The 52,046-nt window shown below is 48.7% G+C and overlaps 2 protein-coding genes across 2 annotated transcripts; one reads left to right on the forward strand and one right to left on the reverse strand.

The window, feature by feature from the left end:
• The first annotated feature begins 5,180 nt into the window (after positions 1-5,180).
• KRT85 (keratin 85) lies at positions 5,181-16,311 on the forward strand. Its single transcript, XM_004053162.4, has 10 exons — positions 5,181-5,597; positions 8,724-9,271; positions 11,094-11,302; positions 11,898-11,958; positions 12,101-12,196; positions 12,851-13,015; positions 13,282-13,407; positions 13,790-14,010; positions 14,752-14,783; positions 15,204-16,311. Exons 2-10 carry the CDS (start codon positions 8,852-8,854, stop codon positions 15,395-15,397), a joined length of 1,524 nt encoding a protein of 507 aa, XP_004053210.1. The 5' UTR covers positions 5,181-5,597; positions 8,724-8,851; the 3' UTR covers positions 15,398-16,311.
• Positions 16,312-17,272: 961 nt separating this feature from the next.
• LOC101136574 (keratin, type II cuticular Hb5-like) lies at positions 17,273-35,123 on the reverse strand. Its single transcript, XM_019037859.3, is given in 11 exon segments — positions 17,273-17,427; positions 19,590-20,239; positions 22,313-22,447; positions 23,177-23,212; positions 26,000-26,220; positions 27,816-27,941; positions 28,163-28,327; positions 28,973-29,068; positions 30,099-30,159; positions 31,903-32,111; positions 34,704-35,123. Coding segments are annotated over 11 exon segments (2,274 nt in total).
• Between the last annotated feature and the right edge of the window lie 16,923 nt (positions 35,124-52,046).

The following is a 52,046-nucleotide window of genomic DNA, read 5'->3' on the forward strand; positions in this document are numbered from 1 at the left end:
TGGAGAGAGCAGAAGTTTGAGGATTTGCCTGGAGTTGAAATTGGCCATGACTATAGCATAGAGTGCAAGACATAGCGTCAGGTGGGGACAGGAGTCAACCAAGGCACAGTCACGAACAGCACAGCTCCATTGGGGCACATGTCTCATAGTAGGAATGGTTTGCTGGTCAGCCTCACTCCAAGACAGTTCTTCTGAGGGAGCAGGAAGCACATCTCTCATTTTTATATGTTCTGCATTGCCAAGACCCCAGCCAGCATCCTGAGGATGTAGAGGTTGCCCTGCTCACAGCCTCAGGCCCTGCATGATGGTGGGGTCACCAGCCACTGGCCCTCCTGCTTCCAGGAGCTCATGACTTCCCACCTCATCTTCTACGTGCAAAGTCACACACACCCCTTGGGGGCAATTTTAATATTTGACATTTTAAAAGTCATTGATGGGCCCATAACAAAAAGAAGTAGACAAAGGAGAGTCAATAACTTGAAGACAGATTAATAGAAATTATCCAATCTGAAGAATAAAGAGAACATAAGATTTTTTTAAAGCTTTTTTTTAAGCTAGAGAAAAATAACACATTACATATAGGGGAATAATCGTTCAAATTATCATAGATTTCTCATCAGAAACCATGAAAGACAGACGATGGTGGCACATCACATTTAAAGTGCCGAGGGTGGTGGATGGGGGAGGGACTGTAAACACAGAATTCTACAGCCAGCAAAAGTCTCCTTCAGAAGCAAAGGCAAAAAGAAAACAAAACCAACAAAGAAACAAAAAGACATTCTCAGACGAAGGAAAACTAAGAGAATTTGCCATTTGCAGACTTGCTCTAAAAGGAAACGATATCAGAGAGAAATGTAATTTCAGGAATAAAGGAAGAACAACAGAAATGGTAAATATCTGGGTAAATATAAAATTTATTTTTCTTCTATGTTCTTTAAAATATATATGACTATAGAAAATAAAAATGATAACTAGTGATTGGGTTTTAATTTACGTAGATGCAATATCTATGACGACTGTCACATAAACTGGGGAAGGTAAACGTAAGTGATAAAATATTACCTCTAAGTAGACTGTGAAAAAGTAGATTACATACATTGTATCTCTAGAGTAGCCACTAAAAAATAATACATAGAGGTACACTCAAAAATCAATAGAGGTCAGGCGTGGTGGCTGACGCCTGCAATCTTAACACTGTAGGAGGCTGAGGCAGGAGAATCACTTGAGCACAGAAGTTCGAGACCAGCCTTGGTAATATCAGAAGACCCTTTCTCTGCAAAAATAAGAATAATTATAATAATAAATAAGTTTTTTAAGTCATAGATCAAAGGAAAATATATTAATATCTAAATAATCCAAAGAAGATAAAAAAGAAGAAATAGAGAAACATCAAAAAGGCCAAAAAGAAAACAAATAAAATCACAGACCTTAAATAAAACAATATTAATAATTACATATAGCATAAATGGTCGAAACACACTGTCAGGGAGAAAAAGCTTTCCTTTACCCACTTAGTTTTAGTGCTTGGAGTCTGTGAATTAAGATGACCAAAGACAGATTAACAGAAGGAAAGTTTAATGGCTACTGTCACTGTCTTTGGTAATTTGTGTCACTTTCAATCAACCTCATTTACTTGACATTTGTAGAGCACACCACCCCAAACAGAAAAATATACATTCTTTTCAAGTGATAACAGGGAACATTCACCAAGATAGACCTTGTAAATTATGTAGCCAGTCCTGCCTGAATAGCTCTATATCTAGTAAGTGTGCACTGAATGTACAGCTTTAAACCTTCCCACAGAGAAGAATTCAGGCGTAAGCATTTTCACTTGTGAATTCTACCAAACATTTAAGAAAGAATTCAACCCAAACTCTTCCAGAAAACATAAGAGAAGGGAAAACGTCTCAATTCTTTTTGAGACCAGCATTACCCTGACACCAAAACCCAGTGACATTATAAGAAAAGAAAGCTATAAACTAGTATCCTTAATGAACAGAAATGAAAAAATCTTCAGCAAGGCATTAGTAAAGTAAGCACAGTAACAAATGAAAGGATAGTATATCATAACCAATGAGAGTTTAGCCTGGGAATGCAAGGTTGGTTCAACTTTCAAAAGTCTATTAATGTAATTCATGATATCAACAGACTAAATAGGAGAAACAGTATAATTATCTTGACAGATGCAGAAAAAGCATTTGACAAAATTTAACATCCATTCTTGGCTTAAAAGAGAGAGAACTCTCAGCAAACTAGAAATTGAAGGGAACTTTCTTAGCCTGGCAAATGGAATCTAAAAAAAAAAAACCTACAGCTGACAGCATACTTAATGGTAAAAGACTGAATGCTTTCTCTCTAAGATTAGATACAAAATAAAGAAGTCTGCTTACACCACTCTTACTATTGTACAAGCTGTCCTGGCCACTGAACTAAGGCAAAAATATACAGGTTGGAAAGGAAGAAATACAGCTCAGAAGTCTTCATTTTCTGTATAGAAAATTCTAGGAAATCTTTATTTAAATATCTACTAGAGCTAATAAGTGACTTTAGGAAGGTTGCAGGATGCAAGGTCAATATACAGAAATCAATTGTATTTCTATACACCAGCAATGGAAATTAAAAAATTATTGAAATATCATTTCCAATAGTACCATTTAATTCCAAAGGATGAATACTTAGGCATAAACCTTTAAAAAGTATGTGAGGATCTGTATGCTGAAAACTACAAAACATTAATGAAAGAAATCAAAGAAAACTTAAATAAATAGAAAGATATACTGTGTTAATGAGCTGGAAGACTCAATATTATTAATATGTCAGTTATCTCCCAAAGATGACATAGGGGTCAAACCCATGGACAAGGGTACAGGCAGACCTGAGTTCAATCCCGGGTCTTCCACTTACTGGCTGCGTGACCAAAGGTAATGAGAGGTAACAATAATACCTAACATATGTTGAACTGAGTAGTGTTCCAAATAATTCTCACAGGTTAACTCATTTTATTCTTTCAATATCCTTAGGTGGTAGGTGCTTTTATTATTTCCCATTTGACAGATGACAAAACTGAGGCCCAGAGAGGTTAAATAAGTGGTGAAGCACAGGAGCTCTGACTCCTGAGCCCATGCTCACCACCACTGTGCTGTTCTGCCTGTCACGTAATCTCAATACGCCTCTTGCCTCATTTGTAAAATGGAAAAATATGTTGTACCTCAAAGAGATGTGGGGATGACATGCAATGGTAATCCAAGGTGCTTGGCACTCAACCTGGTCCACAGTGGGTACACAATTGCTTCAGTAGTGGTGGTGGTGGTGGTGTTTCTCTTTTGTCAATGAACAATAGCTTTGTCAGCAGCTCAGCCACTCCAGTACCAACCACAGGTGGATGCAGAAGCGTCAGGGACTGTCTCCAGCTTCCAGAGATCTGGAAACCAGAGCCAGCTGCAGGCAGATCCCTGGCCTTCTCTGCTTCTGCCACGACTGAACTGCTGCCAGGCCAGTTGTGGGAATTTGCTGCCCTCTTCTGGCCACCAACTTCGGACAAGAAGGCGTAGGAGATTTTCAAAGCAGGCTACCAGCAGGATTGGCTTGTACAATATAGCAAGGAGAGGAGGGAGCTTAGAGTCTTGTAAAACCATTTTGTTTTTCTCCAGATTTGTAATTAGGACACAAACATAAAAACAATAACTAACAGCTTTTAAAAATAAATCTATCTCCTTTCTCACCAGCCCAACCCAGCCGTTTTCACCGTTCTGTGTTCTTTGTCTCCATGGATATTCAGAAAACCACAGCCTTGAAGCAGGAAAGAGCCAGGGAGGGGTCTCAGTCCCATGGCTTTCAAACTGCATGTGTTCCTCGGGGCTCAAGGGCCAAGGCTTCCCACAAGCTGTCATTTTCTGCCAAACCTCAAATATCTAAAGTATCCAAGATAGCCATTCTTTTATACATTCATCAGTCAACAATATTTACTGAGCACTTACTATATTCCCAGCACTTTTCTAGGTGAACAAAATGAACAAAACAGACAAAATCTCTGTTTCCATGGAGTTTACTTTGGGGTGATGGGAAAAACAGACAATAATCCACAAATAGAATAAGTAAATTCTGGACTGTGTTAAGTGTGATGGAAAAATAAATAAATAAGAGCAAGATAAGCTGGATGGAGAGTGCCCTGGGGTGGAGGGCAGGTTGCCATTTTTTTAAAGGGTCAGAGAGATGGTATAGGGGCAAAGCCCTGCAGGAGGCAATGGGCAAGCCACTTGGATGAGAGGGGAGCATTTGGGTGGAAGAGACAGCAGGGCACAGGCCCTGAGTCAGGAGTGCACCCTGTCCTGGTGCTCCAGTGCGAGGTCACTGTGGTTGCTGAACACAGGGAGACCGGTGACAAAGGCCACAACACAGACAGGCAGTGCAGGGCCTTATTGGCCATTGTTAGGACTCCAAGCAAAATGGGGAGTTGGGTGTTTGAGCAGGTTAGAGACATGATCCAACTTATGTTTTATGGTTGAGAATGGCGTTGGAGGGCCAGGGGCAAACAGGGAGACCAGCATGTCAATCTTATCTATTCTATAACTACATAAGTAAATACATGGCTTTATATAGCTGTTTTCCTCCTAGGATTTGGGGAGATGGCTCAACTGCCAAAAAGAAAAGAAAGAAAGAAAACATTTCAAAACCATTCATGCAGTACATTCCTGAAATCAGAGGCTCTGTAATGACTAAGCCACTGCTCTGATCCCGAGTAACCATGGAAAACAGCAAAGCACCAGGGAATGCTGCCAATAGAAAGGCACGTGGACAGAGTTCAGGAGGAGAATGGAGTTTCTTGGAGTTCCCGAGGAGCAGGCCAGGGAGCAGCTGTGTCAGCTGGGCACGGAACCCTGCCATGACACACTGGAGAGCGTAGAGTTGCTCTGACCCTCCTTTCTCTCACTTAGGGTCCCTGAATCATGCCCAAGTCTTGTGAAAGTCAAAGAGAGGGAAAGAGGGCTAAGAAGACCCTCCAAGAGCTGTGTCTCAGCAGCGGCAGTGGCGTAGCCTTAGATGCATAATAAAAGTGTGGCCAGCAGAGGCAAAGGGCGGTACCCAATTTGAATCAGCTGTGCAGGCCTTGTCCATGGGGAGCCCATCAGGATTGATTGAGGAGGACCAGCCCACTAGGAGGGATGGGAAGACAACCCACAAGAGCCCAGGCAGACACAAACACAAAACTGGGAGGACAGACAGGCAGCCCTAAGGACAGACAGTGCAGGATCGGGAAGGTGTCAGCACCCTCCTGTCTTTGGACAAATCCAGGAAGTCTTCCTAGAAGGAGGGGATTTTAGCACAGTAGAAAAAGCAGAAGGGAAGGGAGGTAGTGGGCCTCTGGGGCTGGGGAGAGCCAGCTGCCCCAGGGAGCATCCCAGCTCGGGTAAAAAGCACCACCTGAGGCTGGGGCTGAGGTGGGAGCAGTGAGGCCTCTGAGAAAACCCCAGAATATGTACCTCTGGAGTGGAGCAGATTCACAGGAGGTCTCAGAGGTTGCCTGGAGCTCCAGGGTAGAGGAAAGAACTTCTCTCCTCAAGTAGTTCTTGAAGACTTTCTGGAAGAAGAAGCCACTTGTGAGCACTTTAAATTATGGGAGGGTTGTGGGCTCTTCAGATTCCCGAAACTAGATGGGGCCTTCAAAAGGTACAGGGTACAAGAGGGGACAGAGCCAAAGGAGGTGATGAGTGACAGTCCTTAGGACAAGAGAGTGTAGAAGGGGATAAATGGAGTTACCTGGGGAGCCCCAGAGAGGGCATTTATGAGACAGCAGGGAGGAGAAATCACAGCCTCCCCCGATGAGATCACAAAGCCTTCCTGGAAGAGGCAGCTATTCTGAGACATTCCAGGCCAAGGTGTAACAGGGAGAAGGTTGGTGGAAGGAAGAGGGATGCAATAGGGCACAGGTGAATGAGGGCACAGTGAATGAGGATGAGACACTGAAAGGAGATGGGGCTCCCAGCCCCCAAAAGATCCTGACTCTCAGGGCAATGACTTGGGCTTCACTGGGCAGAGTGATTGGGTGATGGCTAGAGGCAGGCAGGAGGCTATGTGTTCTCTGTGTCCTCCCTGGGTAGAACCATAAGCAAAGGCCCAGGTCTTTCCAGGGCAGCTGTGCCAGATCCACCTGGCCTGACTTGCTCCCTGGCCCTGGACCACCTGGGGCCAGCCCCATAAGGAATCTGCTCCCCTCAAGGCTTTGCCCTCAGCCCAGCTCCTGCAATCCGAAGCTCCACCTGGACAGCATCCTGGGAAGCCCCCAGCCCCAGCCCTGGGCTCAGCACTGCCATCAGCAGTGATGCAAGCTTCACCCAGCACGCACGAGCACATTCCTGTGGGCAGGGTGGGCCTGTCTCACCCCCCGCACACCCTCAAAGGGGCTCACACCCTTGGGCTGGACAGACCTGCTGGTCCTGTAGAGGTATCTTAGCTCTGGAAACAGTGGAATACCCCCAGACTCCTGAATCCCCTGGCCCCACCTTCCCTTCCCATTTAGGGTGGAGGGTTGGATGGGGTGTGTGTTGGGCGCAAGGGAAAGCAGCTGAAACGGGAGCCTCCCTCCAGGACAAAACCTCCTGCCCCCAAGAAGGAAGAGAAATGTCTCTGGTCCCATCATCTTTAAGAACCTGGAGGAGGGCAGAGGCTTACAGGAGTTGTGGAGAGAGGCAGGTGTTTCTGGGCTTTCAGGCCCCTCTACCTGCCACGCTCGGACCCCACCCTTCTCCAGGAATCCCTCTTGGCCCATACCACACCAGCTCCAGGTCTACATGGCAGTCAGTCAGTGAACTCACTGTCCAAACATCCCTGTACCCCAGCAATAGGCCCCACACTGAGCTCCCCCATACAGCCTCCTCTCTCTGTCCCCAGACTCCACCCAAAATTGCTATACAAGAGAAATCAGACTAAAGAAAACATTAAAAGCAGTCTTGAAAGGGTGAAGGAGTCATAAATGTGCAGAGGAGGTGAAGGCCGTGGCAGGGCAAGGAGCAGGCCCTCTCTGCTGGGTGAGGCAGGTGGGAATGTTTCTCATGGGAAGCAACAGGCCCTTTCCTTTACACAGAGCTTTCCCTCACATATCATCCTCTTCACCCTCCCAACAGCCCGGGAAGGTAAGGATGAATCCACATTACAGTTAAGGAAACAGAAGCTCAGAGAGGTTAAGAACTTCCCCCAAAACCACACAGCTAGGAAGGATCCAAACTGGCCCTTGAACCAGGTCTTCCAGCTTTGATTCCATTGCCCGGGTTGCCAAACCCAGTTGCTTTTCCATGGATGATTATGATCTGCATATGTTCTAGGGCCAGCTGGTGAGACCACCTGCTCTTCCCCCACCAGCTGCCAAGGTCTCTCTACCCTGCCCTGAAGAACAATGTGGAATGTGGAGGTGAGGTGGGAATCGATCAGCCTGATCCTGGGTGAAGGTCCTGGGTGAGGTCAGCTGGCTGTAGAGATTAGAGCAGATGCAGGACAGAGTACAGGGCATTTCGTGAAGGACTTATGAGAACAGCAGCATGATGGCAGTGTTTGGTTATGGAAGGCTTCCTGGAGGAGGAGTCACCCTCTGAGGAAGCTCATCGGCTCTTCTTCCTTAAGTTCCTAACACTTGGGTGTCTGGCTAACCTTCCTGGGGGCAGACCCACATCCCCAAGGTTTGTACTCCATAAACATTAAAAGAATAGCACTTGTTATCCTAATAAGTGGCCCAAGGACACACAGGGAAGCAGAAACTAGAAGGATGGGGCTCCCAGAACCCCCAGGAGCCAGAAGTCATAGCCACCTTAGACAAGAATAAACCACTATCCCACTTCCAGCTTTGTGCAATGCAGTCTCTAAACACTCCTCTAGGGATGACAATTCAAGGGCTGGCCAACAGAAGGAATACCTCTTGTAGCTGGTGGTCTGGGAAGGGAGACTCACATGACCTGTTTCTTCTTAAAGAGCAAAGCAAAGGTGCCCACAGCAAATTTATAGCCCCCAGGTTATCCCAAGGTTGAGTTCTCCAATCCTTTTGACCAAATGGAAGAAAGTGGCTAGAGGGAGTCTCCCCATAATCCGCAAGTGGCCATTATTGTGGCCACTGAGAGTTCTGTGGTTTGCACTTTTGCTGGGTGAGAAATGAAAGCTCTGGACCAGCGCCTTCTGGGCTGGAATCCAGAAGGTTCTGAGAGATCATCTGCCCCAGCCTTCTATCCTGGCACGGGCATGGTCAAAATGACTGCTCTGGTCCTGAACCACCTTCCAAGCAATGCTGCCTAGATGGGGTGGGATTCACCTGACCTATTGGCCCCTGAAATGCAATGATTTACTTGAGAACGTGTCCTCTGTGGAACCAGATAGATGGATGCAATGATCCCCCAAGTCTCACCTAACCCAGGACCCTCCAACCTCTCCCTTGAGACAATGGCTCCTGCCTGTATCCCAAACCCAGCCACCCCCAGGCTGTTGTGGAGTTCAAATCCGTCTCCAAGTGTGGGTTGAGGCCATCTCACAGAAAGACTGTGAGAAAATTAATTACTTAATGTATGTAAACGAGCTTTGAAGATGAAAAGTGCAAACGCAGTCTCCTTAATAACATCTTCAAGACTTCACGGAGCCCCAGAGTCGCTGCTGAGCTCACCTTTAAGATGAGTCCGTGGGGAGTTGCTGGCAAACTCCCCAAGCCCATAAACAACATAAAATGGCTTTTCACTCCTTTTATGCAGCCAACCCCAGCTCTCCCCACCAATAAAAGGACCAGGGAGGATCAGAGAGACCAGAAGGATCCTGAGACTCGCACTCTGCCGCCCGCACCACCTTCCGCTGCCTCTCAGACTCTGCTCAGCCTCACACGATGTCGTGCCGCTCCTACAGGATCAGCTCAGGATGCGGGGTCACCAGGAACTTCAGCTCCTGCTCAGCTGTGGCCCCCAAAACTGGCAACCGCTGCTGCATCAGCGCCGCCCCCTACCGAGGGGTGTCCTGCTACCGAGGGCTGACGGGCTTCGGCAGCCGCAGCCTCTGCAACCTGGGCTCCTGCGGGCCCCGGATAGCTGTAGGTGGCTTCCGAGCCGGCTCCTGCGGACGCAGCTTCGGCTACCGCTCCGGGGGCGTGTGCGGGCCCAGCCCTCCATGCATCACCACCGTGTCGGTCAACGAGAGCCTCCTCACGCCCCTCAACCTGGAGATCGACCCCAACGCACAGTGCGTGAAGCAGGAGGAGAAGGAGCAGATCAAGTCCCTCAACAGCAGGTTCGCGGCCTTCATCGACAAGGTGGGTGAGGCCTGAGACGGCCCAGAGAAGCCTCCAGCCCTGCCCTCCCTTGGGGAGGTCCCAGTCTGCTGAGGAGACAGGATGGCTGCCGGTTTGAGGCAGCAGAGGGAATGACGTGCAGACCCATACAGGTGGAAGGGTCAGTTTCCATCACTTAACTCCCGCAGCATTTAACGAGGTCCAGGTGTGGTCTAGAAATTGAGCCTGTGATCCAAAGTGTGTGTATGTGTGTGTGTGTGCGTGTGTGTGCGCATGTGTGTGTAGCGGTGTGTGCGCGTGTACGTATGTTAGTGTGTGGTGTGTATATGTGTGAGTGTGTGTACGTGTGTGAGCATATGTGTGTGTATGCATGTGAGTGTGTACGTGTGTGAGCGTGTGTGAGTTTCTTGAGCCAAGACGACATAGGACTATCAGAACTGTGTCTGAAAAACCAGACTGGGCAGCAGGTGCTGGAAGAGTGGGAGATAATGCGGAGACCAAAAGACCTTGTGGCTCCTAGCCAGGCAGCCCGTGAAGGGGCTGGGGTAATGCCCACAGCCATGCTGCCTCTCCCAAGTCCTTGCTGCATCACTCAGCAGTGTGAGACCCCAGGCAGGTTACTCTGCTGAATAACAGGACTGCCTCATCCACCTGTGAGGATTAATGAGTCCATGCATGAAACATGATGGCAAATAGTCAGCACTCAATACATGTTAGCTGCTATTATCATTATTTTCCAAGGACAGTGGTAGGTGAGGAGGTGTGACAGCCAACCCAGGCCTGGCAGCCCCTTCATGAGAGAAGGCTGAAATGCAGACGGGGAGGTGGCCAGGCTGGTAGGAGGAGGCCCCCTAATGCAGCCAGAGTGTGGAGAACGCTGCATAGCTGTGAGGCTGCCTCCCAAGAAAGTTTTGTGGGGGGAGGCTGGGAGCCTCCTTCACAGGCTCCTCCTGTGTCCACAGGCCTCTAGCAGAGCAGAAGGAGCAGCTTTGGGGGCCTAGGATCAGGGTTTGGGGGCAGAGGCAGTCACCTTCCCGTTTTCACTCTTTCTTTAGTGATCTGAGTCCATCCTCACAGTGACGGGTTGGAGTGGGTATCAGCGTCTCCACTTATCAGACAGCAACTTGGAGCTAAGGGGGTGTATACGAGCATCTCAGACATGCTGTAGGGGGAGGCAGAGCACGCCTATCTCAAGACTATCGCTTACCATGAGCTGGGCATTTCACACCTTGGGGGTCTCAATTTCCCCATGTGCAACATGGGGTAAGTAATATCTACATCCCACATGGCTGTGATAATTGAATGGAATGTATAGTTAGATGATATAGACATAGACACAGACATTAGACATGGATGTGTATATCTTACCACAGGCCTTGACACTAAGTAGTAAATATTTAATCAGTGTTTGTTGCATAAATGAGCAAGTGAAGGGCAACTGGTAATTATAATAATAGTTAAATAGACTGAGCATTTACTACATGTCAGGGACTGTTCTAAGCACTTGATATGCATTAACTTGTTCAAGCTTCACAACAGTGCTAAGACAGACACTATTCGCTCCATTTTGGAAAGGAGAAAACTGAGCCCCAGGAGGTTAAACAACTTGCTCTTTAAAGTATCAAAACTGGGGCTCGAAACAGACCTTTGGCTTTGAGTCACACTGCTTTCCCTCACACCCACAACTGCCTCCCTGGGGGCCTGGGAATGGGCCCCTTGAGCAGCACACACTCAGCTTTATGGCTCAGCCCATTCAGCCAGCACCCGAGGGCAGAGAGACTGTGGGGGACCAGGTGCCTCCCCCCAGGCTCCCTCTGACTTCTTCTTTCCACCTGAATGGCAGGTGCGCTTCCTGGAGCAGCAGAACAAGCTGCTGGAGACCAAGTGGCAGTTCTACCAGAACCAGCGCTGCTGTGAGAGCAACCTGGAGCCACTGTTCAGTGGCTACATTGAGACTCTGCGGCGGGAGGCTGAGTGTGTGGAGGCTGACAGCGGGAGGCTGGCCTCAGAGCTCAACCATGTGCAGGAGGTGCTGGAGGGCTACAAGAAGAAGTGAGTGCAGCAAGCTGGGGGGACTCAGGGGAAACTCAGAGAGAATGCTGGGAGGCTCTGCCCATAGCCCTCTTGCCACAGCTTCTTTCAGATTCCTCTAGCAGGCTGCCTGGAACCCAGAGCAGATATCCAGTGGGGCCTAGATTTCTTCAGATTCCTGGGATTCACCTCTAAGACTCCACCCCTGTGAGCCTTAGAGCTACTTCTGGGGGAATGAAGAGAGGAAATCCAGTGGAATTCTAGCACTCTCTATGTCCCTGTCCTTCACAGCTTACCTTTATGACATGGGCTCTGTGATCTCCCTGCCAATGGAACCAGCTCTCTTGGGACCTAGGATGCACAGACGATTTTAGACTTGGGGGAAGGAATGTGCATTCCTAACCCCATCTCAGAGGCAGAAGGACTGCGGTGGAATGAAGCCAGGCTAGGACAAGGGCTAGCCCATGAATAATACAAAAAATAGATCCTGGAGGGGCCAAGACAACATCTGGAGGGGATTAATCCCTTTTCAATCCCCGGAAGAACTTGCCCAGGAGTTGGGATGGTATTCAAGGTCCAGTTTCTCAGCTCCAGCCCTTCTCTCTCCCACACCCAGGTATGAAGAGGAGGTGGCCCTGAGAGCCACAGCAGAGAATGAGTTTGTCGTTCTAAAGAAGGTGAGGGGCTGGTCATGGGGCAAGGAGGAGGGGGCCCATCAGTGCAAACTCCAGCGAGGGGCAGGGTCACCATGCTGACCAAAGGCACCTTTCTTTGGTCTCCTCTCACATGCATGTCCCCTCCTCTTGGTCCCACTGCCAGGACGTGGACTGCGCCTACCTGCGGAAATCAGACCTGGAGGCCAATGTGGAGGCCCTGGTGGAGGAGTCTAGCTTCCTGAGGCGCCTCTATGAAGAGGTAAGGGGGCACCTGCCACCCAGCCAGGGCAGGTGGAGGGGTGTTTTGGAGACAGGGGAGCAGTGAGGCAAGGGTGCATGTGTGTGCCTATGTTTGCCAATGTGCAATGTAAGTGTGAAAAGACCTTGCACATACGTGCCAGGGGCCCACAATACAGAGGCCATGTCCATGTTCATGTGTGAGAGGAGCATGGGGTGTACATGTTCTTGGGCTGCTCTGTGTCTGTGACCTCTCTGCATGTTGGTGTGCTGCCTGTGTGAGTGCCAGTCTAGAGATGGGCACGAGAGTGTGCATGTGTGGTGGGGGTCAGGATGGCTTCGCACATAGGGCATGGTCCTCATTAATGGACTAATCACTCATCCTGGCATCCAAACCCCAGCTCCCCTGCTGGGTGACTTTGGATCAGATCTTTTTCACCTTCTGGGCCTCAGTTTTCCCACTTGTAAGGCAGACACTGTTCCCAGTTGGCCTCTACAGCCCCTTTCAGCTTTGTTGTTTTTAAGGAGCCTGTGCATGAGTGAAGGTGGTAGGAGCAGGAGTCATGTAACCTTCATGACCAGTGCCCGGTCTGGGAAGTGGACATTGCCCCCTGGGGTGGATCACGTGGCCCAGATCAGGCACCAGAAGCAAATGCACTGGCTGTTGGCCCCACAGGAGATCCGCGTTCTCCAAGCCCACATCTCAGACACCTCGGTCATAGTCAAGATGGACAACAGCCGAGACCTGAACATGGACTGCATCGTCGCTGAGATCAAGGCTCAGTATGACGATGTTGCCAGCCGCAGCCGGGCCGAGGCTGAGTCCTGGTACCGTAGCAAGGTGAGTGGCACAGGACACCTGCCTGCTAAGCATGGCAGTGGGAGGGAAGTGAGGCATCTATTAGAAAAGGTTTCTCTTGCCTGGGGATTCTGACCCATGAGGACAGTATGAGAAAAGCCAGTAGTTCTCAGGTTGAAGTGGCAGGGCAGGACTGCCATGTGTGGTTGCACAGGCTGAGCACCGTACAACCTGTATAGTCATCTGTGGTGTCCTGAATGGATGGGAGGTCCCACCCTGAACCTCATGAGCATCTCTACTTCCCCTAGTGTGAGGAGATGAAGGCCACGGTGATCAGGCACGGGGAGACCCTGCGCCGCACCAAGGAGGAGATCAACGAGCTGAACCGCATGATCCAGAGGCTGACGGCCGAGATTGAGAATGCCAAGTGCCAGGTGGGGTCTGTGGAGGATTCAAATATGCAGCACAGGCAGGCTGCAGCACCTGGCCCTAATCAGGCTTCACAGTGTGACCATGAGGAAGCAGGGACCCAGAGGGAAGGCAGGGGCTCTATCATATTTCACAGCAATCAGACCATGTCACTGACTTCCAAAGGAGGATCCAGCCCCTTCCTTGGCCACCCTGTGACTGCCATCAAGGAGAGATGATGAAAAGCCCACCCATCTCGTCCCTCATATTCACAGCCCCATTAACTACCTGGCCACGGGCCAACCTTCTCTCCAGGACCCTCCTCTCCCTGCCCTGGCTCCATCAGCTTGGGTGAGCCAAGCTGTGGCTTCTCTTTCTCATCCTGGCCCTCGTATCTCCACCTGATAGCGTGCCAAGCTGGAGGCTGCTGTGGCCGAGGCAGAGCAGCAGGGTGAGGCGGCCCTCAGCGATGCCCGCTGCAAGCTGGCTGAGCTGGAGGGCGCCCTGCAGAAGGCCAAGCAGGACATGGCCTGCCTGCTCAAGGAGTACCAGGAGGTGATGAACTCCAAGCTGGGCCTGGACATCGAGATCGCCACCTACAGGCGCCTGCTGGAGGGCGAGGAACACAGGTGGGGCTAAGAGGACTTTGTGGGGTTTCAGAGGTGGAGGCTGTGGTCCTCCAGGAGTGAATTTCCTTGAGCTGAGTGTGAGCTACAACTCTGGCCATGGCTAATACAATAGCTTCAATAATAATAATAATAACTGAATGCTTCTGTGCTAGACCTGTGCTAAGTGTTTATTTTATAATCCTCACAATCCAATAAGATAGATATGGTTTTTCCCATCTAAAGATAAAGAAGCAGACTCAGAATTCAGTGCCTTTATCATGGCTACGCAGTTAATAAGCAGAAGAGCTGGGACCTGCACCCAAGTCTCATGCCTCCCAAATCTGTCCTTGTTGAATAGCTTCCTATTGAAGCTGCTGCCACACAGGCCTGTGTGTTATGGTGATGATGCACTTCTATATGCATTTAGCTCTTCATCAACCACAAAGCCCCTTCACACCCTGGTGTATCTGATTCAACTCTCCTTCCTGTGAGCTTGATTGGCACCATCCAGGCTGGCCACCATCACCCAAACTAGGGGCACTGTTCATAATCTTACCCTCTGCTGCTGAAAATCAGAAAGCCTTGTCTTCATGGTTAAAACCATCAAAGAAAGAAAGCATTTAATGCAGATTTGAGGGAGCCCTTCTTGCCTTTCAGGGGTAGACTCTGTACACAGGATGACCCTCTCTGTCCCCAAGCAACCATTAGTCTCAAGGAATCCAACTCAGTGTCTGGAACTAACAGAGTTTTCCTTTTCCATAGGCTGTGTGAAGGTGTGGGCTCTGTGAATGTCTGTGAGTATCTGCCTGAAATTCTCCTGGAAAAATGGCTTTTTTGATAGAAAAGCTGAACTCATTGGCCTAACCCATGGAGCCTCGAGTGTTCCCCCAACTGTTTCACCCTCCCCTGGCTCCTCAGTGGGGGCCATGACAGGTGTTAGAGAAAGCAGAGCTGAGCGCTCTTCACAAGTGTTGACAGTGAGCTATAGGCCATGGACCTGTGGCCTGGCAGCTTTGCTCCCCGGGGTCCAGGGGTCCTCACTTCCTTCCTGCTGCAGTCCCCTAGATGGGCTGTGCATCTCAGGGACAGGGCCTGCATTGTTGACCACCAATTCCTTGGAGAGGGAGGCAGCTCCTGCAGTGCCCTGGGGCCTGTTGTAGGGTAGGTGAGATTGCAGGGAGCTGCTCACCCCTCCATGTCTCCTCTCTCCACAGGTGTCAGCAGCTCCCGTGGTGGAGTCTCCTGTGGGGGCCTCTCCTACAGCACCACCCCAGGGCGCCAGATCACTTCTGGCCCCTCAGCCATAGGGGGCAGCATCACGGTGGTGGCCCCTGACTCCTGTGCCCCCTGCCAGCCTCGCTCCTCCAGCTTCAGCTGCGGGAGTAGCCGGTCGGTCCGCTTTGCCTAGTAGAGTCATGGAGCCAGGGCTTCCTGCCAAGCACCTGCCTGCCTGCATCACTGCACTGAATGGCATGTGAATGGAAAATGTGTGCTTGCTTCCAGAATCTTCCGGATGTTCCTACAGAGGGAAAGACCCTCGGGCCGCTCCCCTGCGCCTTTTCATGCTAGGGAGATGCATCCTAGTTGTCCTCCTGGCAGCTGTTTTCAGAGGCATTCCCAGCCCTTCACTTAACTCCTACTTATCTCCAAAATACCTGTAGCCAATTTGTATTATTCCCCCAGCTCTCAGGGACAAGACCAGTCCCCCAGCGTGGTGGTCAGCACAGAAGCTCCACCTCCTGGGTGGAGGCGCCATCCTAACCATCCAGCCAGGCCACCCACAACCCAAGAATCAGGGAGAAAGTCCCTCCCCAGCAGCCTCCACCTCCTGGGTGGAGACACCATCCTAACCATCCAGCCAGGCCACCCACAACCCAAGAATCAGGGAGAAAGTCCCTCCCCAGCAGCCCCCTCCTCCTGGCTGGGAAGAATGGTCCCCCAGCAAGCACTTGCCTGTTCATTCCCGTTCATGTTTTGCTTCTCTCTCAGACTGCCTTCCTGCTTCTGGGCTAACCTGTTCCAGCCAGGCTCCTCATGTGACCTCGCAGTTGAGAAGCCCATTATCGTGGGGCATCCTTTTGCCTACAGACCCTGGTTAGGGCACTTTGGACAGGTCTTGCTATTCAGTGCACCTTTGTACATTTCAAAGAAGACTCCATGGCTGCTCCAGATGCCCCCTTGCTGGGTGCAGGTGGGGACTGTCCAATGCAGAGCTGGCGGGACAGAGAGTTAAGCCACTTCCTGGGTCTCCTTCTTATGACTGTCTATGGGTGCATTGCCTTCTGGGTTGTCTCGATCTGTGTTTCAATAAATGCCGCTGCGATGCAAGAGCGTGTGGTCTTGTGAGCAACTTCTCCACTCCCTTCTCGCCTCATCTCCAGATGACCAATCCCAGCCCAGCCCCATGCAGTGTTTCCCCAGTCACCCCCCAGAAACTCTGCTGCTTCCTGTCCACTTCCACAGTCTGATTCCACTCAGTCGCCCTCAGTCCCCTCAGGCCTGGACTACAGCCCAGCTCCCCACTAATGACCTCTTTCTCCCCGACCCACCCTGCGTACTCCCAGCAGCCAGAACTCCATCCCAAACTCACTGCTCTCACCCTCTCCTGCCTGGCTCAAGTCACTTCCTGGCACATGTGTGTGCTTCTTATGCCAAATGCAGGCTTCCTCTGTCACCTCCTTCCCCAGCTACTCCTCAGCCCTGTCCAACCCCTCCATGCAGTGCTCATCCTCCCAGTCATGGACTCCACCCCAAGGAGACAAGTCTACCCTCTGAGGCAGCCCAGAGACACTCTCTCCTACATACTCCTTGTGGACACATAGGCCATCCCACATCCCTCCTCCCATTTGCCTTTGCTCAGGGCCCTCCTCTGCTCCCCAAAGCTACCACCCTCACCCCTACACGCCCCCAGCCCTCCCCCGCCCCCATCACATAGTGTCTGGAACCCTGAGAATCTCTGGTTTTGTCTCTGCGGATCTGGGCCAGGGATGTCAACGGGTGTGTCTGGATCAAGCTGGAAATTCCATAAGGACAGGAAGTATCTCCTCCTGGCTCTGACCTTCCACTGAGTCCCATGATGGGGCTCCAAGATATGCCAGGCCTGGGATGTGCTGGATGAATGCAGGCAGCTGGTGCAGCAGGAGGTAGAGACATCCAGTCCTCTTGCCCTCAGCTCCATCTCCCCATTAGCTGTCACCATCATCAAGCAGGCGTCTGCCAGCCCCCTGCTGCCCCATCCTGCAGCCTCTTTCCCTGAGAGGAGAAGACAGGGCCCTGTGCATCCTCACTTCAGGCCCAAAGGGCTGTAGCCCCACTGGAGGCTGCTGGCTGCTTCTGAGTGCTCAGGCTGCTGCTCTGTTTGAGGTTTGCTGGCTGACACCTGGCGGGCCTCCTCCAGGTCTCTTGCCTGCTGCCTCCTTTTTCCCAGTTCTTTGGGCCCTGAGGGCATGGTGACAATCACAATAGGCCAACTTTCAATTTAGGGGACATCATTCACCCACAGGAAATGTTAAATCCCAGGGGCTGAAACATCAGGAAATGGAAATTTGAGCCCCAATTCTGCCAAGACTGCCAGGTCTCGGTGAGTCCTTGGGCAGGAAGTAGCTTTCATGCTTTGCATGTCAGTTTGGGGTCTATGAGATGAGTGGGTAGAGTCCTTACCAGGTCTGCTGCCTCCTGTGGTTCTGAGATGCTACAGTGAGTCTATACTTGGGGAAAACAGCTTAATGTTACCATGGATCTGGGCTGAGCAAAACAAAAATGACGAATCTGATACCCAAAAAATAACGGCACCATGGATTGAAAAGTCAAACAGCCAGAACCTGGGAGATAGGAATGAATTTTTTAATACATTTCCGTGCTTTGTGTGCAAATACCATTCAATAGATTCAGCTGGCCAGAGGTGCCTTTTGCTTATGGGGAGTTAAGCCTCTGCCCCAGCCCTCCTTGCAGCCAACAGCAAAAACCCACCACAGCAAGCTATTCTGGCTCAAAGGATGCTGGGGCTCCTGCAGCTCTCTCCTGATCAAAGAACTATTCCCCTCGGAATGCAAAGGGTACAGTCCAAGGGTAACTAGGGATTAACATTTTATTAGAAAGAAAAAATTCTGAAGAAGTCAAGTGACCTGAAATTGAGAGATCGAGGAAAAGCCAGAAGTTCAAGAGGCCCAAACAATAAAGTGGGCCATGGGAGTGATCCCAGATCTCTGCCCTGGGCTCCTTCCTGCTTAGAAACATCACAAACCAAGCTAACACCAGCATCAGAGAAAATCAGACCTGCTGTCTGTATTCAATTCTTATGTAAATGTTAGTGATATCCTTCCCCACAAACACACAAAGCTTCCAGAGGATTAGAAGTATGGATAACAACCCGTTCAAAGAAACAGGTACGCTTGGGATTTGTCATCTTTTCCTTTCTCCTGAAACCACTAACACTCCACCACCAATTCTCAACCCACTCTGCTTCAACCCATCCTCACAAACACCTATGCCCAAGAGAGTTCCTTCCCCCAGCCCGTGTCTCTAACTGTTCCCTGCTTCAATCTTTGGGATCTCAGAAAATAGAATTTTGTGTTACTACTCACATTAGCCAAGCAGAGTGAGAAACACAAATTAACCATATTATCAAGAAAATTACCAAGTATGTTCTGTGTAGACACGGACATGACCATGTGGGACTTAATGTCCCCTTGTCTGGGTTATTCACACCCCTGTCTCTCTCTGGGAACATGAGCATTAGGAGGTGACTGTACTAAGTGCTTTGCTCATTGAGGATCAGAGCAACAACGACATGGGCACTAAGCGCCACACTCCTTGGGTGTAGGGACATGCCAGGCGGAACAAGCAATGGGAGAGGCTTATTTCACAGAGCCTCAGGCCACCTTCCTGCCTCCCCCAACCTCCAACCCCCACCTGTGTATGCCTGGAAATCCCTGCTCATTTCCGCTTTGTTCAAAAACCGAGGGCTCCCCCATGTTGGCAGGGGAGAAGCCAGGGAGTGGGGTGAGGCCGGGACAGCATGATAAGCTTACGCATTAAAAATGAAGAAAATACCCAAGGCATTCCTAGACAAATAGCCACCCTCCACCACCATCAAAAGGAAACACAGACCCTTCCCCAGTCCACAGTCCCATGCCCCAGGGCAGCCAATGCCCCCTGAGACACCGTTTCCTCCTCAGAGTCACTCTGGTGACCCTTTTAACCTGGCTTTACTGCTGCTCAAACTTGGTGGGATCCGGACTGTGATGGGCAGGCCCCTGCAAGACCCTTTGGTCCGGGAGACAGAGACAAGGGAAGCACCACCCTACTAAGATAGACCTCCGTCCGCCCAGGTCAAGTTACTGCCTGGCCATTGTGGTCACTGAAACAGAGTCTGAAGACATCGGAAGAACTGCGTGGCCGAGGAGAACCATTCAAAGGCTCTTCTCTGTTATGTCGCCCGTGCAGTGCTGGCCCTCTGGATGCGAGAGACTCAGGATGGGAAGGCGAGTCACCGTCCAGGCCAGCAGGACTTCCTCAGCCTCGGTGGTCCGCAGGCCACCCGGGTGGGGACAGTTTACAGTGTAACAAGGGGCCTGTAGGTCCTCCCTGCAGGTCCGCACTTTGGCCCCGTCTCCCATTGAGGCCACCGTTGTCCCCCATCTCCCCACCCAGGAGAGTCAGGGGCCACACCCCTCCTACCCCCACCCTCGCTTTGCTCAGGGGTCGCCCCGTGCCCTGCCCTGCCTGCCTGCCCACCGTCACGTCCAGCCACCGGGTATCCTGGGCGCATCTCCAGATGCACGGCGCGGGCCCTGCTGGAGCCCACGGGATCAGGTCCACAGGGGCCTTGGGTCCTTGGCTCACGCAAGGTTCGCGCCTCGGCGCCTCTGGACTGGTTCCCGAGTCTTCTGCCGTCCGCCGGGATCCCGCCGCCTGCGCCTCTCTTAAACGCGCCCGCCCTCTACGCCTGGGCCCCGGCTGCTCTCCTTCACCCCTGCCCGAGACGCCCCGCGTCCCGCCCTTAGCCTCTAACCCCAGTGGTGAGGGGCCTGGGGCCTGGGCGCCGGGAGGGACGGGAGGGCGAGCTGGGCGCCACCTGCCCGCCGTTTTGGGGTAGTGGGCAGGGTGTTTGGGGGTTATTGGCTGCTCAGGGCTGCCCCGTGACATGCCCATAGCACCGTGGCCGGGGTCGGCGCCCTCCTCTCCGAAGTCTAGTTGCCTAGTGCGTCCTGGCACAGAGGTTTTATAAAGACCCTCGGGGGTCGCCCGTCTGCAGTGAATGGGATGTGGGGAGCGAACCCGCAGGTAGTCAAAAGGCCAGGCCCTGCTCCCCCAGACTCCACCCCTAGGCCGTGGTGCCAAGCCATTGCCTTGGCAGGTCCGGAGCTGATACCAGAAGGTTTGGCAATGTGCGTGAGCACCATGGAAAAGAAAAAGAAAAAAAAAACGTTTTAAAGACTTTTCTATGTCATGAGATCAGATATGCATTCTTGTGGCAAAATGTTTCCTACCCAGTCAGGCTTTAAAATAAAAAAAAAGTTCCAAATAAAATAAGGTGGGAGAAATAGTTCTTCCTGTACAACAAGTGAAAGAAAGTTGACCTTCAGAAACGCCTGTCTCCATTCATCACATACAGGTGAGACAGCCCTAGGTAGGACTTCTAGGGAACTGTCAGTTCAAGAGTAGGCCAGACACACAGTTCACCAATCAATTGCCTCTGACCAGGTTATCAGGGCAAATGCCTTCCAACCACGTGTCTGAGCTTTGATCCTGGGTTCCCATATAAAAGGCTTGTATTAACCGCCCCATGGTATGATCTGTCCGAGATTCTTGGAGAACAGAAGCTACGGGGAGATGTTTCTACAAATGCTTCTAGGAGGTCCCACTCACTAGAGGGACACTAGGAGGTCCATCTCATCTCCAAAGTGTCAGACAGCTGGTGAAGGAGCATCAGGCAGAACTCCTCCAGGAGCATCTGATGAGCCAGAATGTTTAGCCTGAGGAGCAATTAGGGAAATGCTGTGGAAACATTTATGAACAGCGGCATTCCCTAGACATGAGTTTGAATTCTGGACTAGCTGGGTAACTTAGTAAAGCTACTTCTTTGAGCCTTAATTTATTTATACGTAAAATGAGGATAATATTCTGGTTGCTGTGAGAAATTAATGAAATACATATATAATGTGCCAGACACCTAGCAGGTGTTTAACAAATACAGGCTCCCTTCCTCACCCCTTTTGTACCTTTGCCCCCACCTTGCCCTGGTGTGTGTGTGGCCCAGACCGTGGCTCCGACCTTTTAGCCGTAGACAAAGGAGAAATGCAAAGGGGCTAGACCGATCCAGTGAGAACCAGAGGGACAGTCACTTCCATGGCAAGAATTATCTGACCCTCCTCTTCCCTCTACCCACATCAACCTGTGGTTCTCAAGCTTTAGTTCTTCTAGGAATCACCTGGAAGCTTCTTAAAATACAGATTCCTGGGCTCATCCCTAGAACTTTTGATGGAGAGTTCCAGATGGAGCCCAGGATCTGCACATTTAGCAACTACCCCACAGGGATTCTGATGCAGGTGGTGGTCGGTGGACCACATTGTGAGATGCACCAAGACAGTCAGGGCTTTGGGTGGGTTGGGAAGACAATGAAGGAGGCAGGCATTAACTTGGTTACTAAGAAAAAGCCTTTTGCCATTGATATTTAATCAAGCACACCAAAAGAAAGAAGGAACCATACAGGAATCATGCAAATACAATGAACTTCCAGGCAACAAACAGTATAAACCCAGCTGATTAGCCTCCTTCAGTCTTTCAATCTGGACATATGAATAGTTGGGGGACTCTGGGAATATACAATCTCTCAGAGCAAGTGAGGAGCCCAGCTCCACACCCCCACCACCCCTCCATGCTAAGGCAGCATCTGGAGCCCCTGTCATCCGAGGGCAAAGCACAGAGATGTTCCCACATACTACACACCCTCTAGCTGGCTCCGTTCCAAGAGGATCTGGCACACAGTCAGGACTTAATAAACATCTGCTGGCCTGAAGTTAATTGGGGAAGACAATGACCGAGAAATTTATTCAAAACAAAGCCTTTCTATTTCATTCCTGAACCACAGGGAAGGGGAGAAGCAATGGAAGTGAAAATAATGTCAAACCCAGGGTTTACACAGAAAAAGTAAATCGCTAACTCCAATAAGAAGGAAACAGGAGAGTTAGTTCTGGGTTCTCTGTAAGGGGAAATTACTAAACTGACATTTGGGCATGGAAGAGAAAAGATTTCCACTCCCCAACCCACACTGCCCCCATCAGAACAGGTCCGTCCAGAGTCCCACCCCCTCTATGCAAACCGCACAGATTGGGCACTGGAGCAGGCCCCCACTGCAGAGGGGCAACACAGCGCACCACTGCTGATGGCCACACCCCCTGAGCCACGGGAGGCACTGGAGTCCAGGTCCCCGCAGACCACACCACCCTGGGAACGGCTCACACATGTGGACAGAGACACGGGTCAGAATTCTCTTCCATCTCAGACATGTTATGACCCAGAATCCTTTAGAACCAATGATTAATTATCTTCTCTGAGGGACCAGCAACATGAGTCTTTTTAAACTACAGGCAAACCTGAACCCACTGCGATCTGCTTCTTCAGGAGTGTGGTTAGCAAATTGCACACCAAACTCTACTTGGACCAGGCTGATGTTGAGACGTGTTCATATAATCTTTGAGCAAAAACTGATAGATCACACTAGAGGAGTCATCTAGAAATATGGTTTCTAGAGAGGTGAGGGAAATGGAGGGATGGGAATCAGACACCTGGCCCAGGGGCTGTGTGTACATTGGATTATTAGATAGAGATTTACAAGTTGCCTGCAGAGACCCATGTGATCAGAATATAAACCTAGCTTTTTTTCTTACTAGAACATGCTACCACTTGAGTAGTATTCTGTGTGTAACTAAAAGGCTTAAGCTATTTTTGCAGAACCAAATAGGGGTTCAGAATTTGCCCCATTCATTAACTTAGACTTCATGGATGTTCCAGATGGATCCATGTATGGTCAAATATTTGAGGTCATCAGTTTGTCTGGATCCCAGAGACATCAGCTCAGGAGTCCCTTGTCTACCACTCCACAGACAGAGGCTTGGTCATGTTAGATGCAATCTAATACTAAGATTGCTGACATCCCAGAAAGCCATGCCCACACACACCCAACTTACAGATATTGACTGAGCCCACGCCTTCACACAGCCTGCAGGGAGAGGAGAGAGTGTGCGGTTAGTGCTGAGTTCCTCTGCTTTTGCACCAAACCTATTCTCCTCCATGCTGAAGGAGGAAAAGGGCCCTGAGAGGCAGGGGGAGGCTACCCACCTGCTGCAGACAGCATCAGTATTGGTCCTGCTTGCTGGGATCCCAAAAAGACAGGAGTATGTTAGCTTACAGGATCCAAAAGGCCACTTTATGCCATGTTTGGCTTTCAGCCATGGAAATTTGGTGAACTGGGAACTAGAGATGTGGGGGGCATCCTCCTGGTCCCTTGGCTGGAAATGCCAGCAAAGCCAAAGTGGTGATGGAAGCTGCTGCTACCTAGCTAGAAGTCTCTGAGCAGGAAAAAACTTGCCTATTACTCAAACAGATTCATTTTTATACCATGATTTTAAATGGTACCCCAGACATCTACCTGATTTCATTCAATGCAGAGGGAGGCTGAAGAGTATGGTGTGGTTAAGAGCCTGGACTCTCAAGCCAGGCTGCCTGGACTTAAATCTGGCTGTGCCGCTTACTAGCTGGGTGATCTTGGGCAGGTCGCTTAACCTTTCTGTGCCTCAATTTCCCCAGCATAAAATGGGGATGATAATACCCGCCTGAAAGGATTATTGCAAAGTTTGATTGAGTTCTACATGGAAAGTGCCTAAAATGGAGACTGGCACACAGTAAGGAAATCCAATATGTTTGCTACCAACATTATAAACATCTCATTTTTGTAATCCCAGCACCTTGGGAGACTGAGGAAGGTGGATCACTTGAGCCTAGGAATTTGAGACTAGGCTGGCCAACATGGCGAAACCCTGTTTATACTAAAAATACAAAAATTAGCCAGGCATGGTGGCAGGCACTTGTAGTCCCAGCTACTCGGGAGGCTGAGGCAGGAGAATCACTCGAATCCGGGAAGAGGAGTTTGCAATGAGCCAAGATTGTACCACTGCACTCCAGCCTGGGCGACAGAGTGAGACTCTGTCTCAAAAAATATGTGTATATTATTTATGATGAGACATATATACCACTACAGTGGGCTTTTTATAAACACTCCCACCTCCCTCACACCTCTCTGCACTTTCTGTTCTGTCTCCCCTTTTGTAGCTTCCCACTTCAAACCTTTTTCCCCAGGAAAGCTCTACCCTGCCTCATTCTGCCCAGCTCAAAACACTTCTTCACTCATCTTTTGAGTGAGGATGTATGCATCTGTCTCGGTTTCCTGCCACTCAGTCTGGCATTGCCACAGCCTTAGGACTGTGCCCTTTCAAGGAACCCACAGTGCCCGTGGTGGTGCCTGTCAAACCACAATGCTGGCGACAGCTATCTCTGAGTTGAGTGGCTCTGAATGCTTTTGTTTTCTTATTTTCTGTATTGGCAGCAGTGAGCATTACTTATGTAACTAAATTAAATATTTTAAATGCCAAGAGGAGGCAGTCTCTTAAAAGGTCAATGGCCACAGTACACATAGCACAATATGCTAAATCGACTTTAAAATCACATGGATAGGGGATGTGTACTAATAATTCTGATTGAGTTATTAATCCATTAATTATTAGTATCATAATGAAAATCAGTGCAAGTGCCAGCTGCTCACTGAATGCTAGTGAGTGGGTTGGGGGCTTAAGTATCCGAATGCAGACAGAACTCCAGTGGCTTCACCCAAAGCCCCAAGGAAGCTGGCAGAAAAGTATGTGTGCTTGAGCCAAGCATGGAGCAAGTCCAGCAGCGTGGCCGGGCTGCCGTCAGTGACGCTTCATGGAAGGTTTCCAAAGCCAATCAGGCCTTTGAGTTCCCTCTTCATGGGACCAGCCCGGCCTGGCCATCATCCCATGACAATCACCTCCTCCTACTGGGGCTTACTATGTTCCATTAAAACTCACTTAATCCTGCAACAGCCTTACGAGGTGGATTTTGTGATTATCTCTGTTTTACAGCTGAAGACGCTGAGGTACAAAGAGGTCACATGCTAATAAGTGGCGGAGCTGGGATTTGAACCCAGAGTGGGCTCATGGCCTGTGCTCTTCACCTGTATACTCTACTACCCAGTCTAGACTCCCTCCCCTGAAGGGACCCAGCTAGAAACTCTAACGATGTGGCCATCCCAAGTCCAGAGGCCCATGCAACCATCCCAGGTGTAAATACACATCACTCTGCCCCACACTGGCTTCACCTGCCCTCAATTCTTGGCTCAAATTGTCAGCACAGCTTCTCCTCATCTGTTGAGAAGGCAGCCTCCTTCTGTGACAGCTTCCCTGGGCCGCTAACCCCAGGCCCTGGAGGACTGATGTATGTCTGTCTTGTCTTCCTTTGCAAGGACAGAACTTGTGCTGCTCATTTCTATTCCCTGGTCCTGAACACCACGCTATCTAGGTTGATAGGATTCTTTGCACATCCCAAATCAAATGGCCTTTAACTAATTTTCTGAATGATTCCAGCTTTAAGAACCCACTGAAGCTGATTGCAGAAACATCCTTTCAGTCAAGAGGGTAAAGTAGTGGCCTTGGAATGAGATCCAGATTCCAGCCTGAGGGGCCGTGCAGGAGGGAGAAGAGCATTGGTGGCCAGCCTGGAGACTGGTACATTTTAGGTGAGCCATTAACTGGCTGTGCTCTTGGGCAAGCCCCTTCCCCTCTCTGATGTCAGTTTCCCTATCTGCAAAATGAGGACATGGTTGGAGTCCATGATTTCTAGAGTCTTTCCCAGTTTGAACATTCTCTGCCTGGAAGATTTCAGTCCAGCTCTGAGTAGGAACGTGAAGGGACCCTGGAGCCCCTGTCCTCACCGGATCTCCTCGCCCTCCAGCAGTTTGCGATAAGTGGCGATCTCCACGTCCAAGCCCAGCTTGGAGTTCATCACCTCCTGGTACTGCTTGAGCATGCAGGCCATGTCCTGCTTGGCCTTCTGCAGGGCGCCCTCCAGCTCAGCCAGCTTGCAGTGGGCATTGCTGAGGGCTGCTTCACCCTGCTGCTCAGACTGGGCCACCGCAGCCTCCAGCTTGCAGCGCTGTGGGGATGGACAGAAGGGAAGGAGTTTGAAAAGGGTGCAGGTTGTGGGGACTCTGGTGGGTCTCCAGTGGCCTTGGTCATCCTATTTTATCTCCATTCAAAACGGTTAATTTTTAAACTTAATACTATTTAAAAGAAATACATATAAATGGAAAATTAACTAGGCAGGGACATGGCCCATTTGGATTTTTTTCCTTCATTTTTGTACACTTTATCATAAAACTGACTTGAGTTTGGCAGGTGAGCCATTAGAGGGAGGAAATGTTAGCACTGAAATAGGAATGATCATTATTAGTGATATTACCTTATACTTGTATATACCGTTGTTCGTTTACAAGGTACTTTCATAGATGTTATCTTATTTGACCTTCAAAGTTATTCTGCAAGCTTGTCACTACAGGCATTATTGTTCCCATTATGCAAATGAAGAAATTAAGACTCCAAAAAGCTGTGACTTGCCCTAAGCTATGCAGTTAATTAGCACCAAGCTCAGGTATTCAAAGGCCACTGTGCAGGGTCTCACTCTTTGGCCTGCTGAGATCATCTTGCTGAAAGAAGCTCCCATGTGCAACAACTCCGGACACACTAACTACAGCCCCTCCCTTCACCCCGCTTAAGAAAGCATATCAGAAGCAAATGAACAAAAGCACTGTTATCACGGGACAACTTCGAATCTTCTCTAATTTCACATCTAAAAAGTAAACCATTCGCATATTTCATTACTCAGCTCTTAACCATAGCAAATTACTAATGATACATCCTGTGCAGTGATGAAGAACAGCAACTCAGAAGGCAGAAGACAGAGATTAAGCCAGGCATGTGTGGGGGCACTGTGTTATGCTGGAGGTAGTATTACAAATCACTGGCGGAAGGATGGATTACATAATCTATTTTCTTATGATATGTAGAAAAATTAATTTAGAACCCTACTCACTGTGTATACAAAAAAAATAAAGTTCAGATGGATCACAGACCTAAATGCAAGAGGTAAAACTATAAAACTAACGGGGGAGAAATTTAAGAGGCTACCTCTATTACCTCAAAACCTTCTAAGTCTAAACCATTAACGGAAGAACTTAAGATGGATTTGGGCACATCCAGCTTAAAGATTTGGGCTCAATAAAGGACAAACAGACAAGTGATAGACTGAGAGAAAGTTAATTGCAATATGTGTACTGACAAAGGCTTACAATCCAGATAGAATGGACAAAGGAATACTGCAAATCACCAAGAAAAAAGAAAGGAACCACAATAGAAAAACGGGCAGATATATGAGTAGACAGGTCTTAGAAGGGGAATACAAATAACTAGTAAGTGTATGAGGAAAGATTTGATATCACTACTTAACCAAAGAAATGAAAATTAAAATAACAATTAGGTGCCAGTTTACACCTATCAGATCCACAAGAATTTGGAAGTTTGATAATAGTGGGTGTTGGAACAGGAGCCCTTGCATGCTGATTATAGTAGTGTACTCTGGCACAGCTCAAATACACGCCTCTCCAAATGGTAGCAGTCCCTGAAGATAGGAGGGAAGCAGGAACCAGACAAGAAGTGGCAGGTGTATGGAGTGGGGTCTCGGTGCCCCCCAACCTGCTGCTTGGCGTTCTCCACCTCTGCCGTCAGCCTCTGGATCATGCGGTTCAGCTCGTTGAGCTCATCCTTGGTTCTGCGGAGGTTCTCACCCTGTTGGGTCACTGTGGCCTTCACCTCCTTGCACTGCAGGTTGAGAGGCAAACACGCAGAAATAATGGCTAGAGGCTGCTGTCCCTGACCCAATCAGCCAGCCTGCTGTTCCACAGCTCTCCCGCCTTCTGGCCCTGCTCTACCCAGGACCTCAGCGGCAGCCCCTCTAGAGTGCAGGAGTGCGTTTCCCAGGGAAACTCGAGGCTCACAGCTATCCTCCTGTCTCAGTGGGGCAGCCCTGCCCTCCAGACTACCTTGGTTTGGTATCAGGTCTCAGCCTCCACCCGGCTGCAGCTGGCAATATCATCATACTGAGCCTTGATCTAAGCCACAACCAAGTCCATGTTGAGCTCCCAGCTGTTGTCCATCTTCACCACCATGGAGGTGTCAGAGATTTGTGATTGAAGGAGGCAGATTTCCTGTAGAAGACAGCAACCAGTGCCCTCAGCTCCAAATCCCCTTCTGATCCTATCTCCTCAGGAAATTTAAAAAAAAAAAAAAAAAATCCCAACTCTGAAATTAGAAAACTACCAGCAAGTCAGGAAAATTTTAAAACTGTAGCTCTAAGAGGAAAAGGCTGGAATTGGGACTGTGGCCTCAAAGCAATGAGTAACGTGGAATTCTACTAATACAGGGATCAACAGAGCTGGATTTATGTGTATGCCATCACCCTGGCTCACCCCACCTTGGGGCCTGAATAATCCAGATCAGCTGTAGCTCTATGCACAAATCTAATCAACCAGATTGTGGCCAGAGGGAGAGGCCTGGATTATCTGCTTGGGTTTTAACACTACCTAAATTAATAAATTAATTGTCAGATCTCCACTTCATGACATGGGAATTAACCACTTTCTTTCAAATCATCTTAAAGGAAGGGCATCACCCAGTTCCACCCGAACAAGAGAAAAATCCCCTCTGGTCACATAAGGAAAAATATCCAGGCCTAGGAGAGTCAAGAATGTACAGCTTTCCTAGAACCCAGGAACCAGGACAGGCTACACTCCAAGGAAACCCTCCCCTGTCCCCTCTCTCACTTGCTCTTCCAGAGATGGGGAGAGATTTACCTCCTCGTAGAGTGACTGCAGGAAGACTGACTCCTCCTTCAGCGGCTCCACATTGGCCTCCAGGTCCGTCTCGCACAGATAGGCACAGTCTACATCCTGGTGGAGATAGACACAAGAGGATGTGGAGTGACCTTTGTCCCCCTCACTGTGCCCCTGAGCCTCGGCTCTCCTCAGCGGGCCCTGAGGCCACCTCCTGGCCCACCTCTCTGCCTCTGGCCTGACCCTGCCCAGCCACCCTGCACTTACAAGTCTAACCTAGACTTCTGATCTTCACCTTCAGGGACCCCTTAGAAGGGACAGAGCCTTTGTTGTCTGCCAGTGATGTTACCTCCCATTGCATAAATGAGACCACCTGGGGAAATGAAGTGGAGAGCCGAGGACCTTGCCAAAGAAGGAAGCCTCATACCACGGCCCAGAACGTCAGGCTGCTGCCTCCCAGCCAGACTGACCCACAGAGCACAAGCATGTGACAGTCACAGAGCCTCTCTGTAGGTTGTCCTCAGAGCCCAGGCCAGGAAACAACCAGCACTCAAATAGCTGACTCTCCTGCCTGAGACCAAGGCCAAGCCTCTATTGGCAGATCTGTCACCAGCCTTCACTCCACCCTGTGATACTCACAAATAAGGAGGCTGGCAAGCAAGCACATTACTTGTTAAAGAACATTCACATGCACTTTCACTCAGCAACATGAAACAAAAGGGAAACCATTCACAGTTTTATTCCCCAGGGCTTTTCCATCACCACCAATTGCACTGAATGATGGTCACACTTTGAAATCATTAACAAGCTGAGAACCAGCCCCTAGTCTGGGATAACAGGGGGAGGCAATGCCCGCAAAAAAGCAAGACGGAATTAAAATTGAACATTTCAGCCAATCCAGTAGTTTAAAAAAAGTCAAGCAGGAGCATGGTGAGGTTTTCTTTTTATGAAGGCTCTATCGGCACTGTCTGTATTCCTGCATGGGCTCTACGACGGCTTCTGCAACCAAACTAGCCCACCTTCTTGTGCCAGGGGCTCCAGTGCCTTACCACCAACAATTGGGCTAATGGGAACCTGACAGGACCCACAGCATCAGAGCGTCCGGTGTCCAGGATTTAATTCTTCCCACGTGAGAACAGTTACTCACCTTCTTCAGCATCATGAACTCGTTCTCAGCTGTGGCCCTGAGGGCCAGCTCTTCTTCATACCTGAGGAGAAACAACCCAGGTGGAAAGGCCCCTGGGACTGAGGACCTGGCCAGGCCAGAGCCCAGGTGTGCCAAACTCCCTGGTTTTCTCCTTTCTCTGTGCCTTTGGAGAAGAAGCTTTGCCTCTCTGGACTTCTATTTCCTAGCCACAAAGAACCCATTGGAAGGACACTGGACTTGAAGTCCAGGTCCCTGGTATCTGGTCCCAGCTTAACTGAAGTTGCTGCAAAACCTGAAGCAAGACATTTAATCTCTTTGTGTCTTGGTCTAAATCACCTGAGGTGCAGTGAGTCACTCAATAAATATTTGTGGAATTATTTAAAAACAGACAGATATTCCACAGAGCCTTTAAATTCTACACTGTACAAAACATAAAGCTCTATGAAGCCATCCCCATGAGGTTTTATTCCCCCTGCCCCAATATCCAAGGACTTGAATTCCTAGAAGCAACCCCTTGTTCAAGCCATTCCCCCACCCTCCTCCATCAGCCCAGCCCTCTTCCTCTTGCCTGTGAGATTGTAGCCCGGGAGCAGCCCTGCCCCCACAAAGAAACCAGAGTTCCCAGAGCCCAGAGCATGGTTTTCATAACTTTATTATTATTTTTTTTTTTTTGAAACAGAGTTTCGCTCTTGTTGCCCAGGCTGGAGTGCAGTGGCGTGATCTCAGCTCACTGCAACCTCCACCTCCCGGGTTCAAGTGATTCTCCTGCCTCAGCCTCCTGAGTAGCTGGGATTACAGGCGCCCACCACCACACCCAGCTAAATTTTTTTTGTATTATTAGTAGAGACGCGGTTTCACCATGTTGGCCAGGCTGGCCTTGAACTCCTGACCTCAGGTGATCCACCCACCTCGGCCTCCCAAAGTGCTGGGATTACAGGCATGAGCCACTGCGCCCGGCCTGTTTTCATAACTTTTGAATTCCATGGTCATTTGGGGCTACAGTAAACACTCAGTTCTATAATTACCAGCCTGCACATCCCCAGAGTGGGAGACAGAACTTGACGCCTGCACACTGAGGATTGTGTCTACATTTGCTTCACCCCAAGGGACATGAGGACCCACTGCTGGGTCCAGCCAGATGGTAAAACCTGAACTTCCAAGAATCCCAAGCAGGGTTGGAATTACCAGGATTGATTGAGGTCAAAATCACCCTTCACTCTGTCTGTATCTACAAGGTAAGTACAGTGACCTGGTGAGTTTAGACTAGGTAATGAACAAGCTAAATAACTCAGGAAAACCCAAATTTACATTGGTATTTGAATTGTGGAGCCCTGCAGAACGATAACCTGATGGTTTATCTGCAGAATAAATAAAGGAAGAATCCAAGTTCATCAGATATTTGGAATGGCTTCAGCCAATTCATTTTCAGATACCTCTCCAGGGCCTTTCCCTTTCCCCCCGTCCTAGCTCTGACTGCTCCGGGCTCCTCCTCTCCAGCCCTGCTGGCCTTGCTCCTCCTGTTTCATTTGTTCCTATCTCTTCATCTCTGCATCATTCTGTACCCTGAATGTGTGTCCCATCCCTCCCAGACAGGGAACTCTTCTCTAAATCTTTTCCCAGCCCCCAGCACAGGGCTGCAAGAACTAGGAGCTGACACGAGATAAAGCAGACGGTAAAGCAAAAGTGTCTGATAGCTTGTCAGGGCAAACCTGGCCTTCAGCAGTCTCAGCTTCTGGAAGAGTTGTGTGAGCTCAGCTAAGACTGACTCCACTGCCTAGAACCATCCCAGCCCTGTCATGCTCACTTCTTCTTGTAGCCCTCCAGCGCCTCCTGCATGCAGTTGAGCTCTGAGACCAGCCTGCCACTGTCGGCCTCCACGCACTCAGCCTCCCGCCGCAGAGTCGCCATGTAGCCCTGCAACAGGGGCTCCAGGTTGCTCTCGCAGCACTTGCGGTTCTGGTAGAACTGCAGCTTGGTCTCCAGCAGTTTGTTATGCTGCTCCAGGAAGCGCACCTGCCATTCAGGAAGGAGGAAAGAGACTGAGGGGAAAGCCTGAGAGCAGGTTTTGCCTGGTCCCCCAGAGCTCTTTCTGCCCTTGAGGATGGCCCCCGCCCTGCAGCAGCCTGTGACCTTCCCCAGGAGGCCAAATTATTGGCAAAGTCTGAAAGTGCAGGTCACAAGTAGTCCCCAAGTAACTTCTCTCCACCCACCCCCCTTCCCAGAAAGAGCATACTATTTATAAACGTTCGTTTATTCTACACAGAATGAAATTAACATCCTGCAGAAATATTTCATACTATGCATAGTAGGCAAATAATGATCCCCCCAAAGGTGCCTGCACTAGAGGGATTTGAAACATGAGAAGGACTCAACCCGCTATTATGGCTTTGAAGATGGAGGAAGAGGGGGCCACAAGCCAAGGAATGTGGATAGCCTCTGGAAGCTGAGAACAACCTCCAGCAGCCAGCCAGCAAGAGAACAGGGACCTCAGTCCTGCAACCACAAGGACCTCAATTCTGCCAAAAGCCTAAATGTCCCTGGAAACAGATGCTCCCCTGGAGCCTCCAAAAAGAAATGCAGCCCTGCTGATACCTTAACATCAGCCTTTGAGGTAGTAAATTTGTGTTGTTTTAAGCTGCTAAGTTTGTGGGCACTTGTACAACAGCAATTTTTAAATGTACATACCATGACTCTTCCTTACCTCTGGTGCTGGGGCACTGAAGCCCAGGACAGAGTATCCCAGACCAGGAATTAGGAGACCTCTCACTCTAACTCTGCCACCAACCAGACCGCTTTGCCTCATTCTCACTGAATTGCATTGTAAAACAAGACAGGAGAAATACATTAGCAGTGGTACACTGGCAGCTCCAGGCCCTATCAGGCCCACAGGCATGTCTTACTTGCCTTGCACACTGTTTTATAGAGATCTGATTAGTTGCCAACACTTAATAACTGAGTGGTTTCAAGTAAGAATCTGGATCTCTCTGACCCTCTTGACATACCAGAAGTTCTGGCAAGGCTAGGTAGGCCTGTGGCTGGAGTGAGCAGCAGCTACTGTCCCTCTAGGTGGGCATGCCTCTCAAGTTTGGCTTCATTCATGGGACCCGCCAAGCCCCCGTTGAAGTTTGCATTTACCAGCCCTAAAGCAGGTGATTTCTTCTCCAACCCTAACCTCTTGGGAGTACAAGCCTGGTACAAACCCTCAACTGTCTAATTGTCCGTGCTTGAGGGACAAGGAACAAAAACTCTGATTATCCAAAAGGCATCTGCCTTGGATTTTAACATGCAGACCCAGGTCATGGGGCAGCCCTCTGGCAGGATTAAACCCACCATATCAATGCACTTTGTAGTCTGGAGCTCAATGCAGTTTGGAGCCTGCAGGAAGAAGGCTGGAGGGAAGAGGGTGGCCATCAGCAACCCCAAGGGAGGGAAAAGCCAGCCTGGTGCAGTGGTATAAGTTCCTCTCCCCAGACCCAGAACTGGCTCCTCTCAACGGAGAGAGCAGCATTCATGGGTGATGCCCAAAAGGCCACATGCAGAGACCCCTTTGAGCATGCACTCTCAGGGTTCTCACTGTGCTTTTGAGCAAATTAGGAAAAGATGCCTCCAGCCCCCTGCCAGGGCACATGGCTCTGCAAGCAAAGCCTGGGCTGGATTTCAACCTCCCCTGTTCTTGCTAGGTGTCCTTGTGCAATGAATAACCTGCCTAACTCTACGGTGAGCTTCTTTGTGCTTTTGGAAGGGAAGAGTAATCTGGACAGCCAGCGGTATGTTAACAATGGACGCCCAGCACCTCTGTGTGCAGATATGCCCACTTCTGATGTAGCGTTGATCTGAGAGCAGAACTTCCACCCACCATCGCCCTGGTTTGTGCCTTCTTATGCAGTCCCAGGGTGTAGATATACACACCATTCAGCCTGGAAGACGAGCTTCTCCTCCTTTAAACTTTGGTGGCTGTCCTCCCCCAAAGACTGTGAGCTCCTAGGGAGGGCATCATTAGGTTAAAGGAAACCAGAGCTATACACTCAACCAGGAGGACTCTGAAACTGCAGCATCAGAAAAGTCAATTCAACAGCCTCTCCCCGGACCATGCTTTAAGTTTCTCAACTCACTGCCTTTAAACTATGCATGTGCTGCAGGGTATAAAGTGCCTCAGGCAGAAGTCCTAAGGGTTCACAGCCTTCCTATGATGTCCCCACCACGGAGGAGCAGGCAAGGAGCCTCTGACCCCTCTGCATCCTGGCTCCTGCTCCATGCTAGGGACGGTAGCATCTCCTCTAAGGGGGAGGTCAGACAGGCCTAGGCAGAGTGGCCCGCTCTGCCACACTGTCCTACTGCATGCCGGTGAGATCGGGAAGATGAACGGCGCACACACATCATGCCTGTGAGCAGCAGCAGCAAACACCCCTCTTCTGTCTGGTGGTTTCAGATTCATTTTGCATTTGACTGACATGGCAACATTTGGAAACCAAGACCCTGATTCAGCCACGTTCTCACGGCCACGTGCTAGTCAGTAGCAGGAGAATTTGAACCAACCTGTCATCGGGTTCCAAGTCCCTTTCCCCTTCCTAAGCCACAGTCCCAGGAAACAGCTCACAGACCCACCTTGTCAATGAAGGCAGCAAACTTGTTGAGACACTTGATGTGCTCCTTCTCCTCATGCTTCACACACTGGGCATTGGGGTCGATCTCTAGGTTGAGGGGCGTGAGGAGGCTCTCGTTGATGGTAACAGATGTGATGCGGGGTGGGCTAGGCCTGCAAAGGCCCCCTGCCCAGTAGCCAAACCTGCCCCTGCTGTGTAGGGGCCATCTACAACTCACCGCGATCCGGGGAGACCCCACCGTACACAGGCTCTGACTGCCAAAGCCTCCGAGGCGCCTGTAGCCTAGCCCCCCGGGGCTGACCCCATGATGGGCCATGGCACTGACACAGCTGTGATACCCAGGCTTGGGCACAGTGGCAGAGCGGGAGCTGAAGTTCTTGACCCCACAGCCAGAGCTGATGTGGCAGGATTGGCTCGCCATGCCTCTGTTCTGCGGGACAGTCCCCTGGACTGAGGATTGAAGGATGACACGGTCTCACATGGGAGGCCTGTTACTGCTCCTGCCTTTTATTGGGCAGGGGACAGGCCTCCTGACAACATAAAGGCAGAGAACATTATTAATGCCATTTATGAGCATAGGAACCTCCCGCTAGGCAGACCGCAAGGGAAACTGAAACCTGCCTCTTTTAATAGGCATATCAAAGAGACCCTGCTTCCCAATAAACCTGCCCTTGCCATTCCAACCTCACAGGCCTAGACATATCTATCAAGCCCCTAATTCCCCTCCAACCTGTGAGAGGACCAGGAATCATCATCTCACCAGTCAAGTCGAGGCTTGAGCCAGCACATTCTTGAAACTCCAAGGGTCCTATGTCCCACGAAGTTCCCACCAAGCCCATCCTTTCAGGTTAGGCACTTGTGGGGCAGACCCTTCAAGCCTTTCCCTATGATTGCTATTAGCTACAGTTCGTCTTATAGGGTGGCCATTGGACTTTGTGTTGCTCCCCTTGAAGGCAGAAGTCATGTCTGTTCACCTTTATATCCCCTCTGGCAACTAGTAAATACCAGGTCCCCAGGCAGCCTTGGTTGAAATGAATGGACTGGACTCAGGAGGGAGTGGCCAACATCTGCAGAGCATCTTTATCTAGTCCACAAACACTGACTGACCCTCTACTATGTGCCGGGCCCAGTCACTGGCCTCAGGAGCCGGCCTGGAGCAGGTGCCTTCATTTGGCAGGTAAGGTCCCACCAGAACAGGCCCTCAACTACAGGCTGGGGGAAATAAAGCTAGGTGGACAGTTTGCCTTTGGAGAACCTGACCTCACTGAAGAAACAGAGGCAGGGAAGAGTCACAGCCAGAGAAAGAAAGATGACCAGGTAAGGGGCACAGATAGCATGTTCTTAGCCTTCCTAGGAACGTCACTTGTAGCTGGCCAGAGGGTCACAGAGGAGGCAAGACCGAAGTCAGGTCCCAGAGGATGGCAACTCTTCAGGGAGAACAGAGGCGGGGGTGCAGAGTCTCCAGGCAGAGCACAAACCTAATTCCCAGAGAAATAAACCAATGCATGAGATCCTTCAAAAAGCAGGGCCCTTGGCCAGGGACAGCCCACCCCTGCCTCTCACCCCATCCTATAGGGCACTTTCTGTGTCACACCAATAACAGGATGGAAATGGGACTTAATGGGGAAAGTGCCTGCCTTTTTATACAGCACAGCAGCAGTCTGGAGGCAATTATGCCAAACCGCCTCAGCCCCAGGCCCTTGAGTAGAGCTCTCTGTGCGTGAAGACAAGAATAAAAAACAATCTTCTGGAACTCTCTCTCAGAGAAACAGGCTTGAGGAAGGGGCACTAGAAAAGAGCCAAACACCACAGGAAAGAGTAGGAGTCTTCCTGGTCTTTTTCTCTCACATGTGTGCACACACATACACATATACATGCACACACATGCATGCATGCACACATTCCTCACAAGAGAAAGACACAGAGGACAGAGTCACATGCTAGGAGCAGAGCGTAAGGATGGACGCAGAGGGAGCAGGTTCCAGCCCAGCCCCAGGAAGCATCAGTCTGAGATGAGGGCCTTGTTTCTGCACCTGCAGCACAGAGCTCCAAGGGGAACCAAGACAGCAGAGGAGGCCTGGGGAGGCACCCTCACCGCTTGCTGGCCACAGAAGGACAACTCCCACACTAACCCTAACCCATGGGGAAGAGTTGAGTGTGTCTGAAGGTGAGAGGGTTCCTCCATGGTGGACACACTAAACAAGGGAAGCAAAATAGAAACCGGAGTTCAAAGCTGATGCTCTGGAGGGGCCTGTCTCGTGCTGGTCTCTATTTGTTTCTTTCAGTCAACCAGCATTTACTGAGCACCCACTATATGCCAGGCACCTTTAGATAAACTGGGAATATACCAGTAAATAAAATAGACAAAAACACATACTTTTGTGGGTTCACATTACAGTGGGAGAGACAAATTGTAAACTTAGATAAATAAATTATATGTTGGATGGCGATAAATGTTACAGAAAGAAGAAAGAAACCAGCTAAGGGAAATCAGGAGAGCTGGAAGAAAGAGTGGGTACAATTTTGGCTGTGGTTATTGTAAGCTCCACTGAGAAGGGGACATTTGGACAAAGGTTTTAAGGGGGTAAGGGCAAGCCACATGTGCCGAGGAAAGAGCTTGTGCAAAGACCCACAGTGGGAACAAACAGGCCTGGTGTTCCCACCAAGAGCAAGGAGGCTGGTGTGGTTTTTGCAGTGAGAGTGAGGGAGTGAGTATGGGCATGGTCAGAGAGATACAGCGATGAGGAGTCTCCACACAGGTCATGGAAGGCCAGTGAGCTGTTGTAAGGACATCTGTTCCCACACAGAGTGCGGTGTAGAGCCTTGGAAGGTTTTGTGCACAGGACTGACATGACCCGACTTGTTTAAATGATCACTCTGACAGCTGCCTGGGAAACAGACTGTAGGCGACGTGACAGTGAAAGGAGGGAGAAGGGTCAATCCTAGGAGATGGCAGAGGCTCCTGCCAGGGAGAAGGGTATGAGAATCCCTGGAGGGCGTGAGAGGTGGCCAGCTATGGATAGAATTTGAGGAAAGAGCCAACTAGATTTCTTGACTTACTGGATTTGAGATGTGAGCCAGGGGGAAGAGTCAAGAACGCCTCCACACTTTCTGGTAGGTTAAACTTGTCTCTGCAACAAAGATAAGCAGTAGCACACTGAGACAAATGCCAAGGCGAGTGCCCCAAATGCTCATCGTGGCTTTGCTGACTCATGCAGCCTGGCACAAGTCACCTACCCTCTCTGGTCCCCAGTGTTCTCAACTGTACAAGCAAGAGTTGGACCAGCTGACTTTCAACATTTCCTAAGGAAGCCATGCAGTCTCCTTTTTGTTGGAAATCCTTGAGAGTCACCTTGGCATTTGTCCTCTTTCCAGGCTTAAGAAGCAAGAGATCACTATCTATCCAACCTCAGAGCCCCCGTCTTGTTCCCTAAGTACCAAGATTTCTTTTTTGTTTTTTTTTTGTTTGTTTTGTGCGTGTGCTTACATTTTCAACCCAGTCTGATCGAGGAATAATTGTCATACAAAAAGCTATACACATTTAATCTATACAACTTAATGAGTTTGGAGATGTGTACACACTAGTGAAACAGTCACCATAATCTATGTGATAAATCTATCCATCACCTCCAAAAGTTTCCTTCTACCCTGTTTATTTATTTATTTATTATGTGATAAGAACACTTAACATAAGATCTACCTGCTGAGCAAATTTTTAAGTATACAATACAATATTTTTAACTATGGCACTATGCTGTACAGTAGATCTCTCAGACTTATTCATCTTGTATAACCAGCACTTTTTATAGTTATACGGTTCTATTTTGAGCTGATAACTTCAATCACATGCAAAAACTCTATACTTGTACTCCCTCTCCCCAACACTCTATGTCAGGATTCACTTCTTTTTATATTGTGTATCCATTAACCAATTTTATGGTCATAGGTTATTCCTCATACTTTTGTCTCTTAACCTTTATGCTAGAGTTAAAAGTGATTTACATATTACTAATGCAATATTATATTATTCTGAATTTGTCTATATATTTATCTTTACCAGTAAATTTTATATTTTTCTGTACTTTCAGCTTGCTCTTTAGCATGCTCTTGTTTCAATTTGAAGAACTCCCTTTAGTACTTATAAGGCAGGGCTAGTGATAACAAACTCCCTCAGCTTTTGTTTGTCTGAGAAAGTATTTATCTTTCCTTTATTTTTAAAAGACAATTTTGCCAAATATAGTACTTTTTGGTTGGTGGCAAAGTAAAAACTTTTGCTTGGAGCAAAGTAAAAACTTTGCACACTTTGAGTATATCATCCCACTTTTTCTAGCTTGCAAAGTTTCTGCTGAGAAATCTGCTAATAGTCTTGGGCAGTGAGGAGGAAATTTCCCTTGAAAGTGATGAGTCATTTTTCTCTTGCTACTTTCAAAATTATCTTTTTGTCTTTGACTTTTGACAATTTAATTATAATGTGTCTCAGTGTAGACCTCTCCAGGTTCAACTATTTAGGGTCCTTTGGGCTTTATGAATCTGGATGTCCATTTCCTTCCCCACATTTGGAAAATTTTCAGCCATTATTTATTTCAATACATCTTTTGTACATTTTCTCTTTTCTTTCTAAAACTCCTGTGATGCATATATTGGTTTGTTTATGGTGTCCTGTAAAAATCCCAGAGTTTTTGTCACTCTTTTTTTTTTTCTTTTTCTTTCATTCCTCTGACTGGCTAGCTTCAAATGACCTGTCTTTGATCTTGTTGATTCTTTCTTCTGCTTGATTGCATAGGTTGTTGAAGCTCTCTACCGAATTTTTCAGTTCAGTAACTGTCCTTCAACTCCAGAAATTCTGTTTGGTTCTTTTTTGTGGTTTCTATCTCTTCCTTGAACTTCTCATTTTATTCATGTGTTGCTTTCCTAATTTTGCTTAGTTGTCTATTTGTGTTCTCTTGTCATTAACCAAACTTCTTTAAAACTATTATTTTGGGCCAGGCACGGTGGCTCACACCTGTAATCCCAGCACTTTGGGAGGCTGAGGCAGGTGGATCACCTGAGGTCAGGAGTTCAAGACCAGCCTGACCAACATGATGAAACCCTGTCTCTACTAAAAATACAAAAATAAGCTGGGTGTGGTGGTGGGCACCTGTAATCCCAGCTACTCGGGAGACTGAGGCAGGAGAATCACTTGAACCTGGGAGGTGGAGGCTGCAGTGAGCTGAGATTGTGCCATTGCACTCCAGCCTGGGTGACAGAGCAAGACTCTGTCTCAACAACAACAACAACAACAACAACAAAAACAAACAAAAAAAAAAAAACCATTATTTTGAATTCTTTGTCAAGCAGATCATAGATCTTCATTTCATTAGGATCAGTTACTGGGGCTTCATTTTCTTCCTTTGATGACATCATGTTTCTCTGATTTTTCCTTATCTTTGTAGCCTTACATTGATGTCTGTGCATTTGAAGAAGCCGTCACCTCTTCCAGTCTTTTTAGGCTGGCTTTGGCAGGGAAAGCCCTTCAGCAGTCACCCCAGTCAGCAATCTGGGTGGGCCTGGTGCCAGAGTCTACAGGAGGGTGTGCTCAGTGCCAGGGTCCTCAGACAAGTGGGCCTGGTGCTCGGGTCCAGAATCCATAAGCAGACCTAGTGACGGGGTCCTCAGGTGGGGCTGGTGCTGGGGTCCACAGACTGGCAGGCTTGGTGTCAAGGCCCATAGGTAGGCCCAGTGCCAGGGTTTGTGGGCAGATAGGCTTGGTGCCAGGGTCTGCAGCTGAGTGGGCCTGGTGCCAGGATCTGGGATCATCAGTGGGGCCTGGTGCCAGGGTCTACAGATGGACCTAATGCCAGGGGCCAGAGTCTATGGTTATATGGGCTTAATGCCAGGGTTTGTAGAAAAGTCAGAAGTTCACTTCACTCTCCCTTTCACAGCAGAACTCTCAGGCTGAGAGGATCTCTCTCTCTCTCTCTCCCTCTCTCTCCCTCTCTTTGCTCTCTGCATTGTGCTATGTAAGCTTGGGGGAGGGGTGACATCGGTAAAAAGAAGCTGTCCTTCTTACCCTTTGTCAATACACGTTACATCTTTTCTTATTTCTTTGCTCTACACAGGTGCTGTAACCTCTCACCTGGATTCTAGAGCTCTTATAAAGATATTTTTGTCCATAGAAGGTTGTTAAATTGGTATTTCTCTGGGGACGTCAAGGTCTGGAACTATCCCACTATCTTGCTGACATCACTCTCCCAATATTTCTTGTAGTTGTTCTCCATCATTTCTACACGTTTTTTTGGTCCCCCTGAATGTGATATTATCTGAGCCCTAGGCCTCTAAGCCATCAAGATGAAGCCTCAGTGTCATGCCTTTGACCTCTAGCTCACCAAATGACATTCTCCTGCTTTTCAAGAGTGACCATTTTCACTCTGATGAGGAAGAAAGAAGCAAATTAGGCCCCAAGTGCTTTCCTTTGCTTCTTCTATTTGCTACTGTCACACTCTCTTCCTCAACCAATAGATCTGTTCCTCACCTTGTGCCCCATTCCTCACCTGTGCATCCCTGAGCTGCTTCTGGTTTCAAGAATTACTTGCAGAAAATAAAAGCCAACTTACTTTGTTGTCTTTGAAATTGATATTATGTAGCCTGCCTTCAGGCTGTTATAAAGGTAGCCTTTTAAAATCTGGGTTCAGGCCAGGCACAGTGGCTCACACCTGTAATCCCAGCACTTTGGGAGGCCGAGGTGGGTGGATCACTTGAGGTCGGGAGTTTGAGACCAGCCTGACCAACATGGAGAAACCCCATCTCTACTAAAAATACAAAAAAATTAGCTGGGTGTGGTGGCGAATGCCTATAATCCCAGCTACGGGAGGCTGAGGCAGGAGAATTGCTTGAACCCGGGAGGCAGAGGTTGTGGTGAGCCAAGATTGCACCATTGCACTCCAGCCTGGGCAACAAAAATGAAACTCCATCTAAAAAAAAAAATCTGGGTTCAAATATCTCTTTCTTTAGCAACATTGATTTCTTTACATGCCTAGCTCCTTCCTTTTTCATTAAAATTATTTATGAAAATACCTGCAGAATTTTATTTTGTATTTCTTCCTAGGGTCTCTTACTATGTGTCATACCAATAATTTCTTGAAATTTAATTATAAAACATACTTTTCTAGAGTTACGGTCCAAAAATGTTCTTCCATTGCTGTGATGGAAAAGCAAGGAACAAGGTCTCTTTCTCTTAGGTTTATTTATTGTCATATCAGCAATTAGAGCTTTTTGGACCAGGAAAGCACTTAGTCTCATGGATTCCTCTGCCCTCTGGGAGATAAAACTGTTGGGGAGGGACCTCAATAATTGCAGGCGCTCTGTTCCTAACATCTGTGTTCAGGTATCTGGCATGTATTCTGATACAGGAAATTGTTCATTCAACAATATTAAAGCCTTACAGTCTGTAGTTTTTAAAGCATCATCTCCATTCTCTGGTGAGGTAGTTTTCTGTGCAGTTTTGCTGCTTAGAAAAAGAAGCAAAAGTATTTATCATCACTTAAATACTTCCTTCCTTGATTTCATAAGATTTTCAAATGCCTTCTTCATAGTCTGTCCTTAAGTCATGAGTTCCACCCCAACAACCGATGAATTTACAATTATCTCTTTTTGTTAACATTCCATGTTTACCTGCTAATTCCCTATATTCATCATGATTTTTCAGAATTCAAGGAAGACCCATGTCTCAGCAATTTAGATGATGGGGGAATATGATGAGGCTACCTGAGGACATTAGGGAGAAAAGACATCTATCTCAGCAGTAGCATCACGGTGTGCAGACTAATGGAAGAAGGCTTATCATTGTTCAGTATCAACAGCATCTCCAGTAGCCCACGTGGGGTGTCATCTTCTCAGGAGCAGCTCCCCCAGCTTTCTCTGAGAGGGCTGTGCTTGTATATTCTCAAAGATAGAAAACTGGGTTGGGCTAGTAGATCTGCATCTCATATGCAACACCCCTGTTAGGCAGAGTCTCCCATCAAGACTGGCTTTCTCCCTGATATCCATGCTGGTCATGGTTACCTCTGGCCCAATTTCTGGCCTAATCTTGCTAATCTCATATCCAGGGTCACGCAGCACAAAGCATGGCAGCTTTATAGAGAGATAAGCATCTGGGAGCACTTTCCCCAGAAGGACCTAAGTGCAGGGCAGGCAGAATGTCCTGGATAACCAAATGCATTATTGTATTCATGTAGTGTAAACAAAGCTAGCTGCTGTTTAAAAAAAAAATGTGTAATATCCCAGGTGATAAATCATCAAAGGGGAATGGAGGATGGAAGAAGTCTGCTCTGATGGGGAAGAATTTATTACCATTGACATTGTTTAGAATTGCTGGTGATTGGTGATAATGAAGACCAATTTTTAGTCTATTTTATTATTGCTGTTAAATTCTGTAAAAAAAAAAAAAAAACTTACTCCTTATGGTCTATACCTAGGGTGGAACAGTCCCACTGCCCCTACACACAGCCCTATACACCACTGAATGGCTCAAACACAATAAAAGTTTATTCTTTGCTCACTTAACACTACTGAGAGTGTACAATTGTCAGTAGGGCAACTCTCTTCCAAATAGTCATTCAGGAACCAAGTTCTGACGTTGCGATTCTTTACCTCACCTTGCAAGATACAGCAAGCCTTTGAGCTGTAGGATGCTGGATAAATTGCCAAAGAAAAGCTAAGAATCTTCTATTCTAGGGACTAAGAGAAGAATGCACTACGTGGCCTTTCTCTTTTGCCTCCAGCTTAAGTATAGCTGGATTTTTTACTAACATTGGCAACATTATGAGGGTGTTCAAAAAACAGAAACAAAAAACCCCAGATGGGTAGATCTCAGCTTGGATCTTCTGATATGCTCAGCTCCTGAAGGAAAGGTGACAATTTTTGGCCATACTCCCCAGATGGGAAACCACCAGGACTGGAGGTCTCTGTCAACAGAGAACGAAACTACAAAGGGAGCCCCACTCATGGCCCACCCAAACTGCCCTGCCTGGCATTCATCTTTGGCAGCCAGCCTTTACTCAGTAGCTACCTGGATGTGCCTGGTGATGGTATCATGGCCATGCAAGCTGGTGCTCTGTGGCCTATAGGTGTGACATAGTGGTCACTGAGTGCCTATCTTCCTCCTCATCCATGAGTCCTTGGCCCTACCTCATCCACTCATCCATCCATTCAATCTATATTACTTATCCAGTGTCTGTCACCACACTAGACACTGGTGACACCAAGATGGACCACAGCCAGTCCCTGCCCTCATGAGTCTCACAGTTACTGCATAAGATGGAAAATCAAACATCTGCAGTACAGTGTGATGACTACTGTAACATCTTAATAGAGATGTTCAAAGATGCCCGGCTCTGTTGAAAGGAAATGACGCCTGAACCAAGTCTTGAGTTTCCAGACCCAGGGGATAATGCATACAAAGGTAGAGAGGCATGATCAAGAATGACCCTCGGAGAAGTGCAGTTGAGCATAGTTGGAACAGAGTGTTTCCCTGCAGCGTGATGAGAAGTGAGGTTGGAAACAGGCCAGGACAGGACACAGAGGCCTGTGTGCCACCCCTAGGAGTTTGGACTTTCTCCTGTCAACAGTGAAGAATTTTCATTTCTTCTGTGTGGTAGTGACACAAAGAAGTGGGTGGATCAGGATGAATGAATTGATGGATGGGTGAGAAGAAGGAGAGACTGGATGCATGGCCAGATCAACTAATTAGTGGGGTGAAGAACAGATTGTGGAGCATAATAAATTAAGCAGGAAACCCAGCTAGCAAGCCAACACATGAAATGAAATGAAAAATTACATAGGCCTGAGCTAAGACAGTGTTGGAGGAAATGGAAAGAACCACAAGGTATCTAGAAGGCCCATCAATTTATTGGATGTCAGGGGAGAGAAAAGGAGTGGTCCAGATGATGGTTCTCAGGTTGGCAGCTTGTGAGAGAGACTGGGAGGTGGTACAATCTCACTGCATGGAGAGCAGGAGGAAGTGCAGGCATGGTATTTGTGGATGTGTGTCTGAGCTCAGTTTTGGGTATGCTGAGGTTGAAATGCCCATAGGACATTAGATGGAGAAGCACAGAAAACACTAATTTGTATCAAGTATGTGTGATGGGCAGAATGTGCTCAGTGCTTTCCAGGCATCAGTTTGTTTAATCTTCCCCAAACCCAGTGTGGGAGGGTGTCAGCTAGGATGAGCTAGGCTATTTGGTGGCAACAAACAGCCCCAAAATCTCAGTGGCTTAAAACAACATTGCTTTGCTTCTAACTTATCCTCCAAATCCACCATTGTGGCCTAAGGGCTTTGCTTCTTAATAAACTTACTCCAGGTCACTGGAACAGCCATGATGGAGCAACCACTCCCTGGAATTTTTCCAGTTGCTGTGGCAGAGGGACAGAGAGGTCTGGGGATCACACACTGACGGTGCAGCATCAGGACTGGAATAGCCTAGGACGAGCTAGGCTATTTATCACTTTTGCTCACACTTCATGGCTGGAGCCAGTCACACCAAAGGGCAGGGAAAGGCAATCCTGCCATGTGCCTGGAAATGGGGAGACCTATAACTATCTGGTGGCCAGGCTAACGACAGTCTCCAGAAGATGTAGTATTCTCACTCCAGAGGTCACTAAGGCACAGCTAAATGGGCTGGTCACCAGCAGGTCAGTACAAGAGCCAGCTTGCCCAAGGCCAGTCTCCTAAACCCCACATCACTCTGGCTGACAGTCCAGAGGAAGCTGGATGTGACAGCACAGCACCTGGGCAGAGGGGAGTCCTCAGTTGCCGCTATTCCCCATTTAATGACAAGCATTCAACACATCCCACCGCAACAAGGACGATGGTTGGCGTTTGGAACACCTCTGCTGAATGCCTTTCAACTAAGAGCTTGCTATTAAGTAAACTCTGCTTCCCTGGAGGTTGAACTTAAAGCCATCTTGCCATCTGTATCAGTCCATTCTCACACTGCTGTGAAGAAATACCCCACGCTGGGTAATTTACAAAGAAAAGGGGTTTAGTTGACTCACAGTTCCACATAGCTGGGGAGGCCACAGGAAACTTACAATCACGGCAGAAGGCACCTCTTCACAAGGCGGCAGCAAAGAGAATGAGTGCAAGCAAGGGAAATGCCAGACTCATAAAACCATCACATCTCATGAGAACTCACTCATTATCACGAAAACAGCATGGGGGAAACTGCCCCCATGATTCAATTTCCTCCCACCGGCTTCCTCCCACAACATGTAGGGATTATGGGAACTGCAATTCAAGATGAGATTTGGGTGGAGACACAGCCAAACCATATCACCATCCAAGGTACAGTTTTGTGTCAGGAATAAGCAGGTAAGACAATAGAATGGCAAACACAAGCCAAATGCCCTTCTCTGGGCAGTACACCCAATGTCAGGCCCTCCCTGTATACAGTATAAGTCAATTAAAAGCATCAAGATTGACCACAGCTCCTCCTGAGCTGGTTGAGAGCATTAAATGAGATAATTGTGCAATGTATTTAGCACCGTGAGTAACATATACTATACCGCATGCTCAATAAATGGTAACTTCTACTGTTATCTCCACCTTAGGGTCTCACAGGCATCTCAAGCCAATGTGAACTTGAAAATAGCACAGACTATGGGGTCCTAATTTAGCATGGCTACAAATTATTCCACACATCTCACTATCTCTGGTTTGCAGGACAAACTCAGGGTCATTGTGCAGGCCAGATGCAAAACGTCATAATCAGTGAAGCGCTGTACCACAGTCGCTATCCTACTGGCTGATGCAAAAATGAGGCAGCAACATAGCAAGAACAGAGTGTCATTCCCAGGTCATAAAAGCAGAAGCTTGCACAAGATGGTCCCTGAGAGCCCATGGGGGCTGCACCTTGGTCTCTGTGACCCTGAGCCTCCAAGTAAACTTCATGTTATATCCAATGCACTTAATGCAGCCTGAAAGCCAGTAATTAATTCACTTTAGAAATATGTTTGTCCCCACAGAAGAGTTTTGAGTGAAACTTCATGTATTTAGTACCTTATAAAGTAACACCTCTTTCTCTCATAATTCTAGATCAGTAGAAGGTCCCTGTCTGTGAATTAGAACCCTGCTTCTAAGATGCTTCCAAACTAAGTGAGACTGATACTGGGGGAGAGGACAGAGAGCCCAGGGCAGAATAAGAGCTTTGACCCAGGACAAGAAGGGGGAGGGTGCAGCTACACCTGAGGCAGCATGGAGGCAGAAGCAGTGTTTCTGGGATGCAGAGTTCTGAGAAGAGAGTGTACATGACCAGGCTGAAGAAAGCGGGTGTCTGAGGGAGCAGCTTAGAGTCTCCTGCATCTGATGGGGAAGAGAGACACAGGCTCTTCTGATTTCTAGGGTGAAGAAGTAGCCCTAAAATCCTATGGAGGGCAATGTACAATAAACTAGGATATTCACTGTGGTATTGTGTGAGGAAGGGGAGAGCAGATGCATTTTTCCTGTGTTCCCCGATTTGCAGCCAAGGCCTAAAGCTGAGCACAAGAGGTTGTCAGCATCCCTCCTCTTCTAAGACAGCTGCACACACCTGGTCACCACCCGTCATAGCCATAGGCCCAAAAGATGGTCTTAGAGGACAACTGAGATGGAAGAGCCATCCAGCAGCATGGAGGGCAAGATGTGGCCATATGTTGCAAGGCAGCACCAGGGTAGGGGACCTTGTGAAATCAACCCTCCAACAACAGGCTTGTGGGCCACCACCTAAATTTACAGGCAGCCACGGAGCCTGCTGCCCTAACAAGCTATCACCTAGGCAGGGAGCCCTGCCTGACAGTCCCTCCCCTGACTCAATACATGCTGCAAATCTCAAAAGAGAAGGATGGTGGAAGTGTGTGATGAAAAGACCCCCATCCCACCAGGCCATGAGAGCCATAAATATGTTAGTTTGGGCATGTGGGGAGGTGGCCTAGTGGCGGGGGGAGACAGAAGAGGTTTAAATGGAGCTAAAACTGAAACCTTACAATGAATTTCAATTGTCTTAATTTCTGGAATGATGCCAATACTCAACAGTGATTGCAAATTATGGAATCCAGGTAAGTCTGTTCCACTTTACTACAGCAGTTACTAAGTCCTCAAATTTAGTAGCTTTAACAACCAAATTTGTCTTACTTGGGGACTGCAGTCCAAGCAGGGAGAGCTCATTGTGTCTGTTCTAAGGAGCTCCTGCACCCTCAGGCAGCACCCAGAGACTCACAGCGTCCGGAGCAGTAGCCACCCTTCCCCTGCTGCTCAGACCCATGAGGGGAAGAGTGGTCAGCCCCAGCCTCTCACTGCTTCCAGAGGACACTGCTGGCCCAGATAGCACCCAGAGGGGTGCTCTGTGCACCCAGGTCCCTGAAATCCTGCACTGTGAGTGCTCCTGAGGAGAGCAGGATGGGTGTGCATCTCATGGGAGTGGGTGGGGTGCATGGTGGAGAGGACTCGGGAGGTGCTGAGCAAGGCTGTTGGGGGACCGGGTTAATGTGTGGGGCATAACCAGACAGGCGGAGGGTGACCAACAAACTCAAGCACAGGGCTTGGCTTCGGGTTCAACATAAGGCCCACTTCAGGTTGCCCAGCCTGGCTAGAGCCTCCCTGTTCCTGGAGGGATCCAGCAGGAGTGGTACAGCACGGAGGGTGGGGTGGGACACGACGCCCTCCAGGGCTACCCCCTCCAATCGTTCAGAAGGCTTGTGGGAGGAGTGTCAGAGACGAACAGGAAGAAAACCTTGGCCCAGAAATGCTTGTCATTACCCCGGAGCTGGAGCTCACCCACCTTCATCACACCTGCATGGCATGCATCCATTTCATAGAACAAAACCCTGAGTTCTGTGGCTCAGAGAAGCCGTATGAGTCATAGCTGTGCTGCAGAAGCTGCCTTAGAAAAGATGTCCTGGACTGCCAGGATTGCCACAATGTTCCCACCAGAGGGCACCCTAGCCTGGCATCAGGAGGTACCCAGTGCTGCCATCTAGGAGAGCCCTTTTCCTACAAGAAGCCCTCCTACGTTGATCAGCGTGGAGTGTGGCTTTCACGGCTCTTCCCTGACTGGATTTTTTCACTTTCCCAGGGGCTTCTCTACATGTGCTCAGCACTCGGCCGTGTACCCCTCCGTGGGTGTGTCTATTTTTTACAAATCTCACCAAGTGAATAAATGGCCCTTTGCTTGTTGCAACCCTCATTAAATACCAAGCTTTACTGATGGGAAGGGGCCTGTTGTGAGTGTCTGTGCTGCTCCATTAGTCTATCTACGTATTGCTGCACACTTTATTATTACTATTTTATCTCGAGTCCTCAGACTTTCCTTTCCTTTTTCATAACTGGCTTTGCTATAAATAAACTTTACTCTTTCAGAAAAAAAATAATTTTATCAAGTTCCTCAAAATAAATCCGGCTGGAATTTTTGTTGGGTTTGCATTGAATTTGCCAACTAATTTAGGGGCAATTTATAACTTTAGAATGCTAGGTCAAAGTATTCCTGAATATAGCATAATTCCATTTAATCAGATTTTCTTGGTTTTTATTTTCATTATAGAGTTTTATATTGTTCTCCATAGACATCTTGTGCATACTTTATAAAGTTATATAATACTTTATTGTTTTTAATATGTCTTAGGAATGACATCTTGTTTGAGATCTTGTCGCCCAGGCTGGAGTGCAATGGCGCGATCTCAGCTCACTGCAACCTCCGCCTCCCGGGTTCAAGCGATTCTCCTGCCTCAGCCTCCCGAGTTGCTGGAACTACAAACGTGCCTGGCTAATTTTTTTGTATTTTTAGTAGAGGCAGCGTTTCACCATGTTGGCCAGTCTGGTCTCGAACTCCTGACCTCAGGTGATCTGCACGCCTTGGCCTCCCAACATGCTGGGATTACAGGCAAGAGCCATTGTGCCCAGCCATATTTTCCATATATTTTCTGATTAGCTGTCACTGATAAAGAAAAGCACTTTTGATTTTTGTAAGTTGACTTTGTAACTAGCAGCACTGCTCAACTTTTCCTGTTACTTCTACCCTGTATCAGTTGACTGTGTTGGGTTTTCTACACAGCTGATCCCATTGTCTGAAAATAATGGCAGTTCTATCTCTTCTCTTCCAATTCTTATAGACATTTCTTTTCTTGGCCAGGAATTCTAGTATTTTACAGCATGGCCTTGAGAATGAACACCTTTGTGTTGCTCTCAGTCTTCATTGGCATGTGCCTCAAGTTCATCCTTTAGGTGTGACATCCTCTAAGCTTCAACCACGGTATCCACCACCCTGTGAACACGTCTGTGCTCTTCTTCCATTCATTGCCTGGTATTGCCTCCACCCTTCTGACCTTTCCAAACCCCTCTATCCTTCAAATCCCAGCTCAAGTCTGACTTTTCCTACAAAGCCTCTGACTGCTCCAGCCCAAAGCAAGCTCCCACTCCGAGGAAGAGGAGTCTTGAAGAACTGCTTCATCCAGAATACAAATTGTGCATACTTACAAATCTGCCCAACTACACTGTTGGATCCTTGAGGACAGGGGCTGTGTATTAAATCTCCCTCCTCTTCAGTACAGAGAACTTGCATAGTAAATAGTAGTGAGTATGTGAAGGTGCCACATCTTATCAGCTCTGGAGGTGTGTTGTGAGTTCAAGGCCAGAAGGCAAAACTGGAGGCATCAAAGAATTCTTCCTGCCTGGAGCAGGAAGCCGCTTGCACCCTCCGCCCTCCTGGATTGCGTGCCTTCCACGGGCTTCACATGCACCACCCCAGGTCATCTTCGCAAAGGCCAAAAAGGCCAGTATTAGAATCCTCATTTTTCAGATGAAGACACAAGGTTTACAGAGATTAGCTAAAGCATCACACACACACAGTGACCTAAATGAGAGCTGCAGCCATATTTCCAGGACTCCCAGATCTAACGACTTCGCTGCAGCAGGCTTCCCATGGAAATGTCACTTCCACAGCCAGGTGAGCAACAGACCTGTGGCCAGGCACACCTGGAGAAGACCAGAACAGTCCCCTTTTACTCAACGATTTCACCTCCAGGAATTTGTTTTAAGGAAATTACTAGACAGGTGCCCAAAGATGTGTTTACTAATGTTCATTTCAGAGTTGTTTATCAAAAATCCATTAAGAAGGCACAAAAAATGTGAAGGAACATGGATATTAAGGCAAGAAAGAAGTGACAAAAGTCAGAGCATCAGGGTGTCAGAAACCCAGCAGACAGGCAGGCAGACACCAGAAAAGCACACAGGAATAAGGCCAGGGAGTTGCACCCCAAGAGAGACAGGTGGGAATCTGAGGACCAGATCAACAGGGCAAGCTGTCATTCCTCCAGGCCAACCCAGACCAGGTGTGAAGGGCAGGCACAGAGTCCAGGCCCTGGTGACTGAAACAGCCTATGGCTCTGCCGGACCCTTTATGGGCCCATGGTTAGGGCGGGAACCAATCACAGCCTGGAGCCCAGGAGGGAAGAAGCAGCCTGGGGATTTGGGTGCTGCTGTCTCTTTGTCAGCTTCCTGTCTAACTCTGTTTTCAAGGGATTCCTGGTCTGCAGTTCTCTTTGTTCTGAGCCATTTACAAATAGATGCTCTAATTAAGGCTTTCTGAGGCGGCAATGATTGCCTTGTAAAACTGCTTTCTGCTTACCCAGGAATGGTACTCTGCATCTCACTAGCCGTGTACACTGTCCCTTTGCAAGGCCCTGCCAGGTGCCTGCAACCAAGACCCAGTCACCCTGCTAGCACAAAGTGAGGTGGGGGTGGCGCTTCCCTCCACCAGGCACTCGCACGGTCCTCCCAACCTCCAGCAAGCTGTGGATTACCATTTATATTTCACAAGTAAGGACCCTGGGGGAAAACGCCTGTGCCATGGCACAAAGCTAGTAAGAGATATAGTTGGGCTTCGAATTGTGTCTTTTTATCTCCAGGGTCCATGCTATCTTCAGAGCCAATCAGGGCAGGGGTGGGCATGGTCATGGCTCCCCCATCCCAAGGAGGTCATGTGTCTACACAGAGCCCCTCGGTGGAGGGGTCCAACACGATCCAAGCCTGCTGGATTGTGACAGATGAGCCAGGTCAGAAGACAGCAGCGCAGTTTCCAGCATGGTGATGGAGAAATGCTTCACAGAGGGTTCACTGCCCTGCAGTCCTCAGCATTTCACCAAGAAACAGATCCCCCATAATCATTGGATATGTGTGGAGAGCATTCCAGGTGCTCACTGGTTCCAGTGTGGGTGGGTGAAGAGCCTGGTCTTTCTTGGCTGTCTAGCAGATGTTTGACCCAACCAAGACTGAACATGACAGCACCAGCCAGCCCAGCCTCCCTCAAAGATGCTCCCAAAATCCCACTAGCCACTCAGC

This window comes from Gorilla gorilla, chromosome 10, assembly GCF_029281585.2.
Source record: "Gorilla gorilla gorilla isolate KB3781 chromosome 10, NHGRI_mGorGor1-v2.1_pri, whole genome shotgun sequence".
Taxonomy (NCBI): Eukaryota; Metazoa; Chordata; class Mammalia; order Primates; family Hominidae; genus Gorilla; species Gorilla gorilla.

Bases quoted from the DNA above. Each gene is read 5' to 3' on its own strand.
- KRT85 (XM_004053162.4), top strand. From the start codon at position 8,852: ATGTCGTGCCGCTCCTACAGGATCAGCTCAGGATGCGGGGTCACCAGG. The intron at 13,016-13,281 runs GTGAGTGGCACA...TACTTCCCCTAG, and splicing joins AGTCCTGGTACCGTAGCAAG to TGTGAGGAGATGAAGGCCAC. The intron at 13,408-13,789 runs GTGGGGTCTGTG...TCCACCTGATAG, and splicing joins TTGAGAATGCCAAGTGCCAG to CGTGCCAAGCTGGAGGCTGC.